General features: G+C 36.8%; 1 protein-coding gene and 1 pseudogene across 3 annotated transcripts; one reads left to right on the forward strand and one right to left on the reverse strand.

The window, feature by feature from the left end:
• Positions 1-9,922: 9,922 nt before the first annotated feature.
• LOC147393094 (uncharacterized) lies at positions 9,923-39,923 on the forward strand (annotated as a pseudogene). Its single transcript, XR_015182373.1, has 15 exons — positions 9,923-10,160; positions 10,793-10,920; positions 12,722-12,793; positions 12,865-12,978; positions 17,588-17,656; positions 17,827-17,883; positions 25,057-25,109; positions 25,182-25,244; positions 25,329-25,391; positions 25,548-25,712; positions 25,793-25,948; positions 26,559-26,639; positions 26,852-26,913; positions 27,099-27,229; positions 39,282-39,923. The product of XR_015182373.1 is annotated as an uncharacterized LOC147393094 (transcript).
• A 25,890-nt stretch (positions 39,924-65,813) lies between these two features.
• Positions 65,814-69,860, reverse strand: NAC038 (NAC domain containing protein 38). Of its 2 annotated transcripts, XM_086456274.1 has the most exons (4): positions 69,771-69,860; positions 69,137-69,392; positions 67,927-68,198; positions 65,815-66,500 (listed from the first exon to the last, which is right to left on the reverse strand). In XM_086456274.1, exons 2-4 carry the CDS (start codon positions 69,303-69,305, stop codon positions 66,003-66,005), a joined length of 939 nt encoding a protein of 312 aa, XP_086312400.1. In that variant the 5' UTR covers positions 69,306-69,392; positions 69,771-69,860; the 3' UTR covers positions 65,815-66,002. The 2 variants fall into 2 exon arrangements, with proteins under 2 accessions (XP_086312401.1, XP_086312400.1); XM_086456275.1 differs by lacking the exon at positions 69,771-69,860 and having other exon boundaries at positions 65,814-66,500.
• Between the last annotated feature and the right edge of the window lie 2,229 nt (positions 69,861-72,089).

Here is a 72,089-nt window from a genome sequence, read left to right on the forward strand (position 1 = left end):
AGTATCCGAAACAGTTTTCGAAACAGAACCGAACGTGTTTTACTTGAAACAGAAGCCAAACGAACAAAAAAAAAATTGAAAAAAATTTCATTACAATCCTCAAGATATCAGAAACCATTTCCAATTTGAAAAATCGATTTTCATCAAAATTTTACCGCGCCGCGGTTGCCCCTAGGTGCTCCGCGGTGACGTGGCAATATTTTCTGCTGATTTTTGTTGAACAAATTTCTGACATCATGGAAATTGTAATGGACATACTAGTTTTTTCTATAGCATTCTGATTTGAATAATTTTTGTTATTTTCAGGTGACGGAGTCGACGAAAGTTAACGGAAGGCAACACGTGGAATTTTTATCCACTAAATTGATTCTATCACCAAGAAAATCAGCAAATTCAATTTTTCTCTGCATTTTTATTTTTATTATTATTTTTTTTATTTTCTTAGAAAACAACTTGTATTAGGAACTTGAACTTGTATTAAATTTTAATAGTATCCGAGAGGGCTCGGATTGTAATAGAATTAGGGACGGACGATAGTGGGACGAAACTATCTCAGCCCCTCGGGTTCGTACACCAAGTTTGGTGTTGGTGGCCCGAGTCAACTCAACTCGATCATCCCCCGTCTAGAACGGGAGGTAAATTTCGAAACACTCACGCATCACTCGCTAGTGAGTTTCTGTATTACTTTTGAGTGACTAATTTGTACACATTGGATTGCACATAGTAATAAGGGCACCCTTACGAGGATGGCACCATAAGATAAGAATCGGAGTTCATTACCGATATCTTACCCTTCTAGGAAAATCAAATTCACAGCAAATTAATTAATTAAAATTTGATTAGACTGGACTCTAGGTTCCATCGAGCTCACTAAGCAAAGCTAATCAAAAGTTACACCAATTGCACTTCTTGATCGTGAACAGTGCCTAAGTGCAATCTTGCCCTGTAGTTCTACGTGAATTTAGGGGATAGACACACGTCTATTCAAGACGAGAGGTGATCTAAGAGTGCCCTTGCTCAGCATTGTGCGCCACCTCTCCTCTGGAGATTAAACTGGCTGTTCCGATTTCAGAGATTTGGGTTGGAGGCTTTGATTAATCCTTTGAACCAGTTAGGAACTGTCTAGTAATAGGCACCCAGTTTTCACGTGTGAATTTCTCCCTCTTATTGTGTGCAATTTGATAGTGTATGTTAGGTAGGAGATCGCAGAAAAATCCAATTATTTTTTATCCGGAGATCACAAGGTCTCACCCTCTACCTAAGGTTAGACGAGAAAGTGACACCGTTCTTACTCCACCAGTCCTAGAAATGGACCACATCCACTTCCACCTCATCACATCCATGAGGATCAACGAACGCTCAATGAGTTGTTCGCACCTATTACTGCCAACCCTCCATCATGTATAGTTTTACCTGCCGCTAACGTGGCACAATTTGAAATTCGGGCAGCTACCATCAATATGCTGCCCAAATTCCACGGTTTCGAAAGCGAACAACCATATAATCACCTCAATAAATTCTTGACCTTATGCCAAACATTCAAAAATGGTCACCTCGACGATGAGAATGTCAAGCTTAGGTTATTTCCTCTTTCCCTCGAAGACCATGCTGCGGCTTGGTTAAATTCCTTGTCCTCCAACTCTATCACTACATGGGATGAGTTGTCGAGAAAATTCATGGCTAAATTCTTCCCTATGGCGAAAACAAAACAATTCAAAAATACCATTCGGAACTTCAAGGGAAGACCGGATGAAGAATTCTCCCAGACTTGGGAAAGGTTCAATGACCTTCTTGTCAAGTGTCCACATCATGGGATAGACAAAGCCCAATTAGTTAATTTCTTTCAACAGTCCAACGTATTCTTCTCGAGTCTATGCATCAGGGTAAATTCATGAATCAAACTCCTAATCAAGCTTATGAATTCTTAGTCGAATTGGCTGAGAATGCTCGAAATTGGAGCACAAACATAGGGGATTTCAATAAAGGAGATTTAGGAGTCAAGAAGCGGGGCATATATGAGGTTAAGTCTGATTCTGAACTTAAGAATGTCATGAATAGCCTTGTGAGTAGCTTACAAAGTCTCAACAAAAAGTTTGACGCTTTCAGTGTCAAAACCAACTTTCAAAAAGCCACTCCAATTCTACAAGTAGCCACATAGACATTTTCATCATGTCAGCTGTGTGAGAATTTCAATCATTCTACGGAGAATTGTCCCACCTTGACTCTCTCGCAGTCAGAGCAAGCCAATGCTGGTGGAAATTACAGCACATATAGGAAACCCACTCCTAACTCCTATAGTCAGACGTACCATCCCGATAATAGGTTTCACCCCAATTTCTCCTATCGACAAAGTGAACCTATCCAATCAGGAGGTCCTCTAGGGTTTCAGAAAAATTTCAATCGTCAAACTCATGCCAGTGCGAACCTATCTTTGGTTTCGCAACCATCATATTCTTCACCTCAAAATTCTGATCAACGGGCGATCGTTGTCGACCCTATAACCAATTACTCTCCTCCGGTTGCTCAACCAAACTCAGCATTAGAATCAATGATGGCTGAGATATTAAAGCAACAACAACAACAACTTATACATCAACAAATCCAAACTACCCAGAACCAGTCTCAGACCAACCAGGTCACTGCGCAAGCAATCAAAAATTTAGAGGTTCAGATGGGTCAATTAGCTTCATCCATAGGAGAGAAAAACAAAGGCCAGTTTCCCAGTCAAACTGTGCCTAATCCAGCAGGAACTGTTCCAAGAGGACAGTATGAAATCAATAGTCAGGCAGGTCCCTCTAATTCTGTCCAAGCCGTCCACACCTTACGATCTGGCAAATTGGTGGACAATAAAATTGAAATGCCTGAGGAGGTTCTATCCAAAGAAACAACCTCTAGTGCACCTTCCACAGAAAAAGAAGACCAGTCTAAGGAAACACCTCCTCCTCTCGAGAGTCAAGTGATCATTCCCAAAGCCCCGTTCCCTCATACACTTCTAGACAACAAAAAGGGAAATAATTGGAAGGAATCTTAGAAGTGTTCAAGAATGTTCAAATAAATATTCCCTTCCTTGACGCAATTCGTCAAATTCCCTCATATGCCAAGTTTCTCAAAGATCTCACCACAGTGAAGTGAAAAACTCCTGTGCCAAGAGAGGCTGTGATGACAGCCCAGTCTTCCTATCTGATTCAACATATAATTATTCCTAAATTCAAGGACCCAGGCTGTCCTACAATTTCTGTGCACATTGGAGAAACGATGATTGAGAAATGTCTATTAAATCTTGGGGCTAGTGTGAATCTTCTTCCTTTCTCAGTCTACCAGCAATTAGGTTTAGGTGAACTTAAACCTACGGATATCACTCTAAGTCTAGCAGATAGATCGATGAAGATTCCCAAGGGAATAGTAGAGGATGTAATTATCAAAGTGAAGGATTTCTATTTTTATGCCGACTTCGTAGTGCTTGACACTGAACCTGTCATTAACCCAAATTCTCATAATCCAGTCATCTTAGGAAGATCCTTCTTAGCCACTTCCGATGCAGTCATCAAGTGTCGCAATGGTATCATGACCCTATCATTTGGAGACATGAAGGTCAAAATGAATGTCTTCCAAAATAAGTTTCAATCTACTGACATGGATGATTTGGAAGAAGTCAACATGATCGACACCCTGGTCAATAGCACTTTTGAGGAAGCGGAGAACAAGGATCCGCTAGAAGAGTATTTTTGCCAATTCGACCTTGAGTTCGATACTGAGAAATCCATCAAGGAGGTGAACTCTCTTCTTGAATCCGTCCCTATGATGGATTGGCAGCCAAAAATTCAGAGTCTGTCCTCTCTCTCGACATCCCCAATAGTGGAAGAAATTCCAAAGCTTGAGTTAAAGTAATTGCCTGATACGCTGAAATACGCATTTTTTGGTAATGCTGAAACCTTCCCTATCATCATCTCCCCTACTTTAGAAAAATCACAAGAAAATCAATTACTTGACGTTCTACGTGAAAATCGAGAAACTATTGGGTGGACCATAGCTCATATCAAAGGCATCAGTCCTTCTGTGGTCATACATCAAATTCATCTTGAGGAAAATTTCAAACCATCGAGAGAACCACAGAGGCGACTCAATCCGGTGTTACAAGAGGTCGTCTGAAACGAAGTCATCAAACTTTTAGATGCGGGTATTATATACCCCATCTCGGATAGTAAATGGGTTAGTCCAGTTCAGGTTGTCCCTAAAAAGTTAAGTGTCACAGTTGTGACCAATCAGGATAATGAACTCATACCTACTCGAGTCCAAATCGAATGGCGAGTTTGTATAGACTACCGAAAACTGAATACGATGACACGTAAGGATCACTTCCCTCTTCCATTCATCGATCAGATGCTTGAACGTTTAGCCGGTCATGCCTATTATTGTTTTCTTGATAGATATTCGGGATACAACCAAATCCCAATAGCCCCAGAAAACCAAGAAAAGACAACGTTTACCTGTCCATTTGGGACCTTCGCCTATCGACGTATGCCCTTTGGGCTATGTAATGCTCCTGCCACCTTTCAAAGGTGCATGTTGAGTATATTTTCTGATATGGTCGAAGACTTTCTTGAAGTCTTCATGGACTATTTTTCTGTATTTGGGTCGAGTTTTGACAACTGCTTGGAACATTTGAAGTTAGTATTGAAGAGATGTCGAGAGAAGCACCTCGTGCTAAATTGGGAGAAATGTCACTTCATGGTTACCTCTGGGATAGTTCTAGGGCATATTATTTCCCATAAAGGAATTGAGGTAGATAAAGCCAAGGTCGATCTTATAGCAAATTTGCCTCCACCTAGAACTGTGAAAGAAATCCGTTCATTCCTAGGGCATGCAGGGTTTTACAGAAAGTTCATCAAAGACTTTTGAAAAATTTCAAAACCCATGTGTGATCTGTTAGCCAAAGACATTTCTTTTGAGTTTTCTACCGCTTGCTTATCAGCCTTTAAGAAGCTAAAAACTAAGTTGACCTCAGCACCTATTATCCAACCACCCAATTGGGATCTCCCATTTGAGGTGATGTGTGATACATCCGATTACGCTATAGGTGCTGTATTGGGGCAGCGAGTTGAAAAACTCCCCCATGTCATTCAGTATGCCAGCAAGACTCTAAATGATGCCCAGCTCAATTATTCCACCACCAAGAAGGAACTACTAGCAATAGTTTTTGCCTTAGATAAATTTCGTTCCTATCTTATAGGGTCCAAAGTAGTCATTTTTACTGACCACGCAGCGCTGAAATACCTTCTTGCCAAGAAGGATGCGAAGACGAGGTTGATACGATGGATCTTTCTTCTTCAAGAGTTTGATCTCGAAATTCGAGACAAAAAGGGATGCGAGAATGTGGTTGCAGACCACCTATATAGGCTAGTAGTTGAAACTCTTTCTGACTCTCTCCCAATTTCTGAAAATTTTCCTGACGAGCAAATCATGGCAGTTTCTATTTCTGACACACCTTGGTATGCTGACATTGTCAACTACCTGGTGACAGGTCAAACTCCCACCTCTTGGAGTAAACAAAATCGCCTGCACTTCCTCGCCCAAGCCAAATGATTCTTCTGGGATGATCTGTATTTATTTAAATATTTTCCAGACCAGATAATTCGTCAGTGTGTTGCTGAGAGAGAATATAGTGGGATTCTCGAGTTCTACCACAATCATGCTTGTAATGGGCATTTTGGAGGAAAGAAAACGGCAGCTAAAATCTTACAGTGTAATTTTTATTGGCCCACAATCTTTTGTGACGCTCATCTCTTTGCTAAATCTTGTGATAGATGTCAACGTCTAGGAAAAATTAGTCGAAGAAATGAAATGCCCCAACAACCAATTTTGATCATCGAAATCTTCGATGTTTGGGGTATTGATTTCATGGGTCCTTTCCCCATTTTACACGGATTCCAATACATTTTAGTTGCAGTCGACTACGTGTCAAAATGGGTTGAAGCCACAGTTTGTCGAACGAATGATCATAAGGTTGTTGTTCAATTTCTCAAAAATACTGTGTTTGCCCGATTCGGTACCTCTCGTGCTATCATTAGTGATGGAGGGAAACATTTCTGTAACCGAATTTTTGAAAGTTTGATGCGCAAATATTCAATTACTCATAAGGTAGCTACTCCGTATCACCCACAAACCAGTGGGCAGGTCGAAATTTCTAATCGTAAGATTAAAACCATTCTTGAAAAAACCGTCAATCGAACTCGTAAAAATTGGTCCTTACGATTATCTAATGCCTTGTGGGCCTACAGAACAGCGTTCAAAACTCCAATAGGAATGTCCCCTTATCGTTTAATCTTTGGTAGAGCTTGTCATTTGCCAGTCGAACTCGAGCATCGAGCTTATTGGGCGATAAAACATTTGAATTTTGATCTAGTGAAGGCCGGCGAGCTTAGAAAACTCCAACTCACTGAGTTGGAAGAACTAAGGAATGATGCATACGATAGCGCAAAGCTATACAAAGATAGAACGAAAGTTTGGCATGATAGGCACATCCAGAGAAAATCTTTTCACGTAGGCCAGAGAGTGCTCCTGTATAACTCTCGTCTTCATTTATTTCCAGGGAAATTAAAGTCCCGTTGGACTAGACCATTTTTGATTCACAATATTCACCCTTATGGAAACATCGAGGTACTCAATCCAGCCAATGGAAATATTTTCCAAGTCAATGGCCAACGGCGGAAGCCATTTCAGACTCTCCCTCATTCATCAGAAAAAGATTCATTTTTGAGTAATCCTGTGTACCAGGATTAGCTCCAGTTCCATGTCTGGCTGAAGACATTAAACTTAGCGCTATTTCGAGAGGCAACCCTTGATTTTTGTGCATATTCTGTCAATTTTTTCCACATTCACTCACCTTCTCAAAAAGTTTAAATCTTCTAAAAAAAAATAATAATAAATAAATAAATAAAATAAAATTCGGACCACTTATTTTGGCATACTTTCTATTGCTTAAACTCTATGTGACGTGCTTCTTAGCTTCTATATCCTGTACGGAATACTACTGTTGGTTGTACCACAACTTTTGCGACTTAATAGATTCCGTTTTCAGGTATATTCTAAACCCATACTCTTTGATCATTGAAGACAATGCTAAATTTAGGTTTGGGGGTGTGGGATAGCACATTTCAATTTTTCAATTTTTGTACATTGTTTTCGGTACATTTTCAAATATACCTTCATCAAAATGTTTATATGTACTGTCATCATACGAATTTTTAAACCAGGCTCATGTCCAATTTGTTTATAAATTCTTATTCCTCAAAAATAAGATATTTTGAAAAATAAAATTCACGTCACTTCTGATTGTAGTGAAAAAGTTATTTTGGATTAAGAGTTGTCTTCTTCGCTGTCTAGAATGAGAGGGAAAGCTTGAAAAATACTAAACTTTGACCTCCTTGTCCTTTGGTTGGCTGAATAGAAGAAAAACAGAACTGTAGTTGATATTTTTGAGACAGCAACCATAGGATTAGACTGGGTACCTTGAAAAGGGCTACCTGCTTTTTGAAAAAAGAATATCGAATAAAAATGATAAAGCATGAAAAACGTTGAAAAGAAAAGCAGAAAGATGTGAAGGTTAGAACTGAAAAAGTGCAAATTGTGAAAAGAGTCCAATGAGACCAAAATAGTTCAGTAGGGTGAAAGCCGTCAATGATAAAAACGTGAGTACACTGGAATATCACAGATAAAGTCCCTTAGAGGTATTAAAGTGAACATCCATACTTCTCACAATCCTAGACAAGAGGCTCAGTTTCGAGTTAGAAGTTAGGCAGACCCAACCATCTTAGCAGTTAAGAAGGGAAACCTTGTTCCGAAAAATCTATGTTACAATCAGAAAAATTTGTGTACACACTCAAGATATTTCTGAAAATGAGGAATAAAAAGAATTTCTACTCAAATAGACCTTTGACTTGATTTTTGAAAATTGGTGTGATGGCATTATATACAATAATTTTGAAGTTATTATCTTTTAAAATGTTAGAATTTTGTGGGTATATTCACTACAAACCCTCACGAGTCAAACTCGTCCACTAGGGGTAACCTAGGGGTTTAAGGGCTTACTGCATAAGCTAAATGCAGTCGGGAACCTCACGAAAGAGGAGTTGTTTACATTTAAGTTTTGCTCGGGACTAGCAAAATTGAGGTTTGGGGGTGTGATAAAGTCCCAATAATCTTACTTTGGAACCGTAATTTCACTGAGATTACCATCGTATAAATACTAGTTCCCTTAAAATAATAATAAATTTTATTAAATCCCAAATTAATGTGGCTAACAATAGTTTGTTACTAATTTCAGGTAAAAAGGGCACATTCGGAAACCAACAAACGGTGTAACAATTACTGTTACAACATGCGAGCAAAAAGGAAGCATCCGACAAAATCTCAAGGATTTTGGGCGCCATGTCACCGCGCCACGGCTAGCCAAGACCGCGCCACGGTCATTTCTAGGAATTTGTCGTCGAGATTTTTACAGAAGCTTCTAGAAGCTTCGGTGGTTGTAACTGATTGGGTCATTTGAGTCGAATTATCCGCCAAACCACCCCGATTACCCGAATACGAACATTATAAATTGGGAGGTTGATTTTAGAGAAAGGGGCTCTTCTCCTCTTCTCTTCTTCCATAATTTTTTATTTTTCTCTGTAATCTCCTTGTGAGAAAGCTCTTGAGTGTAGTGAGAACATTAAGAGTGGGATTTCATTGTTTTTGTAATTCTTTGGAAAGATATACAAGAAGAATTTCAGATCGATCATCATCTTCTTCACCCATGTTCTTTGCTCTTTTATTAATTTATGCAATTTTAATTCTTGAGATGATTGGCTAAATCCTCATTAGAGAAGTTAAAAAAGCCATAGCAAATTCATCCCTCTAATATAGTTTTAGATTCTTACTTTGTTTACATGTTTATTATTCTGAAAGTTCTCTTATGATTAAGATAATTTAGCTTATAGTCTGATCCAACTTAGATAGCCATTACTTAAATAAGCTCAAGATTGGTTATGCTCTGTGAAAAATCAGAAGATAAGTTAGGAAATCTAAATCATATTAGTATTTTCATGGATAGCTTTTGATTACTTTTAATGGTTCAATTGTTTCACCTTCTGATCCATGAGCAATGACTTGCTCTATGGATTGAGTTATCTCTTAGAACTAATCTATATTATGGATGATTTGCAAAGGTTTGATTGACTTCTCTAAGCTCTCTCTTAGATTTTCAATCTTTCTTTTCAGTTTTAATTTCACTTACAAATTAGTTGCTACTCTCATCTCTGTTTTTAAATAAATCAATTTTGTTTTTAAGAAAAATCTGTTGTTAATTCTGTTTTGGCCTTTTTATCCGAAAGAGATTTTGAATCCAAACTGTCCCTGTAGAACGAATTCGACTTGCCCAAAGTCTTAGTTCAAATCTCTATCTCTGCATCTCTATAACAAGCTTTACAATTGAAAAAAATGTGGCGCCGCTGCCGGGGAAAAAAAATTGTGTATCCCAAGGAAAAGAATCTATGGCTCTATGTCCATGTCACGTCAGTCGAGTGAAAACTTTCTAGTTAGAAAATCATAACTTTTTTTTTCTTCTAAAATAATCATTTTCTAACTAGAAGGTCTTCACTCGATCAATAGTGAAGTATTACGGATACAAAATCATATATTTGTTTTCTTGGGATATATAAATGCAAATCTCCATAAATGATTGTATTTGTGTATCTTGAGGAAATATATGTAGGTTTTCGTGTCCATGACAATTCAACCAGTATTCCTCAAGTGAAGACTTTTAAGTTAGAATATCAACCCTTCTAATTAATGATGATGTGACTGCTGATTCATTAAGTGGGTGACGTGGATAGCTGAGCGACATCAGAATTGTGAGAATCATAGTGAAACCCAATGTCACCCTAGCATTACTCTATTATAGTTCTTTCTCCGCTACGTTGAAGAGAACTGAAAGTCTGCAACAAACAATCAAAGTTCTCTCATGGCGACTGCGAAACTCTTGATCTTATCGATCTTATTATCCCTAATTTGTACGGAAATTAGGGCAGATTCAAGGATTGAAGATGAAATTATTGCATCAGAGGTCTCTGATTCGTCGATGAAGATGGAATTGGAGCAGTTCAAGTTGAAGATCTCTGCTTTAGGTTAGTTTCAAATCCCGATTTCTCTTCTATATTTTTAAGATATAAGTGATTAAGAATTATTATTATTATTTTTGAGAGATCTGCGTCGTTTGGTTTTGATATCTGCGATTAAGATATTGCTGAAATTGGAATTTCGATAATGAAGTTATTTTGGAGGGAAATTTCAGTAAAATTTTTCTTTTTTCTTCGGTGAGTAGCATTTCGAGTTTGGTATCTGAGGGTTGATTCGAATGACCTCTTGAATGGCTAAAACCAGGGTTTGTTTGGATCACAATGTTTTGTGTTAAAAGCCGGTACTTATTGAGTGCAACAATGGCAATCCAAAACTTATCAAAAAAATAAAATAAAATACAATGTTTGTTCAAATAGACCCTATTGATGCTGGTAGTTATGGTTTCTTGAGAGTTCATGATTGTTTCAGTAGAAATTAGGTTAGTTACTTTCAACAATTTTTTAGTAATTTGTTAATGCGGATTGGTATTCCAAAAAAATCCTTTTGATTTCAATCTAATGGGGTGCCTGAACTCATGATTCTTGTGGATTATATAGTGCAGACCTTTTAGTTTATTAAATGACCATTTTCTATCTTTTTTTGAATGATGGGTATCTAAATTTCCAATTCTCTGTTGAAGAATTAAGCATCAAGAATAAAATCCGAGACTTGAAGTCCAAGGATGAGAGCATTGAACGAATGGAAAAGGTCATCCAATTGAAGTCTGATAGCATGGCATCGTTAAAGAGTGTGATAGAATCACTCCAGGTAAGATTTATAATTGAGTGGAGGAATGATTCATTTATTCCTTGTAACTTAACCAAAGATTTTTATTGAGGGAGGGGCAATATTCTTCTAAGATTTGGCTTGAAGTTGGGGTTTAATGTGGTGTTGTAGTTGTGAGCTTTTTTGTTTGTTTGTCTTCTCTTAATTTCTTTCCATTGATAGGTTTTCTCAACCTCTGAGGTGTCTTGTACTCGTCTTTTGGTTTTCATACACCCACACCCACACCCACACCCACACACACAGATATAAAATTGCATTTATTGATAAAATAACCTTAAACCAAGTTGTTAAATTGCACTTCCCTTTGTTTCTTTGCCACATTTTATTATATATTTATTTTTTAGTATGTATGAATGAATCATTAATGCATCCAACTAATTAGAAAATAATGATTATATTTTTTTGATGGGTAAAGATAATTTATTAATAAATAATGGGGGTCCAGGTGACCGCCTGAAAGGTTACTAGGATTATATACGTATGCTACTATGCTTGTAATGCATTGAAAAAAGATTACATTTTTTTTTTTTTTGATAAAGGTATATTTTTTAAATTGAAAATAAGATTACATAGATATCTACGTAATGATAATTCTATTCTACTAATAAATGAAACCTTTTTTACTAGCAAATGTTATTATGCGTAATTTACGAATCTTTTGTACAATAAATTTTAGTTTTTGTTATTTTTTATAAATTCTGAGTATATTCTTAGAAATTATTTTTCAATAAAAATGTTCCAATCAAATTTTACTATTATCAAAATATTCCTATTTCCACTGGAATCTTGCAGTTTTTATAACTAAAATTTTCATCGTTTCCATTGAAATTCCCTGTTCAGCACAATATTTTGTGAAATGGATAGTCATTTTCAGCGAAATATATCCACAAAGAAATTACCAGTTAAATTTCGTGTCGACCGTCGTGGAAATGAACAATTTTTAGCATATTTCATGAAAATATGTCAAAATTTATTACTATGACTCAAATACTGTGTAAGAATCTCTGTTTGGAGAGCAATTTCAAAATGTCACCCTAGAACTATCTGTTCATGCCTACAGATAAAAGGAAAGAGGAAACCTTCAACACGGGTCACACATACATGTTCTGTTTGTTGGTCATGCTATGTATTGCGATTTGGTTCACTCATTGGGCATACTAACTCCATCCCTTTTTTACCCACCTCGTTGTTAACCTACAACAACAACCAAAAAAATATATATATATATCTATCTTCATGGGTGATTAGTAGTAGTTGGATTTGAGCATTTTTTTCATCGTCATAATGGTCGGTCCATGGCTACAAAAATTGGGTTCTAATCCCATGATTAAAGAAATGCTTAAATCTAAAAGTGAGGAATCACCTACTAGGCTGGATGAACATGAGATAAGAGTCACTGAATACTGTTGAATGATTTTTTAGGGCATTCTAGGTTGGATGAACATGCAATAGTTCATTTTTGTAATGTAGATCAGGTTCCACTGTTAGTTTGGTAATACATTTCTCCAATTTCATTTGCTTAGCTGTCATAAACACTAGTTATCAATCTACTGTATTATTCATTTGGTGACTGCTTGGTTAGTTGGTAAAGTATGTGAGTAGGTATTACCACAGACCTGGGTTCAATACCCTTCTTTGTCGCTTGCCTATAAAAAAAAAGTAGTAAAAAATGTAAATCTGGTAACAAAATTTGTTTCACTGCTGTTTAACGTATACTTGCTTGACTAGCTTTTGAATAAGCATTAAATTTTCTGCTAAAAACATTGGTTGCCTCATTTTTTAGAGGAAAGGGATGGTAGGTGCTAAGGAGCAGCTGGGGAAGGCACATGCAAGAGCAGATGAGCTTGAGAAGCAGGTTAGTTGTGGAGGGAAAACACTTTATACTTTCAGAAAACTGTGCATTCTTTTGATGTTATCTTTTGATAGGTTGAGAAACTAAGAAAAGAGAGAGAAACACAACACATGAAAAAGGACGCCTTGGAATCCCGTGCTAGTGAAGCTGAGAAGAAAATAGTGGAGTTCAATTTGAAGCTACAAAACGTAAGTAATCCCAATCTTTTGATTGCGAATTTAATGGAATACTTTCAAGGCCCTATTTCTAAAATCTATTTTCATTTTGATGCTCGAGCATTGTTGTCACAGAGAATACTCTATTTATTTTAGGCTTAACTTTGCTGTTGTCATCTTCATTGAAGCTGTTAGCTTCTTATATGCCTGCTTTAAGGAGCGTTGCACTATCAAGTTATTCATACTAATCTTTACCTACTGCTAAAATAGTTATTCTCTTTGGAATGTATCTGTAGTATATTTTTCTTGCATGTGCATATAAAGTTTATACTTAAATAAATATTATGGAGAAACTGTTTTTCTTTTTGAGAAATACATGTATCCTTTTAGACTGTTTAAAGTATGACCATCGTGGCAAAATCCGGGGGTGGAATCCCAATATATAGAAATTAACATCCAATACCTTCCTAAGCCTACTAATTGGTTAAATCATTCACACCTCTAGATACACTGTTGAATGTAGTTCTTAAATCATCAATTACTTGGTAATATGCTCCAGAATGTTAGCTGTCAAGGACCTTGCAATTTCTTGAACCGATTAAAGACATGAATAAATGGCTTCCAAATTCAGAGGATCCATGATGAGAGTCTTTGATCCTTCTTGCAGATTTTCATCTCTACTTCATTGGTCTAAAAAATTGAGCATATTGTGTAAACGTTATCATGATAGTTTCGTGATGGATTCCCCCATAGTAATTGTTTCCGTAGCTCCACTTTGTTTTCCTTTCTCTGAAAAAGGTTTGAAAAACAGAAGAGAATGATGAGGGTCTGCCTTCAAGAATTATTTTGACCTGTAATTTGTAGCTTCTTATACTGGTCAACACTTGGTCGGTCAGACTCACAGCCATATGAGCCCCTTGTTTCCTCCCCTTCCTTTTGGTAGTCCGGGGAGGCGGGGCTCTATGGCCGTGAGCAGACCTACGCATTATGATGTTGCCGCATATGCTTCTAATATATTTTAATATTTTGATAGCAGGGGTTGTACGTTCTAATGTATGAAAAGAAATACAAAAGCTTGGAAAATCCCCAAAATATAAGGATAATAATATATAAAAAGTTAGGTGGTGTTTGTTACCGCTTCAAAACGCGGCTTTGACTGCGTTTGCGGTGAAAAGCTGCGGTTCCATCTCTAATTATCGTTTGGTAAAAACAGCGTCAAAAATTTACGGTTCATAATTGCGTTTGGAAACGCAAATTTGAGAAGCTCTTGCAACCCACTTTTTTGTGTTTGCGGGAGAAGCAAATACTGAAAAAACGGTTCAAGCAAAAAGACGTTAATAGCCCCCGATCTTCTCTTATTCTCTTCTCTGTCGACGGCTCTCGCACAGCTGTCTTTCACGCAGCTATCTCTCTCTCACAACTCTCTCTCCCACAGCAGTCTCTGCCTCTCTCGCACGGCTCTCTCTCTCTCTCTTCTCTCTCTTCTTCTTCTCTTCGCTATCAATAGAAGCTCGAACACGCACGCACAGCTCTCTTATGCTCGAACTCACAGAGATGGAGGGAGGAGAAAAGGTATGAAATGTTAATTAAGTCAAAGTTGCAGCCAACCAATATGCACCACAGATTCAAAGTTGGAAAACAAGTTTTGATGTGTTCTTTTTCTATAAGAAAAGCTACAAAATGTGTTTAGATCTTGACACATCATATCTAAAAGCAAAAGTATATTATTTCTATAAAAAAGTAATAATCTTTTGATACTCTCTTTCTAAGAATGTCTGCCATATATTTAATTAGTTCATTAGCCTCATGATATTTGAAATATCTCTAACAAGTGATTAAATTTACAATTAAAAATTATTAAATCTATCAAGTAAAAGTCATTAATCGAACTATAGATTAGAAGTGTCAATAGATCAATTTTGTTGATTTGATTTGGTTTCACACATGCCTAGAATTGAAACTTAAATAAAATCTTGATTTTCGTTTGGTTAATGAGAACCTTGGAATCATACCCAGCCCAAAGTTACAAGTACTTTATATACAATAGACAATTATTAAGATGGGCATATTTTTTTAATTAAGAAAAAAAGACGAGTATATGATAAGATAAATAAACATTTTTGGATGAAAAAATCCAACTTGAAGTATGTCGAATGAGAATTGATACCAACAATGACTTTTTTAATTAAATCAAATGTCTTCTAAAATATCTTAGAAAATTATAGTATGGTGTAAAAAATAAGAAAGTTAAAAATAAAAAAATAAAAAATTCATATATATATATATATATATATATATATATATAGTTTTATATTTTAATTAAAATATGTTTATTTTAAAATATTTCTTAGGTTTTTGTTTTCTGAACGATAAACCTATTTTTAATGAAATTGGTTACTTTGTACTGATTCGATTGTACCAAATATATCGTATCATCAACCAAAGATTTTACTCACTAAGCTAACTAGCAGTGGAATTGTTGGTAAGTGGGAGGAGGGCAACACGAGGAGATGCTGCCGAAATTTCTATAGAATTATAAAGTTTTTATAATTTTTGAAAGAATTATAAATTTTTTAAAATTAAAATAATTATTTTTATAAATTTTTAATATAAATTATTATATTTACATATATTTAATGTAATTATATATTTATAAGGGTATTATGGTAATTTTTGATGTATTCTGGGTGCACTATCAACCTTAAGGGTATTCTGGTAATTTTACTTTAATACAGCAGATTCTAGAAGCTGTATCAAACAATAATTACCAGATTCTAGTCAACAGCACAACACTTTTACAAAGCTCTATCAAACAAGCTTGTCAGTGTTTCAGTTTCTGACAGCAGATTATGACAACAGAAGCTGACAGCAGATTCAGGTAGCTAAATCAAACGGGGCCTTAGCCATTGGCACAATTTTACGTATTGCTACTAGGAAAGATGATATTGTTGTTTACCTGCATGATGTGCATGAATGTTGTGCCCAAGGTGAGAACGGATGGTGAGGAGACAAATGACTTCTCAATTCCAATTGATTTGCATCAGTGGTTGATTATTCGGATTTGACTTTGCATCTTTTTTTCTTCTCTACATATAGATGATTTAATTGGTCAAATTCAAAACTAAGTCCCTTGTTGTAAGTTACAATCATGTGCACATCTTTTGTTGTAGTTTGGAAGAGATGATTTGTATAGGTTCATTGTTAATAATCAGTGATATTTGCAAATGGTGTAGTTTGAGTTGATTAGACTTGAGAGGGAGTCAACACAAAACTAGAACTCTAGAGAGTTGGTTCAAAGTCTAGGGGCTTTATAATAGTAGAACCATGCTAGAGTATGTGGTGTGCAACTTTAGTAATGATCCCCATATAGAGGAAGGTCCAAGAAAAATTGATGGCAATGAAGTCACCATTTTCGTCTGCTTGATTTTATTATCTCTAAGGACAGGAATGTTGAGGAGGATGTTGTCCATATAACTACATCGGAATGGTTAAAGTTGAGGGGTGATTTTGGAGTGCAATCTGACCAACGGATTCAAATCAAATTAAATGAAAAATTTATATTACAACTGTAGGACTGATCATCTTTTGTGGAGTGAATACTATAAAATCCGGAAATATGTTCATAGATTGAGTGTAACAAAGATGGGGATGCTAAGACGGATGAATGGAAAGAATAAGAAAGATAAATTAGTAATATCATGTTCATAAACATCTGGATTAGTCCCACCAGATGATAAAGTAAGGGAAAATTGATTGAGATGGTTTGATCATTTGCAATGATGGCTGATTATAGCCCCAATCACTAAGAATGTAGAAGTTGAATGTTAATAAGCATGTGGATTACTCCCAACAGATGATAAACTAAGGGAAGTCGATTGGGATGGTTTGGTCATGTGCAATGAAGGCTGATTATAGCCCTAGTTGGTAAGAATGTAGAAGTTGAACATTAATAAGAGTGAGAGGAAGGCCAAAAAGAATGTGGATTGAGGCAGTGAGAGTGATATCAAGATACTTAAATTAGGAAAATACTGCTTTTGATAGAATTGAATGGAGGAGCAATCTTTTTTAGGGATGAGTCTCTGGTGATGACAATTATGCATTTATGAAAACATGGCATTGGACAGAGATGAATGGAGGAGCATAATTTGTTCAATCGACCCCAAATTTTTTGGATAATGTTAATTTACTTGTATCAAAAGTGAAATAGATGATAATTTGTAAAATTAACCTATTGGACAGTTGGTATATGTATTGATAACCATGTCATACTTGTCAGACAAATGGGAAAATATTTATTTCTATCTAGTTTTATTTATTAAAAAGTATTTTGAAAAGGAAAATATTTCTCAATGTATATATATTAAACTCTATGGACCTGTGATGCTAGTGTCTGACACTAACAGTACCGTCCCTATGTTCTGTGTTAAAATAGTCCAAGATATGTTTGATATGAATGGAATGTAACATCATACAACGGGTACTCTCACTTCTCTGTCCAGGTACACAATGGTTTCATGTATTTTTGTGCATAGAGAACTTGACTTAACACTTAGTTGAATGATGCTATCTTGGGGATATGTTTGAATGTTGTTAGAGAGGTGTTACTCGGATTTCTGTTTATCTCTTTTGGTTCCTTTTACAGCTCCAAAAGATCAATGATGAACAGAAAAGCAGAATTCTGAAAACAGATCGTGCTCTTCAAGTGGCAGAGGTGTGTTTGTCACTTAGTGTCTATTAAAGCTTATATATTGCGATATGTTAAATGATGGTCCTGTGTTAAACTATCTCTCTCTCTCTCTCTCTCTCTCTCTCTCTCTATATATATATATATATATATATATATATATATTATTTATTTATTTTTTTCATTTTGTTTTTTAGGAAGAGACAATGAAGGCAAAGCTAGAAGCCACTTCAAAGACTAAGGAGTTGATAGAGGTAATAAGTACATGAGATGCCACCACTTAGTTTGTTAATGCTATTATTGCTTATTAGTTAGGTATATTACCTCTCGTTTTTACAAAGATGGCTGTCATTTGACTTTAAATACCGCACTGTGGGCCATTTTGATAGCTTATAGGAACTGTTATCTATTATGCCAGTAAAAAAGTAGAAGTCACATGATTGGATAGATTCTATGGGAAGCGTTCATTAAAAACAAAACTAATGATTATGTCACTTTTTTTCTTTCTTTTTGAAGCCTGGTGACACTTTATATGTGAGAAATATTTGACAGTAACATGGAGCAGAAATGCGGTGCAGTACTGGAAATTTCCTGTAAAGCCTAGATCAAGCTGTGATTAGAGAAGATGTGTAGTACACCGGCCACGTGCATGGAATGTTTAGTTTTCCATTCCCATATTTTCTTCTAGGTCTGGACCTAAATTTGAAAACTTCTGAAAGACTACCTATTGTTTGAAAAAAATTTCAGAAGAAAAAAGATAATTATATTAAGGAGAATTGGTTGTTGAGGATACCTTCTTTGAAAACAACAGCTAACGAAATAGGAAACAAACTAAAAGAGCAAAATACAAGGCCTGCCTATCACAACTATGAACTCTCTCAACAAATATGACTCCCATAGAACAAAAGTCCTCGAATTAAAAGCCTTTGAAGTAGTCAATCGGTTTCCCCATCCATATTTGACGATCTTTAGACAATAAAGATACTGGGCAATACTGGGCAATCCGATCAATAAAGCTAGAGATAGATTCAAGTTCCCAATCATTGAAGTTCTTCCTAATTCCCAAATCCCGAGAACAATTATCTCTGAAAGAATCATGCGTTTGTGAATTGGGCATAACTTTTTCTATGAAATGGCATATTAATTTGAGAACTGATTTTTTTAAGGGAGACATACCAGACCATCAGTCCTCTCAAAAGAGTATAATGTCCCCTATCCAACTTTGAAGACGACACTATTTCGAAGTTTAGGAAGAAACTTGAGAATCCCTTCCCACTCACCACACCCATAAGATAGCCTAGACACCTTACTCTTCTAGCACATGAAATCTGAACCATATTAAACTTGAATGACCTTAACTCTTTTCCCAGAAGAATGTAGTTCATCACCGAAATCCTCCTGAAACTTAGCCCACCAACTTTCTTAGGAGAACAACCATTTTTCATTTTACGAGGTGGAACTTTCTCATTGTCATTACTCAAGAATTCTTGGAACATCTTTTCTAAATGGATTTCAGCAATCCTAGGAATTGTGAAAAGAGAGAGAAAGTAGATGAAGATCTTAGCAAGGGAATTCTTGATGAGAGTTAACTTACAAAGTTCGGACAAATACCTAGACTTCCATGATTGCAATATCCTTACACTCTTAATGATTTAATCCCAATTTTTGTTTTCTATAACCCATGCCAAGGGGAAATCCAAGATATGAGGCAGGAAAAGATCCTACTTCAAAACCTAAAAGTTCCACCAATGAGTAAGTCGGGCATCCGGTCCACACCAAACATTTATTCTTTGCTAAATTAATTGTCAAACAGGGAAACCACTTCAAAGAACAAAGAAGAGCTTGAAGGAACCTAAATTAATTGCGGGAAGCATCCAAAAAGAAAAAAAAAGGTTATCATCCGAAATTGGTGATAACAAACCACCAGACCCCTTTGAGGACACATTAACATGACAAATTTCCATTAGTAATGGCTCTCAACATGAGATTGCCCATGAACTCAAACCACAATATTGCAAAGAAAGGGAGATAAAGGGTTACGCCGTCTTAACCCTCTTGAACTCCTAAAAATCCTTTGTCTGATACCTGTTCATCAAAATTGAGAAGGATGAAATTGAGGCACATTTTGTGGTTCAACTTCTCCCAAAACCCATGATCCGTAAAGTACCTTAAAAGTTCCAATTAACATGATCTTAGGCATTTTTTAGGTCAATTTTGTGAACACCCGATGTTCTAGAGCTAATCCTTGAATCAATGCACTCATTTGAAGTAGGCCCATTGTAAAATCCAACTAAAATAAGAAAATTAAAACTCCCCCCCTCCCCCCCCTCCCCCCCACCACTCACTTAAATCTGTGGGTCATCTAGTAAGGGGCTAAAAAAACTAAAGTTAAGAGACACTTTTCACTTAAACAGGGTCCACTTCTTCTAACTAAATAAAAAACAAAACTAAATATCTTAAAACAGGCTCATGAGCCCGAAGTGCCCATCATCAACTTCTTCCTCTAGAATATTCCTTCATTAGGGCTGCTTCTGCTATTCCACTTTCAGATTCATCCTCTTAGTTATTTATTCCAAAGATAAATCCACTCATTCCTTTTTAAGATCTATGAAGGCAATTTCATTTAATGAGTCCACACGGCCAAAAAACTATTTGTTTTGTTTATTCTTTTTTCCTTAAACGCTTTGAGTTGCACCTAAACTGATATGCAGGCCTATCAGACAAGGGGAAGGAAAACCAACCCTGCCTCCTCGAGCTGCAAAGTGTGGGTGAAAAAGCCATGTATTTTCAAATTCAAATGGGATTGGCCGACTCCCCCTCTTCCCTACTTCAAGAAACTGTGGTTGTGATCCAATATTGGTTTTGGGATAAACATCCACTTAAAATACTTCTCAGAGCTAGACACCAAAAATCAACTCAATCTAGCTAGATTTGGGTTTTCTTGATTATTAAACTATGAGAAAGTAAAGCTCCCAAATGGGATATCCACCAAACAGTGGTATTTCACAAGCTTTCCAAATTCCTCATACTAATGGACACCCATGCGCCCATTTTTTTATATGAGAAATGGATCACATTGAAATCACCCCTTAAATACCATGGTAGATCCCACTGACCTGCCACATCATTAAATTCTTGCCAAATTGAGCTCTTTCATCCCTAATTAAAGGATCATACACTCAATATCCTCCCCTACACTAATATTTCTGGGTGCTGAAAATGCTCAAATTAGAGAATAAAAAAGATCCAAGACTTTTGTCTGATGTCACAACCACCCCTTTGTTGAGACATAGTTGAAGGGGCAAGCCGACCTCTATCAACACCACCCCAAATCATTGCTTATTCGAAAGCATGTCCAACTTACTTGGGGGTGATGTATTTGGCATTGACTAACTCATCCTTGCTTGTTAAGTCGCTGACTTGGGTTTTTTTCCTTTTCCTTTTTGAAGCTGAGAAGTTGGGGAATCTTCGTGAGAGAGTTCGTAATCTTCTCTTCTTTATTGGTCTTTTACTTAGTACTTATTGTACAAAGACTGTGAATGTCTTAGAAAGAAATCTAGTCTTTGAAGGAAGGTGATTAACGCCAAATATGGGGAAAAACTATTTGGTTGGGAGAGTAAGGAGGTGAAGATTTCTGACAGTTGTAGTCTGTGGAGAGGAATCATGAATGTGGGTCATGATTTTAGGAAATTGATTGCCTTTAAGCTCGGGGTTGGAAATGGCAATTCATCTCTTGCTCTTCAATTCCCAGGTCTCTTTGCTATCTTGAGGAAGAATCAATCTATTGTTGCTTTCTTAAACCACTTTGGTAGTCAACTTTAGTGGGATCTAGCCTTCATAAGGGATTTTAATGATTGGGAGTTCCAGGAGCTGGCTGATTTGACTCACAAACTTGATCAGGTTCCCTTGGAGCCCTCATGAGATGATAAGAGGGAGTGGTTCTGTAATAAAGACAAACTTTTTCTTTAGCTCTTTCCGATTAGCTTTGGAACCTCATGGTTTGTTTCCTTTCTTGGTGGCCCCAATTCAGGGCAAAAAAAATGTCTTTTAAAGTGGCTTTCTTTGTTTGGCTGGCTGCCTCTGGGAAAATCCTAACTCTTGATAATCTAATTACAAGAGGTTTTGTGTCGCCAAACATTTGTTTCCTCTGTAGGCCATGTGGTGAATCATTTGATCATCTACTCTTGCATTGAAAATTTGGAGCAAGTTGTGGGCCCACTTGTTGGGTTTGTTCCAATTGTCTTGGGTGCTTCCAATGCTACCCCTATTCCTTTGTGGTGCCATAATGTGTTCTCATGTAGAAAAAGGACTCTCTGGTCTCTTATTCTGTTTGCCACATGCTGGGCTATATGGCTTGAGATAAACATGAGGGCTTTTCAAGGGGTGGAAAGCTCTTTTCATGTTATGATTGTGGAAATCTTAGGGTTGCTTTTCTATTGGAGTAAACTAGATGAGGATTTCAAAGGGTATTTTTTGAGGAGTTTGTATTTAAATGAGTGGCTCTTTGCGTAGTGTAATGTTGTTTATTCTGATTATCTGTACCTTGGTTGGTTAACTCAATTGCCGTTTTATTTTGTTTCAACAAAATTTTTGTACTTATAAAAAAAAGTTGGCTCTACTCTAGTGAATGGTTGTTCCTCATAAATGACTTGCTTCTGCATATGGTCATGATAATATTTGAAAACCCAAGTGCCATGTGAATGGTACGATTCCTGTCTCATGGAGCCATGGGCGACCTGGAAGCATTGATATGAACTCTTGCAATTAATCACATGGAAAAATGTTGTAGTTGACTCCAAGTCTCCTATGTTAAGCATTAGTCAAATCATACCATGGAGCCTTTGACCCCCTTGGTTGAAGCCTTGGATTATTGACTTACTTCAAGTGAGTTCATCTACTAAATGCTGATTTGCTTTATGGTGCGGATTGGCATAATAATAATTATCTAATGCAACTGCGTATGCATTTATGCAATCACATATGCTATTTTAGGGTATAAAATCACATTTGCAATCATGGCATATATGATTTTATGAGTGCTGGTCACCATGCCATTGTATATTGAAACTTGGGATTGCATATACTCCAATGGTCAAATTATTAATATTTGAAGCAAAGGGTTATTTTTTTTTAAAACCTTCTACAAATACCTCATCCCCATCCATCCCATTCTACGCAATTTTGCTATTCTTCTACTCTCATTTAAGTATTTGCACACTCTAAGCTACATTCGCTATTTTTATTTTCTTAGATGATTCATTGTATATTGTATAAATTATTTTCATAAATCATAGTTAAATTAATAAAAATTCCAACTTTTGACTTTATGCATTCTTTAGCACTTGTTTAACATGAAAAATATTATAAATTATAACGAAATTGATAGTAAAAGATTGCAATTTTTTTTTCTAGAGTTATAGTAATAATTACAAAATTTCAATTTTTTTACCTAATTTTTTATGACTTCTATTAAAAATAAAATAAAAAAGTCTGTGGTATGTGACTGCATGTGTTATGTGCTATTGCGTATGTTGATCGCATCATCATATAGCATATTCTATTTGACAATAGTACACTAGGCATGATCTGATTGGATTAATACCCGTACAGTGCTGGTCCCGTAAGACCAACTCCAACGCAATACCCATCCCTCCTCCTAACCGTTGTTTTGGGTAGTGAAGTAAAAAATAGTGTCTCCAACCCAAGACCCATCCCTTACCATTTTTTGGTTCTTGACATTTTCAATACCGAGAAAGGGTACCCCCACTTGATTACCCATCCTTTTTGGAGGGAAAAAATTCAAGCAGTTATGTTGAAATTAAGGGGTAGCAATTATGGGTAGCCATAATTGCAACTCGCTATACCCTAAAAGCTCATTTATGGGTTAGGGTAGAGGGTGTTGCGTTGGAGATGCTCTGAAGGAATGAGCTGCCCACTGGCTTAGTTAGTAAAGTCTTTGGGTGATGAGATCATTGACTTGGATTCAAAACCCACCAGCACTGAGTTCTGATTTCATTAAATATAGGCTTACCTGGTGGCACTAATCATAAAAATAAGGGCATGATGTTTATCACAGATCCACATTTGAGGATCTAGATCTTATGTTCCCTCACGTACCTTGTGACGTAAAAAAGTCTATATGGTATGGCAATTTTACCCCGTCCTTATAGGGTTGGGTTTTCACAATTTTAATGGTTTCAGGGTGGTTTGAGTATTGAAAATGAAAAGCTGATTCGGTTTTGGAGCAGGGATGGTTTTGATATGCCCCACCCCCGATTATATATATTAGAGCTACCATCATGAAGTGCCATTTAGTTAAGTGGTAAGATCTGTGGAAAGTTATTCCCACATCCTAGGTACCTCCACCATACTTCTTTTACTTATTAAAGGGGCGGCGAGGGTGGTGGGGACGGGGCTTAGAAAAACTATAAATGGCGGGGATGGGTCAAAAAAATCAGACCCGAGTCGGGGTAAATAATTATAATCGGGTACAGGTTTAGCTAAACCCGGCTTGCGCCCACCCCTTTGCCATCCCTAGTTGGAGGTCCTTAACAGTAAAGATAATTGTGGCCTTATGTAGAGTGTATCACTCTTGCTTTTCATCAACTTGGACTATTCCTTTACATTTGTTTGGATCAGTTAGGACACGTGCCGTAGCCAGGTGGGCTTCTCATTTAGTTTGATTACATTAGAGAGACTCGAGCATGTGACCATGACTGGAAGCATAGGGTTGTCCTGAAACTCATAATCAATTTTCTCTTTTCTTTTGAAAAGTTCTAGTCAACTTGATGGCTTGTGACCATGCAGATTTCTGCGCACTGTTTTTGGATTAACTGCCTCGATATGAACTCCAAAAGGGTGACCAGCCTGTGAGGAGGTTATTGACATTTGACAGATCACTTCAGGGTTTGTTGCCTTACAGGGTTTGTTGCCTTTTTGGACCTTGAGCTCAGTTGGGTGTTTCTTCTATCCTTCCATTCTTCCTTGGCTTCATAGTAGGAGGGATGTCATCTTTGATGAGTAACAGCCATACGTCCTTCATCATCGATGTGTGCCAGCTATAGGACCTTTGAATGTGTGGTTGGGGATAAAGGGGGCTGTTAAAGTTATTGATCTGGCCTGATTTGCCTTTGGCTTATGATGTCCCAGATGTGAGGTGATCATTATTGAGTTGGAGACTGGTGGTTTGTTGCCTACAGACGTCCACAGGCTTTGGCTGATAATTTCTGTTTTCAACAGCTTACATGTTTAGACTCTTGTTTATATTTTCAGATAATGAATACATCTGCTCATGTAGCTGCAATATATATATATATATATTTCTTCTTTGGATTCACTGTCATTCATACATGAATGATAGTTTGCATGTTTATATGATCAGTATAAATTGCAGTACTGATAATTTGGGTTTTGTTACCCCTGATCAGGTCCATGGAGCATGGTTCCACCTTGGTTTGCAGTACAGTTAGTTCATTTTCAGGTAAATTTATGCAGTAGATGGTATATGTGACAAGACCTCTTCTTGTAACTGTTCTTTATTTTCAACATGCAGTCCTTCATTGCAGCGCACTGGAATGAGCGTGGCAAACCTGCATTGGATGTTACAATTCAAAAGGTCCTATTCTTTGGTTATAACTAGAGTTAGCAATTCTTGTTTCCTACCAATGGCATTTTAAATTTGCCATCAAATTTGTTTCAGGCCTTGGAGACTAAAGCCCAAGCTCAGAAGTGGGCTGAACCCCGCATGGAAACAGTTAAATCTGTAAGTTTCCCAAATTCTGCAATTCTTTGTTCAATTGCCTTTTGGCGTACCATTTCATTTAATCATTTTGTATAACCTCACCTATTCTGTTCTTGATTCCTGTTTGAATTGAATTGGAGTATTTATTCCTCTGATGTTTTGTTCTTCTGTGTGAAGCAATGGATCCCGGCAATACAAAAACAATGGTTGTCATTTACAAGCTATGTTGAACCACACGTGCAACTGCTAACTACTAAAACTGTTGAGGTTTATGAGTCATCCAAGAGTACAATAACACCACTCGTAGTTAAACTACAAGAATTGTCAGCTCCATACTTTCAGGTATTTTATTGTGCTTAACCTTAATTTATTTGCTGTGCTTCACTTAATACCTCCAATGTGGACTGTTTCATGCCGGACAGGAAGCCAAGAAGTTCACCAAGCCATACATTGATCAAGTTGCAACTGTGTCGAAACCTCATGTTGATAAAGCACGAGTTGCATTGAAGCCTTATACAAAAAAAGTAATTAATGCTTATACAGAGTTCCTTAAATCGGCAACACAATATCATCATCAGGTATAACTTGTTTTTCTTGTCTATTAGCTACAGTATTCTCTATATTTTCTCTCCCTGACTTTTCTGAAGACAAATAAGCAAAAGTAAACAGAAGCCAATGTCCTCTTCCACCTCTGTATACTTCTATAAATATTTGGGTACACCAATCTTGTAATCATGAAAGAAACTGTGATTTGCTCAAGTATTGTAGTCCTAAGTGTCTGACAGAGAGCTTCACTACAGAAGGGTTGTCATTATGAATTAAGATTTTTCATCTTCCATGATAGTAATCTTAGTAGGAATAATACTTGGTAAGTGACCGAAAGTACCACTCAGAGAACTTCATAGGGACACTAGGAATGGTCCCATGGCTGAGATTAGGAGAGGACTAGAGCTGTTTAAAAGGGTGAGCTGTAGGGTCTGTGAACACTTTTGAACTGTTATCATTACTGGATTTTTTACGAGTTCTTTTCATATTGAGAGCTTTTTATCCACTTTATTTTTGGATCTTTCAATTTTCTACTTCCTGGTTCCTGTTTGTTTTCCCTTTTTTCCTTCCTCAATTGCTTTAGTATGTAGCTGGAACCAGTTGTTATCATATTATGTTATCTATTTCTTTTATTTTGTTAAGGTCCAATCCACAGTCCAGGAAACTCTGAAGAAGCATGAGTTAACAAGATCGCTAGCAACTACAGAGCTGGCATGGTTTGCGGTATGTATTTACCATATGCATTCCATTCATTTCTCATCTTTTAATCCATCCATTTTGCATTTTAGTTTGACATTGTTGAGTTTAGTCCCACATTGGACACTCTTATAAGTTCCTGGGCCTCTCCACTCCTTGCCTATTGGTTTTGAGTTGGACCCCCAAATTTATCAGACATCAATATCTGTCTAACTATATCTTCAATTCAATTGTTGTAGGCATCTGCTTTATTGGCTCTACCCATACTCTTTCTGCCTAGATTGTGTTCAGCCATTTTCTGGTTAGTTTTTTCCTATAAGATTTCATTTTTTAGCTCACGACAATATTTCATTTTTCTTTGGAATTTCCAATTATGCACTACGATTCCATGCCTTTCCTTTTTTATTTTAATTGTTCCCCTCTGAATTATATGATTATTTGACCTCTTTAAAAGCGTCATATTTTCCTTTTATGTAACCTTGGCAGTAAAAAGGCAAAGAAACCCACTCAGAATGCCCATACAAATCCCACACGTCGTAGAGCAAAGCGGGGGCATCCCAACAAATAGAGTGCTATGAGGTATTTGGATTAGCTGTTTTGGTGTATTTATATTCCAGGTATGCTCCATGCTTGTTCAAGGTATTCTTCACGCTCTTCTTAATTTGAAGTATCTCCGGTGTCTTAGTTTCTCAAATTTCTTTTCCTGTTTTCTTTTTCATTAAGGATGCTTTAATCTTGCCGGAAAATGTTATGATAGTTTCCAAAAGTCTTGTTTTGTGAGTAGCTTTCTAATGTAAGAATGCATTATCTGTTTGTGTCACTGTCCCTGGAAACAGGAAAGATGATTATTCCTATGCCTAGGTAGACTCCTGGAGGAGATTAGTATAGACCTAGGGATTGACCTAGGTGATTTGGTTTTTGGTTAGAGGAGGTAGTCGCCTAGGTGAAGCTTTAACCTCTCTCTCTCTCTCTCACACACACACACACACACACACACATTGGTAAGCTGGGGTGTAAGGGACCCCACCCTTTATCTCTTTCCATGTTATGCACGATTTTGGAGAACTAAAAAGGTTTCACATTTGAGAAGGCTTCTTTTGAAGGACATTACCATCTTGACCTTGGTGCTTAATATTCCAACTCCGACAAGGATAAAAATTCAGTTGCTAATTTATTGGTGCTTAGTATTTTTTATCTGTAAAACTTAAAACTCTTACATTTAGAATGCTTTAACAATTACTATTTTCCAATTTTATTCATCTATATTTAGTATATGAGAACATAATTTAATAGCTATGCTGGCCCAAGGGTACTAAATCATAATGTTCTACTTAAGTTTTGAAAATTATTTACTCCTATGATATCTTTTTTTTCTTAAATGAACCAGTGATAGACTTGATAAAAAAAAAGGGTTAAGAGAGCAATTCATTGTTATCTATCTTCCTTTTTTGCTAGGCATCTTCCTCTTTATTTCCTTTTTCCTTTCACTATTTTCTCTTTTCTGACACTTCTTACATGGTATCAGAACATTATAAATTTCTACACAACGGAAGAGAGCTCCTGCCCTTGTTCAAGTTATAGCATGTGGCTTTTGCAACCTCTTCAATAGCAATTATAGCATGTGTAACGGGTTGGAAGAAAAGGCGTGGCCAGCATTCTGACTTCAATGCTAGCCTAGACTTCTCCCGATATTATTTCTAAAAAAAAAGGAAGGAAAAATATAAATATCTATATATCAGTCAAACACCTCTACCATGCCAAGGTCAGAGACAGTTCTATAAACATTACAGGAGGATTAATGTTAAAAAAACATTTGAGAGAGGAAAGGTTGGGAGATGTTTTTCTTGGACAGATAGCACAGCATATGTTTCTAGATAAGAAACATGTGCAGAGAATGGAGTTCCCAATTGATATAAATGTATTATGATGAGTGCGGCCCAGTCTTGGAGAGCTTATTTTCACCTTAACATTTACAGTAAAGACTAGGAAATTTTTTGCTTTACACAGTGCGCTTTAGTTCTAGTTTGACTAATATTCGTTTATTTCTATTCTTTCTCTGTAAGGGCATATATGTACATTCACTTATTATTGGTTATAAATATACGCCAAGCTCTCATTATGAGACTGACTTTTCTCTTCTGAAATCCTTCTTGGTATCAGAGCCTAAGAAAAACCGAACTCCCTTTTTTGGCCCTCCCTTTTCGTTTCTTCTCCTTCTCTCTTATTTCTTATCTCATTAATCCTACTACACTTTAAACCTAATCACCTAGCAGCAGCCTCATTCAGAGTTTCTCCCCTTTAGGGGGCCCTTTTTCTTTTTTGATTCATATTCTCTTAATCGCATGTTGCGATAGAGATTTCATTTGTTTTTCACATGCTACAATAGAGATTTGCATTGTGTTTACTATCTTACGATTGGGTTTCTGCCTTTCATAGGTAGTTTTGTTCAATTTTTCTGCCTTTAATAGGGTTCCTACCCTTGTTGCTGCCATACGAGAGTATCTCTGGGTTGTACGATACTTGCAACAGACTTGTTGTGTTGTGTGAAGACCTAAGACAGTAGTAGAGTTTGATTGGGTGACCTACGACAGGCTTGTAAGGTTGTGCGAAGGCCTGCGACAGTAGCAAAGGGCTGCCCTGTGACCTACGCCACCTCGTCTGCGGTTGGTTTAACCCTACGATAATAGCAAAGTGCTGCCCTATGATTTGCGACTCCTCTAAGGTTGTGCGAAAACCTGCGACAACAGCAAAGAGGTGGTTTTAACCCTGCGACAACAACTAGGTAGAATCCCTGTGATCTTCGACACCTATTCTAGGTTTGGTTTAACCCTGCGACAGTAGCAGAGTCCAACTCTAAGACCTACGACAGCAGCAAAGTCCAAATCTGTGGCCTACGACACCTATTTTGGGTTTAGTTTAACCCTGTGACAACAGTAGAGTCCAAGTCTATGACCTGCAACTTGATTTGTTACCTCCATCAACAACAAGTGCTGTGTGGAATCTTTCGATAATAAGGTGCAGTTTTTCAGATTTTTTGGGTTTTGCCGACAACAATCAGTGGTATTTTTTTTTTCTCTGGCCTTCAACAGTACTACTATGGAGATCTCCCTTTAATTCAAAGTTTCTTTTTGTTCATAATGTGCAATGATGATGACTCGTGAGACTAAGGACTCTACCACAACTCTTGGGATTAATTTCTCAGTCCAACGTATAACCAATGCCTCAGTAGATGGTCGTAACTTTTAGTCTTGGTCCTAGTCTATGAGACTTTATTTGGGTAGTAGAGGAAAATCTAATTGGTTGTCAGGCGTTATTCTTAAGCCACCCTTCAGTGATATCAAATTTGAACAATGAGAAACCGATAATTGCACCATTCTTAGATGGTTATTTGATTTCATGGAACAATGCATTTATACTATGTTTATGTATCATGAGACTGTCTCTTCTTTGTGGTTAACTTTCACTCAGACATATGCATATGCTCGAAATGGCTCAAGGATATAAGAGCTTTACAGGGATATTGCTTAGGCTACCCAAGGAAATCAGAGTGTTGCAGATTACTTAAGATTCTTCCAGTCTCGTTGGTAGGAGGTCTTGCACTATGAGTCTATGGCAGAGTTGTTTGTCGAGGTAGTCGGGTATGTGGTCAAGAGGATTGCTCGACATTAGAGTTCGAAATTGAGAGAAGAGAATAATACTTGATTATTATTAATTTAGCCCTAATTAAGCTTTAAAGCTATTACATAATCTAAGTAGGTAAAAAGACTAAAAATGACATTTAGACTTATTTTAACACTCTCCTCAAGTTGGTGCGTGGATATTAATAACGCCCAACTTAGACAGGACGCCTTCAAAGTGGTTTTGCTAACACCTTTGCTAAGAACATCAGCGAGTTGTTGAGATGTAGGAACAAAAGGAGTACAAATTTGTCTCGAAACAAATTTTTCTCGAATGAAATGACGATCAACTTCGATATGCTTCGTTCTGTCATGCTGAACCGGATTTGCTGCTATGTTAATAGCTGATTTATTATCGCAATATAATAAGAATGGGATTGGCACAGGAAGACATAAGTCAGCTAGTAAGATCTTTAGCACAACAACTCATACACTCCAAGTGCCATAGCTCTATATTTTGACTCAACACTCGACCGAGAAACCACATCTTGCTTCTTACTACGCCACGTTACCAAGTTGCCACCAACTTTAGTACAATACCCAGAAGTAGATCGTTTATCAGTCACTGAACCAGCATAATCTGCATTTGTCCATGCCTCAACACGAAGATGACCATGATTACTGAATAAAATACCTCGACCAGGACATCCCTTAAGATATCTAAGAATATGATAAACTATAGTAAGATGAGATGTTCGAGGCGAGTGCATAAACTGACTTATAACACTAACAGCATAGGCAATGTCAGGACGAGTCATAAATAAATAGATCAATTTTCCCACAAGACGCTGATACTGACCAATATTAGACACACACTCCTCCTCAGAATCAGCTAACCTATGATTTTGCTCAATAGGAGTATTAGCGGGACGAGAACCAAGCTGACCGGAGTCACTTAGTAAATCCAAGACATACTTTCGTTGAGAAATAAATATACCAGACCAGGACCGCGCAACCTCAATACCCAGAAAATAATGAAGATTTCCAAGGTCCTTAATCTCAAATTGATGGCCTAAGTAAGTTTTTACCTCGGTAATGCCATCATCATCATAGCCAGTAAGAACAATATCATTCACAAACAATCAGAGCAACAGTTTTACCCTGGGAGTGACGCAGAAACAAAGTGTGATCAGCACAACTCTGATGGAATCCAAACTGATGCATGACCATGGTAAAGCGCTGAGACCATGCGTGAGATAAAGCGAACGACGAAGACGACAAACATGGGTAGGAGAAGTAGATGAAAGAAACCCAGGAGGTTGGACCATATATACTTCTTCCTGAAGATCACCATTGAGAAATGCATTCTTAACATCTAACTATAGAGAGGCTAATCCTTAATAGTGGCAACTTAAAGGAGAACACGAATGGTGGTCATCTTGGCAACCGGAGTAAATGTCTCCTGATAATCAATCCCATAAGTCTGAACATAACCCTTGGCCACCAGACAGGCTTTATAACGAGCAATAGAACCATCCGGATTATGCTTAAGGGTGAAAACCCAGCGACATCCTACAGTTTTCCTTCCAGGTGGAAGAGGAACAATTTTCCAAGTTTGAGTCTTTTCAAGAGTAGTCAACTCATCAATCATAATTGCTCGCCACTCAGGATGGGTAATAGCATTTGCAATAGTAGTAGGAAGAGAAATAACGGAAACAGAAGCAAGAAAACTCTGATAGGAGGGTGAGAGTGTAGAATCAGATACATAATTAGAAATGGGATAAGTGCAAGTGCGCTTACCCTTACGAGTGGCATAGGACGATCATCACATGGAATAGAAGGAGGCGGAGCTGGAGGCGAGCTGGTCTAGCATAGGAGTAATGGTAGTATCACGTGGACGCCGCGAGTAAACCTGCAGGGGAAGAGGTGACAAACTGACAGGAGGTGGAGAGGGAGGAACAGGTAAGGGAAGAGGAAAGGGGACAGGTAGGGGATCATCAGGAGAGTCCAGGGGAAACCACTCAGATTGAATTCCAACGGACCCATTGTAGTAGGGGATATGCTCAAAAACTGAAACATCTCGAGAAATGAAACGCCGTCGAGAAGGAGGATGATAACAACGATAACCTTTTGGGTAGAGGATAACCCAAAAAAATACATTTTACGGCCTTAGGGTCAAGTTTAGTACGAGTTTGGTCAAGAATTTAAACAAAATAGACACATCCAAACACACGCGGAGACAGGGGAAACACAGGAGAGAGGCGTAGCAAACTGAATAACCCGAGAGGGGGTTCGATTAATAAGGTATACAACAGTAAGAACTGCATCGGCCCAATAGGATTGTGGCACATTCATACCAATAGAGATGGCATGGGCTAACTCGAGAATATGACGATTTTTTCTTTCTGAACGACCATTCTGCTGAGGGGTTTTAACATTAGACATTTGATGCTCAATACCAAACTCTAAACAAAGTTTTAAGACCTCACTATAGGTGTATTTAGTTCTATGATCAGAACGGAAGGTCTTGACTGTACGACCAAACTGGGTATTGACCGTAGTAAGAAATTGCTTGAAGATCCCACAAACTTCACTCTTGTGTTTCATAAGATAGACCCAAGTAGTGCGACTGTGGTCATCGATGAATAAGACAAAATAGCGAAAACCAATAATGGATGTAACAGGGGAAGGACCCCACACATCTGAATGAATTAGGTCAAACAAAGCAGGTGCAGTAGTATTCATACTAATAGGATAAGAATAACGCACATGTTTAGCTAATTGGCAAGTTTCACAAGAAAAATCAAACAACTTGTTATTATTAAATAAAGCAGGAAACATGTGTTGCAAATAACCAAAGGAAATATGGCCTAAGCGTAAGTGCCAACGCATTACAAGAGCCTTATTAGACTGACTATTACTACTACTAGTACTACTACTACTAAGTTGAAAAATAGAATGGGTGCTAGATGAACCGGGTACGTCCAAGAGATACAATTCATTCACTTCACGTCCAGTTTCAATCATTCTCTTCGACCCTAGATCCTGAAAGACACAATAAGAGGGATAAAATGTTACACTGCAGTTCAAATTTTTGGTAAGACTACTAACAGATATAAGGTTAGTAGTAAGTTGAGGAACATGTAGTGTGTTATTTAGGGATAACGAAGATGTAACAAGAAAATGACCTTGACCAGTTATAGAAGACAGAGAGCCATCGGCCAGGCGAACCTTGCGATGACCAGAACAAACACTATAGGTTTTAAAAAAGGAAGACATACCGGTCATGTTATCTGAGGCACCAGAATCAATGATCCATGGTAAGGAAGTGGTGGAAACACTGTGTGCAGATGCAAAGGTACCTGAGTGAGCAAAGGTAGAAACCGACTGAGATGAGGTCTCCATCTAATTGAAGAATTTTCAAACTTGTCAAGCTCCGCTTGGGATAGAGATACCGAATCCGAGGAGGAAGTAGTAGCTGAAGGATGTGTTAAATTAGTTGTCTGTTGAGAGACTACATGAGCTGAAGATCGTTGAGATTGTTGAAGGTTCTGATTAGGACGACCATGAAGTGCATAACAACACATGACCCAACTTTCCACAATGATCACTCTTATGTCGTTGACGGGTAGGCAGAGATCCACTAGGAGGCTGTGGAGAAGGTAGGCTAGCAAGCATAGCGGAGTGATCTCCTGAAGAAAGAGGTAGGACAGCTGCGCGACGACTCTCATCAGTCAAGACATAAGAATATGCAGTCTGTAAGGACAGAAATGGATCCATACCCAATAAATGAACTCTCGCATACTCAAACTCATCCCGGAGACCCGTTAGAAATTGAAAAACTCCGATTCTTATCCAAAATTGACGTATACAATGTCTCATCAAGAGGGTCCTTCCAGGCGTAGTACGAGGAATAAAATGTTAACTCTTCCCACTGAGTACATAGTTGTGATATATAGGTAGTAACAGAAGAGTCACCCTACGAGAGACGAGAAATCTCACGCTCTAGATTAAAAACCCGGACATTGTTTTGACGTTGCGAGTAAATGCTCTTTGCGGAATCCCATATCTGTTTTACTGTCGAGGAGAACATAAAACCGGCTGCAATGTGTGGTTGCATAGATGTAACCAGCCAAGAACGGACCATAAAATTATTAGCAAACCAATGTGAGTAAGAACTGTCAGTCTGTGCAGGTTGTTTATCCGCCCCTATGAGGTAACCGATCTTCCCTTTTCCACCAATGAACATTTCAACCGATCGTGCCCAAAGGAGATAGTTAGGACCATCTAATTTCACGGTAGTGATTTGAATGCCTGGAAAGTCGGTTGAATGAGAAGGAAGATCACTTGATCCATTACTAATACCAATGACCGAGGAAGAAGATGACTCAGAGGCCATCAAATAATCTGAGTACTTTGGTTTGAAGAGAGTTCAAGAATATGAGAGTACGACTCCCTAGGATAAAGTGATCGCAGCACCCTAAAGGTGACAATGCACGATCAAAGAAGTTGTAAAGGTTGATCAAATACTGTTGTGGGTGACCCAAGTGATTATTACTGCAAGTATAGAGAATCAATGAGCAAGATAAACGTGAGAACAACTTCAAATAACACCCTGCTGTGATCGAAAAATTTCGTAGGTGTTCAAAAACACTGCCGACACCCTTATATAACCACTACAGGAATCGAAAAAATAAGACACAGCCACCAACTGGTGTCGTCTGCTCAAAACCAATTAAAACCAGCCACCTACAGCGACCTACTGTGTCAAACAGGGCAGATCAGCCACCTATTGGTGTCACTTGCTCAAGATTCAACTACCTGTTGTGGTTGTAGGGCTTAGATAGCCACCAGCTGTGTCGCACGAAGCAGAATAGCCACCTGCTGTGTTGAAAAAGCTTAAAAAATCCACCTGCTGTGATCGCAGATGTCCAGGCTGCTACCTTTGGTGTCGCAGGACTTCACTACAGTCACCTTGGGTGTCGCAAGGCTGAGATGCAGCCACCTTGAGTGTCGCAGGCCCTAAATAGCATCGTTGCTGTGAGTACAGCCTGATCGCAGGCTTTGAACCTTGTTTAACTTCCTATCGCATGATGCGATTAGAGTTTGCAGCAACAGAGAACCGCCGTAGGGGTGATATAGGTTGAAGACGAGTGGTGTAGAGGTTTGTTTTAGGACGAATGGGTCGATTGAGTTTGTAACAAATGAAGAAGGAGGAGTTCGATAGAGATACAGAGAGCAAGCTCTGATACCAAGTTCGAAATTGAGAGAAGAGAATAATACTTGATTATTATTAATTTATCCCTAATTAAGCTTTAAAGCTATTACATAATCTAAGTAGGTAAAAAGACTAAAAAGACATTTAGATTTATTTTAACAATTAGACATGTTAGTTCCTTATGAGTCTATGACTTGAGTTTGAGGCACTACTGACTCAAATCCTTAATACCACTCCTCTACCTTCCTTATTTGAGACATTTGCGATTATTGATAGCGATGAGCGTCATCGTCGTGTAGTTCCCTCTTAGACTCCGTCCCTCGTCATTATCTCTGTTCTAGACACAGATTAGATGGCTCTTGTTGCCAATTTGAGTTTCTCTAACTCCCGTACTCAAGGGTTCGGGAATCGAGTCGTGGAGGTCGTAGACGTGGTAAAGGAAGTGGTCTTACATGTAGCTCTTATATTCCTCGCATGCATAGATTTAATGCTATTTTTTATTTAGTTCATTTTGATGTGTAGGACCCTTCCCCTATTATTACTTTTAATGGTCATAGATATTATGTCACCTTTATTGATGATTATTCTCGTTGTACTTGGATTTATTTAATGCGTTCTCGCTCTGAGGTGCTCCCTATTTTTGTTAATTTCCTTAAAATGATTTAAACCCAGTACAACATTACTGTTAAATATCTTAAAATAGATAATGGAGGGGAATATATTTCTAATGGGGATTCAGTCCCATCTCTATAAGTGGTATGGTTCATCAGTTAACTTGCCCATACACTTATGAGCAAAACGGGGTGGTAGAACGCAAGAATCGCCACCTCATGAACATCGTCCATTGCCTTCTGCGAGGGATGCATGTTCCCAAGTCATATTGGAATATGGTAATTCTTACTACTACTTTCCTCCTGAATCGTGTTCCAAGTCGCACCTTAGGGGGATAGGTGCCTCTTCATGTTCTTCAACTTGATAACATTCTCTTTCCCATTACACCGAGAGTTCTTGTGTATACCTGCTTTGTTCAGGATAGAACTCTCCATCGCACAAAATTAAATGACAAAGCTATTCGTTGTGTTTTCTTGGGTTACTCATCTATGTCAAAGTGGTATTGGTATTATGATTCCCTCTCTCATCGTATTATTCATTCCCTGGATGGCACATTCTTTGAAAATGTTCCATATTTTCATGCTTCATCTCCATCTTTGCCACCGCTGCTGGTTTACTCTCGTTGCCCTCTCCCTTCTCTAACCTTGCCAACCTCCTCTTTGGACTCAGGTATACTTTCTTCTACATTTACTTTTGTTCTTTCTATTTTTTATTCTAACTTACCTATTGCACTTCGCAAAGGTAAGTGAGGGTGTGTTACTGATCACCTTATTGCCTAGTTTATATCATATCAGGGTCTCTTTCCTTTCTATCGAGCCTATCTTGCCACCACATACTTTATTCGGGTTCCTTGGTTTGTATCTGAGGCTTTACGTGATCTTAAGTGGACTAGAGCCATAACTACTGAGATGGATACATTGCAAAATAATCACACCTGGACAATTGTTACCCTTCCATCTGGGGAGCAGATCGTTGGTTGTAAATGGGTCTTTACTGTGAAATGCCTTGCGGATGGCACTGTTGATCGGTATAAGGCATAACTAGTTGCTAAGGGATTTACGTAGACTCCAGGGAAAGATTTCGGTGCCACCTTTGCTCCTGTCGCCAAACTTTTCACTGCTCGTCTTCTTATCTCTTTAGCTATTTGTCATTCATGGCCCCTTCATCAACTTGATGTGAAGAACGCTTTTCTAAAAGGTGATTTGGCTGAGGTTATATATATGGATCACCCTCCTAGGTTTCATCTTCAGGGGGAGTATTGTGAGAAGGTATGTCACATTCTCAAATCTCTATATGGTCTGAAACAGTCTTCGTGAGCTTGGTTTCAACATTTTTTAGAAGTTATTTTGTCTATGGATTCACTAGATGCCACTCAGATCATACTTACTTTGTTCATCGATGATTGGATGGTCGTTGTGCTATTGTTTTAGTGTATGTAGATGATATTATCTTGACAGGAGATAATGCACAATGGATTGACAAGGTAAAGACGGTATTGGGTCATACCTTTGAGGTTAAGGACTTAAGTCCTGTCAAGTACTTTTTGGGGATAGAGGTAGTTCGTTCATGTCGTGGTATTTCGTTATCTCAACGCAAATACACATTGGATTTTTTTTTAGGATGCTGGTATGCTTGGTTGTCGTCCTACCTTTTCCCCAATGAATCAAAATCATCGTTTTCATGCTGAATTTAGGGAATTTTTATCTAATCCTTCATCTTACCATAGACTTATAGGTCGTTTGATTTATCTGACAAACATTAGACCGGATTTGACCTTCATGGTTAGTGTAGTCAGTCAGTTTACGCATGCTCTGCATACCTCTCATTTTGATGCCGTGTATCGTATCTTTAGCTACTTGAAGTCTCGTCTTGATTTAGGCCTATTCTATTCGTCTATTGCTCAGCCACATTTGTCTTGTTTCACTGATGCTGATTATGCGGGTTCTCTTACAGATAGGAGATCTACCTCTAGTTTTTGTATTTTCTATGGTGGTAACCTTATCTCGTGGAAAAGTAAAAAAACAAAGTGGTTTCTCGTTTTTCTACTAAAGCTGAGTATTGTGCTATGGCTCTTGGCACATGTGAGTTTCTTTGGCTTAGATCTTTGCTGACAGAGTTGGGATTTCCTACTGTTGGTTCCTTCTTGTTGTTCTGTGTCAAATCTGTTATCATGCTTACATTTTACTCAGTCCTTCATGAAAGTACTAAGCATATTGAGGTTGATATTCACTTTCTCAGAGAGAAAGTTCGATCTGGTGCACTTGAGACAGTTTTTGTTTCTTCTTCAGATCAACTGGTCAATATGTTTACGAAGTCTGTTGGACCTTCTGTCACTACTCTCATCTTGCCAAGCTAGGCTTAGTTGATATATTTTCCTCAGTTTGAGGGGGAGTATTGGAAATATTAGAATAGTTAGTTCTAGTTTGACTAGTATTAGTTTATTTCTATTATTTCTCTGTAAGGGCATATATGTCAATTCACTTATTAATTGGTTATAAGTATATGCCAAGCTCACATTATGACACTTGACTTTTCTCGTCTGAAATTCTTCTCGCTTATTGCATGTGGAATTAGGTACACAATTCGTATTACGAATAAAAATCTGGGGAAATGTTTTTGAAGTAGCCATCCCGCTTCAAAATTTCGGTAGAACCTTCTCCTTTGGATTACAATGGAGTCTCCAAAGAGGTATCCCAAACATTAGTTAAAAAATTGGGGCGTGAAATTAATACAAAAATCCACATGTTATGTTACGAGGAGGGTTCCTCCAAAATTTTGATGCGGCCTGGCCGCTTCAAAGTCGGACTCAAAATCTGGTTGTTTGCACTTTCAACTTAATGTTTTATACATCTGGAGTAGTTGCAGAAGGATCTGTAACGGCACCATTGTTGGATCCCAAATTAGCAGACTTTTGCAACCAAAACCCAATTTCCTAACCATCTTTTGTTTGGATTGTAAAAATGAAATTGAAAACACACCCCAAAAAATAGCCTCAGGTTTGGTTAGTTTCAGGTCTAGGCAATCATCTTGGCTTGATTAAATTATGATCATACCTGTTTCATGTACACCTCATATATTCAAAGCTACTGGCCCAAATATACGTTTTGTTCTCAGTGATGTGTTATTCAATTTTTTCTCTCTTAGATCTTATTTTGACTACTGCTTTCTGATTGTCAAATGCTTAACTTACGTACTAAAGACCAGTTAATCTATTTTGTGCAGAGGAGATTGTGGGCATTTACATCAATTGCTTAGTATGCTATGGAGCCACAACATCTGGTCTTGCTCAACAGAGTCATATCTTTGGTTTGAAATCAAATCCACCTTTTGTGAAGATGTTTTGAAACTCTCATAGAAAAAGTAAAAAAAACTATACCCCAGAAATTTCAGGTGTTAATGGGCAGGGGCTTTTGAGTTTGTATTTGTTTTCCCTCGCTTCCCTTATCTCGGTTTAGAGGACACAGAGCTTCTCTTTGTTTACTAGAATTTAGAATTTAGTAGTGTCTATGCTTGAAATCTAGTCTACTCCAAGATTTCTTTCCCAATATTTATTCTTCATAGTGTTGCCCATTGAAATTCTCTTGGTTATATTCTATCATTTCAAATCCATGTAGTTCATCCTTGTCAATCATCAATGTCTTATCCCAGATATTCAGGATTGAACAAATTTTGTTTTCCATTCATTTCTGTGTAACGTCTTCTGTTAAGTCATGTATCTTGTCCGTTCTCTCTATCTCTATCTACAATATTTTTTATGTCTTATTTCATATATGTTCAATTTGATATTGTTTGGCTGCATCCAAATTTTGTTGCTTAGTAGACATATTGACATTGCATTAATAATAGATGTGGAATTTTTCTTCATAGTGAGCAGGGCATATGATGTCTATCCATAAACAAAATACTGTTGTGATGCACACCGAATCATCTGATTCATGAAACATTCAGCCCTATCTCTTGGTTGATCTATACAATAAAAATATCCTGATTGGTGATTTCTAGCCCTTGGATTGAAGCATTTTTAATGAGTGTTTTCTAAGCTTCAAAATTGAGGAAATTATTATTATTATTTTGGAAAGTGAATGGAGGAATAATTTTTTTTTAGCTTACTTGAATCCGATGAACGTAGAAAGCCACTTTAGAAGGAAAATGGACCAAAGAAGGTTTACTGGCAAAACAGAGTCAAGCATGGAGAGGTAGATAATGTCAGTCTGCCAATAATTGTATGGAAAATGGTCGTGGGAAAATTAATTCCACAGTTTTATTGCACATAGGAAAATATCAAAAAGGGTTTTGTTTTTAGCATGATTTTAGAACTTGTAAGTTGAGTTGATTTGGTTATAACTAAACCATTTTCCTAGGAGGTTGGACGAGAATATTTTCCCTGGAAAATGTGGGTTTTTGACATTCCATTTCAGGGATTTTTTTTGTTTTTTTTCTTCAAATCTTGAGTGAAAGTATATACGACTCTCAATCCAATCCTAAGAACGACAAGATTAGATCCAACCCTCTCGACGAACATTTTAGGCACCCCTGGTTGGGTTTGTGGCTCCAATGGCACCACAGTTGAAATGGTGCAATGCGGGCTGGAATCTGATTTTTGACTTACTGCCTCTTGGTAATAGCAAAGCCTTACTCCAAAATTTGTGGTTAGTTAAACATTTAATTCTCTCCAAAGCCAATTCAACTTACTAATAAAAAAAATATTTTGTAAATTTTTATATATAATACAGTAATTGGTGATTAGACGTCTCAAAATGAGGTCTTTGTGGGTATTGTTCATCAGGAGCAATTCCACAGCTCATCTAAACTCAAAATCTATGAGGGAGATTTTCAGTTTTATGAGAAAAATGTGAGATGGTAAATTTGTAACCTTATTTTTCTTGGAAATAGTAGAAGGATCTCATCATCTCTGTATGTTTCTTTATTTGTTTTCTTGCTTATTTTATCGTATACATGCTAGATCTGGGGATTTCTGTGTAAATAATACATATATTCATTTTTAAACGAATGTTTAGAAGACTTAAAATAATACATATAGCTAATGTCAACAGACCTAATATTTATCAGTCTATAAGATATTCAATTTTTGTCCTTTCCAAATTGTTCCATGTGGAAGAAGAAGAAAGAAGACAAATGTTTTGAACGAGTCATAGTTGAATTGTTATTATTATTATTTTTTTGATGTTTCATCTTGAAGTTATTTGTGACTGTTTCGAGAGTTTATGAAGATTCTGACCATTATTTACATCTTATATTCTACAAAATGTATTTAACTATCTTTATTTTAAATTTGATACTAATTATATTACTTCAAATTTAGTATCAATTTTGAATTTTAAGAGCTTAGTCCTTATGAACTGTTTTAAACAGCGTTATAGTATTTTTAATATTGTACGGCAGGCGTGAAGGTTTTGTTTTCTTCCGGGTTCTTTGAGATACCCCCTCTAACAACAACAAAAATAAATAAATAAAAACCATGTGTTTTCAATGTTTAGGTCTTTGCTTCCAATGCCAAATCGTGATTCACCTTTACTTATTCATTACCATCATCATTGAAACTTTATCAAATTTTATAATTTTTTGGGCTAGATAAATCATGCCACTCCTTTTAATTATATCGAAAATTATGTCTTTCGTTAATTTAGAAGTATTTGTGTTCCCTCACTATCTTAACGCACACCTTTATTTTTGGTTTTCGTCACTTTTTAAGAACTTTCAACCTCCATGTTTCTTTTAAGGAAAACATTGGAAATTTTAGGTGAAGTATTAAATAGTCAGATGAGATGGGATGATACGTATGAATTCCCTTGACTGTGACGATCACACCAATGTGCATACCCAGGCCAAGGAAAGGGTTGCTGTGACCGAGGGGTTGAAATGGATCCATTCTATGTGTTGGATGATATGAAAGACGAATTGTTGATTTAGTACAACATCGACTGGGTAAACGTTCAAAGCCTGGATTATAACGGTAAGCATGACCTTACCATCTAATATGACACATTTTAAAGTCATGTGGGGTAAAGCCCTAAGTGGACAACGTTGTATTGGTGTGGGTGAGGGCTACAAGTGGTATCAGAGATGAGGATAGCTCATTCAACTGGGTAAGAGAATGTCGTGATCTTGTCAGTGCACCTACCCAAATCAGGGAAAAGATTATTGAGATCGAGGGGTCAAGGAGGAGGAATCATGTGTATTGCATAGAATGAAAATGGGAGTTTTGAGTTTAGTGCCATGTTGACCCTATCTGGTATTATGCGTTTTAAAGTCAGTCGGGGTAAAATCCAAAGCGGACAATATCATAGTGGTGTGCACTAGGGATACTATAGAAAATGAATCTCTATGAAATTTGTATTTATTTCTAAGAGATGTATGTTTAATTTTGTTTTTCCTTCCATCATAGTGGTATATTTGATGTTCTACCTTAATAGTTCTTCGAGGCTAGAAAAATCCTTTTAATGAAGCTTGTTCTGGATCGTCATTGCGCAAGGCCTGATCCATCTCAATTAACTTTCCCATAGTTTACTCCTGTTGAATTTACTCCTATACTTTTAGGAATCTTCTCATTTATATGTATATCTTTATTAATAGTTTCATTCATCCGTCTAAACATCTCCATCTTTTTCAGTGTAATCGATGGACTTGCTGCTTCTTTTTTCAAGAAGAAAGTAGGTTCGTGCTTAGCAAGTAGTCGGTGAAAGTAGAGACTTTAAAAACTTTGCAAGTTGGCCTCCTCTACTCTAATCCATGGACATATCCTTTTCAATTTAGAGTAGAAGGGGCCAGCTTGCAAAGTCGTTATATCTATATATATACACTACAAAAGTACACTTTCACTTTAACCATCCATCACTAATTATATGGATCACATCTTTTTTAATCTCTCAATTTTTATGAATAATAGTCATATTATCAGTGTAGATACGTGGACTTCGAAACCATTAAAGGTTTGAGATCATCTACTTGGATTTTGGAGTCGTCACTATTCAATTAAGATGTGAATGGGTATCATAAAATTGTTTTGAAATTTATTTTCCTTGACTTATAGTGACTCTTATATCCAAAAGGATAGAGGTAAAGTTTACCTAGAGATTTTAAGTAAGGGAGTTTGATTGGTGGACAAATAAGGTGTTAGGCACCTTATCTCTCCCATCTAAAGATGGTTATCAATATTATCTCGAATGAAGCATTTAAAACCTTTTTTTATTTTTTATTTTTTATTTTTTTTATTTTGAAGATAGAAGGAGTTATAAAGAGAATTAGGAAAAATAGGTTATTGTCTAATTCTAGAAAATAAATAAATTAAGACGATGAGTAAGCCATGCATCAAAGTGTATATTTGCAGAATTTTTTTGTGAACTTAGAATTTTGATGAAAAGTCACTAGGATTTTATCATTTGGGGTCTCAAAGCTTCAAAACTAATTTATGTGCTCCCTTAGGAGGTTTTGTTTATTAGTTTGATCCTTGGGCGAGATTCATAACTTAAACTACACCATGTAAGGAATCAATACTACATGTATGAGATATAAACCTATAATGACCTACACCCTTGTTTGTAACCATTTTTAAAGTGGGTGTGTGCAAAACGTATGCATGGGATAAACTTAACAAGAGAATATTATCTCCATTGCCATTAAAAGAAAGTAAATAAAAGACAATTATTCTAAGAATTTTAAAATGCAAAGAAAGTAAATGAAATTAAACAACTAATTTAGGAATTTAAATTGTATAAAATAAATAAAAGTAAAGACAACTTATTCTAATACTCTCAAGGAGCTTATTGAAGACTTAATAAGGAAGATTACCTCAAAAATGGATTACTCTCTACCTTGAAGCCTCTTACTAGGAAATTAAAGGAAACTACATTATTAGATTAGAAAGCTTATAAATAAAGAAAAGTGTATGAAAAATAAAGAAAAGAGTAATAATAATGGAAAGATTAGAGGGGAAAATGGAGGGTTCAACTTTACATTGATCTTTTTCTTCCTCTTTCTTTTTCTTTTCTATGAATTTTTAGAGAGGTTTGAAAGAATGGGAGGCTAAAGAGATTAATAAGAGATTTGGGTAGAATTTTGGATCACCAAGATGAGTTCCTATTTATAAAATTTTAGGAGACCCCTGGGGATAAATTGGTCCTAAATTTTTAAATTCCCAATAACTTTACTAAAACTTCTATGAAAGATCCAAATTACTTCTTTTCTCCTTGGCCTTGATGAGTTTTTACTCATTTACGGGTCTCATCAATCAAGATGATCAAGGGATAGATTAGTAAAAGCTCAATGGTTTCAAGTAAATTCTTGAAGAGGGATAAAAATGTCTTAGTCAAATCCTAGAGACCTAGACTAAATGACATGTAAATATTTGATAGGTTTTTTGCCTATTTAGTCATTTCCCTTAAGAAAGTCTCTAACAAACTAGGGATAAGTTAGGTCATTAAGCACAAGTTCTAGAGGATTCTCTAAGGTGGATAAAATGGTTACAGTCTATGGAAGATGGTCAATTTACATAGAATGCCATGAAACCTTTTTGAATTTTGAAGAAGATTGAAAGGGTAGAATAGTGAAGCATCTCTAATGAGTCTTAACAAACTAAAGTTAAAGAGAGGGGGGGGGGGGGGTTGGGATTCACCTTAAGTGAAGACGAAGAAGGGTTTTGGGTCAAGATTAAGAGAATGAGTAGTTTACCAAAAGGCCTACGTGAAAGAGAATTATTAAGTTTAAGGTATGGGTAATGAGGTAGTTAAGAAGTGATTAAGAGAGGGAAAATCTTATTTAGAGGGGTTGATGAGGTCATTTTTCTATTAAGAATCTCGTTCACACATGAGCTCTCCAATTGTCTAACTGAATTGGATGTAAGTTGGATGTATGCTAGGTATGACCACTGCAATTTTAAACATGTGCCTCACAAAGCAAAAGCCAACATAAGAAATAGCTTGGTCATCCCACACAACAAAGCAAAGCTATGCTTAGCCATTTGGTCCATATGCCCAAGCAAAAAATAGATTTTTTATGATCTATGTAGACACCCCAATTTGAACGGGCCCTTACTCGAAAGGGCCCAAAGATATCAATTTTCTTAATAACTTGTCACTAGGCCTAAAAAGTCCAATTCATCCAAATGCGACATTTCGATCGAATCGAAGGTCCTTAAAACCTCCTAGGGGTCTAATGAACCTACTAAAAAGACTTGGCATACCCCCATCTCCCCCACTTTTCACCGCTTTACCCTCCTAGTCATAAATGCCTCAAACCCGCTCAAAGCTCACAAACCCTCAACTCACAAAAATGCATTTCTCAACCTATCCAACCTAACCTAAACTCAATCCCACGTCACCTAAACCCTAAAACATACCCACCTTCAAAAACTCATTCCAAAATAATCCTAACCAATTCCAAATAACCTAAAACATTTTCTAAAACCTAAGTCCAATACATCAAAGCCCAAATCAATTCAAATTATATCCATAATTCATAATCCTAACCCGTAAACCACTATCCACATCAATCAACCACCCTTGATCATCAAAGGGGACACATGTCATTATCTCAACTTACCTCTCTCATCCAACTACCTACACCCATCATCTTTCCCTAAAAATCATCTCAACCCATACCTTTCCCTAACCTACCCACATTACTTCTCTCTAAAAATCATTTCAACCCATACCTTTCCCTAACCTACCCACATTATCATCTCTAAAAAATCATTTACCCCCATCTCAACCCATACCCTTCTCTAACCTATCCTCATCATTACTTACAAATTCATCTCCACAAACTAAACCCACACCCCTCTTCTCCAATCAAACACTCATTCTTTCCAATCAACTCATCTAATCACCTCACCTCCCCATCCATTTTTGACACAAGTCACCACCTTCTTCACTCTCCTAAAATTCAATCAACTAACCCCCTTACACAACCCATTCTCCTAATCTAAACACCACTCTCCTTTAACAAACCACTCTCTTACACTCCCATTCTCTTAAACTAAATACCCATCATCTCAGCTCACCAAACACTCCACCCAAATGGATAGGTTAGGATCTAAACCATTTGGATAAAAAATTATCTATTTATCCTTATTATACACCTACCCCTTATTCCAACTCTAAATTTCATACCCTCTCCACCTTCAAAATACATATCATTCCCTACTCTTTCATTATTACACCCCATTATATCCCTAAAGTAACCTCCAAACACCTATAAATACCCTTTCTCCTTTCAAAATGGGTAACAAAGTCTTACAAAAAAAATCTACACTTAACTCAACTCTCTCCTCATTTTCCTCTACTCCTTCATTTTATTTACTTTAAAGAATTATATTATCATAACTCAATAAGGACTAGAAAAGGAAGAAGAAGAAGGAAGGAAGGAAAAGGAGATCAAGTTAAGGTCTCAAGGTGGGTTAAAGGAAGCATTGTACCCCTATCTCTCTCTCTCTCTATCCTCTTCATATCCCTCTTCTACTACCCCCTCATCTCTTTATTTTTTCTTTTTGGAAATCTCTAAGGTGTGATGTTCCCCCTCTCCTATCTCCGTTAGATCGAACTTCGGTTCGGTTGAAAGTATAGGGATTGTAACCACCTTCAAAATAAAATCGATTTAATCGTTCAAATCATTTTGAAGCAATTAGCATTCGGGTTCTTCTCGACTCATGAGAATGGATCTGTAACCAAAACCAATACTTTTCAAATATGTGTTATTTCCAAGGCTAATGCTCATTAGGATCATCTCCTTTAATGAAATGATCCTTATAAGCTAAAGCCGATAGTAAATCCTTATTTAGGGTACAAGTTATTGACATGTGACACTTTATTTTATTTTACATTTTTAATCAAAATGACCGAGTTCTTTGAGGTTACCACTATTTGGTAGGGAGAAAAGAGTGCCTAATACCTTCCCTTTTTTCCAATCGAGCTGCTTACCCTGATCTCAAGTTGATTGGTATCTTATCCATCGAGAGTTATTAAACGCCAAAAATAACACTTTTTCTGAAATGCACATCGGGTGACTATTCACACCCTTTTACACATATGAATGGTGGCGGCTCTAAACCTTTGTAGAAGTAGTATTCATATCCAAAAATCACGCATCTACAATTGACTCCACTGGGGAGCATGTGGTCAACCCTTGTGTCAACTTGATCATTGTTGAAAAAAAAATTTATTTGGTTTCCTAACAATGTTTGTGTTTGTTGTTTATGTTCTTTTTTATGTTTACGCATGACATGTTGTAATATTTACTTTCTTTTGCTTTCATTACATATTTGTAAGGGGGTCGATTGAAATAAAAAATGAATGAAAATACACAAGCACTTGCGAGTATAGCCCATTGCACAAGCCACCCCATTCTTAATATATCTAGCCCCGATGCCTAGTAGTTTTATAGTTTGAGATCGTTATTTCAAGTATCGGGGATGAACACATCAAACTCAATCACCAACCAACGGCGTGTGTACTCTGGTATGCATCGAGGTTTGAAGATCGGGTAACCATAAACCCACCTATTAGCCCATGCATGTGCCCGATTAGAAAAATCTAGGATATGAGTTTCCAAAAATGTATCGACCACCGAACAAAGTTGTATTTGTTTAAGTTACTATCGGGCCTCAAAGTCCAAGTTGTAAGCCCACGAAGGCAACCTTGTATAGATTAGGATGGGATTTCCTTTCATTGCTTCGCTTTCTCCGTTAAGTAAAAGGGAAGGGAGGTGTTTGCTGCATTACATTAAAAAAAATAGTCAGGGACATTCAAAATAAGGGCAAAGAAATCAGTTTATGTGAATTGCAAAAATTGGAGTTCTTTCTAGTCCGTGTTCATAACACGAATAGACAAAAATGTGTCTCATCCATGTTTTAAACATGGATACAACAAGGAATGCCTCATCTGTGCTCATAACACGAATAGGCAAAAATGTTTTTCATCCGTGTTTGAAGCACGGATAGAATAGTGAATGTATCATCTGTGCTTAAAACATGGATAAGACAATGATAGTTCTATTCGTGCTCTAAACATAGACAAGTATGAATCCTGAATGCACATACCAGATTCATAGGAACTCTCACTTACTGTTTAAACATCAATACCATATTAAAAAAAAAATATCCCAAATTTTGGAAAACTTAGCAAAGTGGGTTTTCTTCAATGAGCTTAATCAAAACAAATTTAAGACCTTGGGCCTCAAGCGGGCCCATGACATGTCGTGCTACCATGAGGGGTTATTCGATCAATCAAATTGGCCCCGAGATCTGAGGACAAGTAGGATCTAATACCTTCAAGACTCCCGTCAACTATTTTCAAAAATAAAAAACAAAAAAATGTGTGGGTTCACCCAAATTCATTTCAATTTGGGTCTACGACCCATATTCATCCCAAATGGTTTATAACTTATATCCATCCAAACAGGGTCCACGACTCGTATCCACTCGAATTGGGTCCACGACCCGTATCCACTCGAACCAGGTCCATGACCTGTATCCATATAAATTAGGTCCACGACTCGTATCCACTCGAATTGAGTCAACGACCATCTAAATCGGATCCACAACCCGTATCCACTCGAACCAGATCCATGACCCGTATCCATCTAAATAGGGTCCACAACCCATATCCATCCAAACCAGGTCCACGACTCGTATCCATCCGAACCGGGTCCACAACTCGTATCCATTTTGAACCAGGTCCACAATCTAATTTCAACTCGAACCGAGTCCGTGATCCATATGTGACCCAACAAGGTCAACAAACCAAGTAAACTTAGTTATTTTCTAATAAAATGTATTACAAAAATAAATAAATAAATAAAACAAAAAAAAAATTTTCAAAAGCGCCAATTGCGATTCTTGATCAAAGTCGATGCTTAAGAACAATTTTACCCTGTTGATACGAGGGAAATAGACTACGTCTATTCAAGGAAATGAGATGATTTAAGAGTGCCCTTACGAAAATATCGTATGCCACTTCTTCCCTAGGGATCTGACTGGCCGACCTTGATTTCAAAGAAGGAGGTTAACAAAAAACATGTGCTCTTCCAACTCGATTTCGTAAGAATATGATTTTACAAAATATCTTCCAACTCCGTGTTGATGCTAGCTATGGGTTGATGTAACCCCTTATTTTCAAAATTATTCCAACTCTGTGTTAATGCCAGTTTCATGCTAATGTAATTATTTTTAAAAATATGCAACTCAGTTTCGTGCTGATGCCAACTCCGTGTTGATGCTAGCTTCGTGTTAATACAATTATTTTCAAAAGTACACAACCCAGTTCCGTGCTGATGCCAACTCTGTGTTAATGCCAGCTCTGTGCTGATGTAATTATTTTCAAAAGTATACAACCCAACTCCTTGTTGATGCCGACTCCGTGTTGATGCCAGCTTCGTGCTGATGAAATTATTTTCAAAAATACATGATCCAACTCATGCTGATGCAATTATTTTCAAAAGTACACAATCCAACTCAGTGCCGATGCCAACTCCGTGTTGATGCTAGCTCTGTGCTGATGTAATTATTTTCAAAGTACACAACCTAGCTCTGTGCTGATGTCGACTCCATGCTAATGAAATTATTTTTGAAAATACATGATCCAACTCTGTGCTAATGCCAATTATGTGTTGATGCCAGCTCCATGCTGATGTAATTATTTTCAAAAGTATACAACCCAACTTCGTGCTGATGCCGACTCCGTGTTGATGATAGATCCGTGCTGATGCCACTCCATGTTGATGCCAGCTTCGTGCTGATGTAATTATTTTCAAAAATACACAATCCAGCTCCGTGCTGATGCCAACTCCGTGTTGATGTCGGCTTTGTACCGAAAAAACCCTTTTTTTTTCTTTAAGACTCATTTACTTTATAATAAATAACTTGACCCGACCTAATAAAACATCATGCATTTTCCTTTTTTTGTAAATAAGAATATAACACTTGGTCTTCTGTACCCACAGATGGCCAAACGAAAGAAATATAAACAACTAGATGAACCTCTGTATTTCCTCATATCCTTAACCACCACCATGAGTACCTTCGAAGTACTGCAGCCCGTAGCAATTTCAAAATATCAGATAGTGATGCAAGGATTGCAGCATTATTGAAAACTACTGAGCGATAGGAAAAGATGTTGAGCGCCGTGTTAGCTAATGCCAGCTTCATACAGGCCTTGACAGTACAATACCATGTATCAGGATCAAACCAAGTCTCCTCGAACAACTTCTACAAAGGCCACAAACCACCCATGGTTCCAGGATACCAAGGGCCACCACTCTACATTCCACAGAATCGACCATTTCTTGTGGTTATTCCTAATGACGAATGTGAGTATAGGGCCACAGAGGTCAAGAACATGATAGGCGAAAAGATGGCCCAATAAATTGAGTCTCTTTTGAAGGAAATGAGGATAATCAAAAGCTTCAACACCATGAGTGGAACTCGATTTAAGGACCTCTACTTTTATCCCAACGCACAGTTGCCGACCAAATTCAAGTGTTTGAAATTCAAGAACTACAATAGGGTAAGGTGTCCTCTATTTCATCTGAAACTATACTATGGATCAATATGCCAATACAAGAAAGATGATAGGATACTGGTACAGTTTTTCCAAAGAAGTCTAACGGGGCCAGCCCTCAAATGGTTATCTGGACTATACACTTATCAAGAATTGGTAGGACTTGGCTAAAATGTTCTGGCATAATTATCGAGTCAATACAAATGTGGGTTTGGATCGGAATGACATGGCTAAGATGACACGAAAATAAAGGGAGACGATGAAAGAATACGCCCAGAAGTGGCGAAAGTTTACTTCACAAGTGAAGTCTGCGATGATTGAACAAGAGATGAACACCACGTTTATTTCAACACTAGGACACACTTTTTATACTCATCTGGTGGGACATACTAGAGGTAAGGGTTGAAGGTTAAGGTTTGCAGGGTAAGGAAATTGTTAAAGGTTAACTTTTATAGGGTAAGGATTAAAGTTTGAGGAAATATGAAAAGGATATAGTGTTGAAGTTTGTAGATTTCAAGAATCAAGTATCAAGATTTTTTGAAAAATAAAAAAAACGTAGTTTATAGATTGGTTTCTTGAAAGGATTAAAGGTTTATTGATGGATTCTTGATTTCTTATGAATAAACAAAAAAAAAAATGTTGAAACGATGGATTGAAGAAAAAGATAAAAGATAAAGAAAAAAAAGGATAAATTTACCTTGGAATCATCTCCAATGTTTTCCATAGCATCAACCACATTGAATACACCAACATCCAAACGATACAAAACAAAAACTTCTTTTATTCCATTCATCAACTCCGTAATCAAACCCTAATACAATTTAAAAATAAAGAAAATTAACCAAGAGTCTTAATAAAATTAAAATACCAAATAGATAACCTAATTTTCATAACTTCCTTTCTCCTAAATTTTCAATCCTTCTAAACTTAAATAAAAGACACTAAATTTACCAAACTACCCCTAAACATTATACTAAGACCATGGGCCAATTAAATATTAAAATAAGCCCAAAAAACATAAAAATAATGATCTAAAATAGAAAACTAAATAAAAAATAATCATTAAGCTTTGATGTCCCCACCAATTGATAGTTTCTCTATGGAATTTTTAAGGCATGTTCGGAACAATCAAAGATGACCTCACCTTATGAAGTGATAATTGACTTTTATGATGAGATTTCTAAGATTTCGGGTCAAACTACACATTGATTGCTTTGATTCCTAAGAAATTGGGGCCATAAGATATCTCTGACTTGAGGCCAATCTGTTTCATTTAAACCACTTATAAGACCATCTTGAAGATGCTAGCATCCGAACTCAAAAGATGTTATGCAAGGAATCATTGGGCCAACTCAAGGAGCTATTGTTAAAGGTAGACAAATTTTATATAGGGTTATGATTGCAAATGAACACATTGATTATAGAAGGTCAAGAGAGTTGGCTATGGTTTGCAAGATAGATTTGGATATGGTATTCGATAATGTTGTGGGAATTTTCCAAGGTATATGTTGGGGCTTATGAGATTTTAGTTAAAAATGGATTTGTTGGATGTTGATGTGTGTCACATCTTCATATTTTTTTGATTTGTTAATTGATCTCTCATAGTTTTTTTTTAGGAGTTCAAGGGGTTTGTGACAAGGGGATCCTCTGTCCCCTTTTCTTTTCAACATTGTAGTAAAGGCTCTTAGTAGGATGTCAGCAAGGGCGATAGCTATCAAGCAGATTTCAGGCTGTTAGGTTGCTAGTAGGTGTCCAATTGTTTCGCATATTCAATTTGCGGATGACACTTTTGTTTCTATATGCTTCAAAGGATCGGGTAAGGTTCCTTAGTAGAGTTCTATGTTACTTTGAAGTAGTTTTTAGAATTCCTGTGAATCTTAATAGAAATAAGGTTTGCAGTCGAGAATGTTCAATGTATCGTGGATCTCGTTACGTCTTTGAGGTGTGAAGTTGGTTTTCTTCTGATTTGAGACGAGAGGGATGTAAAATACGGGGTAGGAAATCTGGTTTGGGTTTGGGTTAAGGATTTGGCTACAATAGGTTTACCCATATAGGTTTAGGGTAAACCCAAAAGGGCTTGTGTTGTGGGGTTTAATTACAATGTTTTTCAACTAGATTTTGGGGAAGGTTTAAAATACTTGGTTGGGGTTAAGGCTGATTTAGAACAGAGAAAATGGAGAAGATGAAAATGGAGATAAAGGAAGACATAATAAAGTTATCAAAGAACCCCACAACATCTATACTAAGACCATATACTAATAAAACATAACCATAAGCCCAAATACTAAGCCTAATCACTAAAATAAACCATCCTAAACACTAAAATAAAATAAAACACTAAACCTATACTATATGATAGGCCCATGATCTCTGATTTTTCCATCATCTTCATTTTTATTACCAGAGTTTATTGTTGGGTGCTCTTACAATAGAAGGATATTTGGGATATGGTGATCAAGAAGGTGTGCATAACATTCAGTTCTTGTAAGTGAAGATATTTATCGAAAGGAGGTAAAATGATTCATTAAAAACATTTTGGAAAGTATTCCTATTCACTTTCTATCCCATTTCTCAATTCCAATTTGTGTTGAGAAGAAAATAGATACAACTTTCATAGACTTTCTTTGGCACGAAAAGGTAGGTAAGATGGAGTACCACATAGTAAAAGTAGAGTTAGATCTATCAACCCAAGAAATATGGGTGGTTAGGAATCCAAAACCTAACAATGAGAATTTTGTGATCTTAAGCAAGTGGTTATGTAATTTTGGGATGCAAGAAAATAGTTTGTGGAAGGGGGTCATAATTACTTTGGGAGAGTGGAGAGGTATGCACTTCCTATGGTTGTAGAGTGTGGGAAGGAGTAGTCAAGATTCTACCATCTTTTAGAAGAAGAGATGTTTTAAGGTAGGAAGGGGAATTGAGTTTTACTTTTAGGATGACATCTGAGTCGAGGACGGGATCCAAACTGGTATGATATTTGATTTGACAAGCCTAGGGGCAGTAGTAGGGATACTTCCACAAAGAAAACAGGTACCTGTAGGAAAGAAGAGAGAAGCAACACAAATTAACAATATACAGCTGGACTGACCCCTCTTTATTCCTGTACCAACACCGAGACCACAAGCTCTACCAACTTCATGGGCTCCGATGCCTCCACCAACCTGGACCCCCGCACCTTAGAACCCATTTCGAATAAACCCTCTACCAGTTGCACTATAGGTACCACAGTACGGGTAGAATCTTAACAGGGTATTCACCAGGTTGCTAATGACACTATTAAAACTACTTATAATCTTGCTTAGAGGAGAATATCTTGTGAAAAGACTACCAAAATCAGAAGTTGTAAAGGGGCCAGGGTACAATTCCAGCTTGTTTTGTGAATTTCATATGGGTGCACTAGGGTACTCTACAGATCAATGTTGGCAAGTCAAATACCAGGTATAAAATTTGATAGATAAGAAAGCACTCATACTAGATGGACCAATAAACCCCACTCAACAGTAAAACATTAACCAAAATCCCCTGCCTACCCACAATGGAGGGGGAAACGAGTATGCAGTAGATGTCATTATCGGAGAACTGGACTTTAATCCATCAGTTTTGATAGCTCATGTCGGGACGAAGATCAGAATCTACCTAACAAAATAACTAGAGACATCAACAGTTAACGCCACTACCCAATACATGACAAACCCCCCTCGAAACTCGCAATTGCCACTTAAAATGGTTGACCTCACCATTTATCCCACTAATCAAATTTCCAATACTACTACCTAATCGCCTTTCATTATACCCAATATATCGTCACATCCTTATAATACGACTCGACCCACCTTTCACATACCCTACACTTTTTTACACTTTATCAACCCTTCAAGTAGCTCCTCCCATCACCATAACAATCAAAATACAACCACCACCCCTTATCCTCAACGTAAAACCTGATCCACTTCCCATGACCATACGCTTACCTAAACTATTCTCGTATAACTCTAACCAAACAGTCCCATAGAGGTACGAAATAACCATCATCACATCGGTAGGGGTCAATATAATGAAAAAGTCAATGGTGGTTGATATTGGTCACATCACAAAAGCAGGGAGGTGCCAAAATGTGCTAGTGAAAGGGATAAGGATCGAAGATAAAGAAATAACAAAGGGGACAGTAGACGAGGAAAATAGGAAAGTAAAAGAGAAAGACAAGGTGGATGAAAAAGATAATAAGAAGGAGGAAAAGGTGAAAGTATCGGATAAAGAGGCGACAAACTTCATTAAGCTTATTTGCAAGAGTGAGCATAATATCGTGGACCAACTGAATAAACAGTCGGCTCAGATCATTATTTTGGGCCTCCTACAAAAGTCAAAGTAACACCAAGAAGTACTATTGAGAATTCTGAGAAAATCACATATACTTACAACCACTTCGCCCACACAATTAGAACAAACGGTTGGTCAGATCATGGCTCTCAATCCCATTATCTTCACAGAGAGCGAATTCATGCCAGAGGGACGGGGGCACATCGAACCATTAAATATCATGGTCATGTGCAAGAGCATGATGGTTGCCAATGTATTAATCAGTAATGGCTCAGCCTTCAACGTCTGTCATCTCGAAAACTTTTGAAAACTCAACGCTGATTGGTCGCATGGCAAAGCCAATAACAAAGTTGTCAGAAGTTTTGATAGTTTAAGAAGGGACTCCTTGGGAGAGGTGGATTTACCGATCACTATAGGCCCTTGTACATTTGAGATAACATTCGAGGTCTTGGAAATATCGTCGACATTCAACTTGTTGCTGGACAAGCCATGGATCCATATTGATGGGGCAGTACCTTCCTTTTTGCACCAAAGAGTCAAGTTTATCATGGGGTAGATGATGATATCTGTCTTAACAAAAAATCTCATTTTGGTTGGGAGAGCTCCGGACGTTCCTTTTATTAACATAGAGTTGATAAGGACAAAGTATTGTATAACTCCTATCAATTTATTGCCGTAAATCACGTCGAGAAAGGGAAAGAGAAGGTAAAGGCAAAATTATCAAGGACAAATTTGATGATTGGACGGATTTTGAAAAAAATTGATTACCAACCTAACCAAGGGCTAAGGCCGGGAGGAAAAAGGAAATCCACCCCGGTTGAAACAAATAAATGCACCCCTTATTTTGGTTTGGGGTTCATGCTCACAAAAAAAAAATCAGATATGAATGACAAGAAGAGGGAACTCCGATTAGCTAGAAAACAAAACCGTGAAGCAAATGTTTGGAATCTGGGTAGAGTTCATCACATTAGTGTAAATTTTTAGAAATCTCAAGCCAGACTCGACAGCTTATCAGAGCAACTACCAACAAAAGCAACTAAAAAGTCAAGAACAATAAATTTCAAACCCAAGCACATTCAAGAAAACTCAGTTGTTGAGTTTCTACCCTCGTGGAAGGCATTGACCTTTTATTCAATGAGGATTCCAACAAAATTTTACACGAGGCAACAAAAGTACCTACAAAAATGGAAATCACTGCAAACAAAGAAAATGAATCACCCTTCCTCATCAGCATCGACTAGGCATCAGTCATCATCCCACCAAGCTTGGAAGGGACCGTACCCCATCTTGATCCTAATCAATGGGAGATAATGGTTATCTCTGAACTATCAAAGAAACCACTTTCCAACCTCATTTTCCCCATTAAAGAAGGGGAGGTCCTGAACAACTAGGAATAATTCCCTTTAACTCTTGAGGCTGTCGAGGCCTAAAAAAAAAAAGGCCCCTAGACAAATCTAATTTTTCATAAGACCATAACGAGCCCTCGTGCTCGGGGAAATATTGTTTTGAAGGTTTCTTATCCTTACAAATGAATTTGCATGATTTTTCTTCTTATTTTAGATAACTAAAATGCAACAAAAAACAAATATTCCTCAAAAATCGAAAAAATAAAAAAATTATCTCAAAAGACAAAAAAATCAAAAGCTTTTCAAAATCACAAAAAGATAGATATTTTTCAAAAACTAAAAAAGGAATTTTCAAGGGATTTGTCTCAATCAAATGAGTACTTAAATAAAGAAAATTTTAAAAGTGACAAGTATGATTTTGATCTCGAATTAGACTTTGACCTCATGGGGATCGAAGAAGAGTCTGAGGAAAAAATGGAATACCCACTTAAAGAAATTAAAGACTTGGTAGAACGTCACGAGAAAGGTGTTCAGTCAAACATTGAGGATACAGATTCAATCAATCTTGGTACCGAAGATGACCCATGAATCGTCAAGATCGGAGTCTTATTAACGTCGTAGTAGAAAGAAGAAATTATCGAACTTTTATAGAATTATCAAGACATCTTCGCATGATCATACAGAGACATGTCTGGGTTAGATATTGACCTTGTTGTCCACAAATTACTAATCTCTCCCAGAAATAAGTCGATCAAGCAAAAGTTGAGAAGACAAAAGCCAGAATGGACCCTCAAAGTCAAGGATGAAGTCATGAAACAATTCCAAGTCGGATTTTTTGTGATTTCTACATACCCCGAGTGGTTAGCTAATGTTGTCCTAGTACCTAAGAAAGACTTAAAGGTACGCATGTGTGTAGACTATTGGGACCTGAACAAAGTTAGTCCTAAGGATGATTTTCTACTATCACACATAGACACTTTAGTCGATAGTACAACAATGCATGGCATGTTTTTGGTTATGGATGGTTTCTCAGGAGAAGACCATGAAAAGATCGCATTCATTACGTCATGGGGCACTTTCCACTACAAAGTCATGCCATTCGGGTTAAAGAACGTAAGGGCAACTTATCAATGTGCGATAACCGCGTTATTCCACGACATAATCTATAAGGAAATGGAGGTTTACGTAAATGACATGATTACTAAGTTCGGTATAGAAGAAGACCATATGGTAAATTTGAAGAAGTTGTTCGACCGACTAAGGAAGTACAGTTTAAGGCTTATCCTGACAAAATATGTATTTGGGGAAACATCGGGTAAACTACTGGGGTTCATAGTTAGAAGAAGATGCATCAAGATGGATCCGACAAAAATCAAATATATCCTAGAAATGAAGGCATCTATTTTGGGGAGAGATGTTCGGGCATTTTTGGGGAGAATACAGTACATCAACCAGTTCATTGCTCAACTCACACCTATCTGTGAGCTAGTTTTCAAACTACTCAGAAAGGATATGCCAAAGAAGTGAAACAAGGATTGTTAGAAAACTTTTGACAAGATCAAGCAATATATGCTCAATCTACCAGCCTTGGTCCCTCCTATTCCAGGGCATCCTCTGCTGATGTATATCTCAATACAAGAAACGTCAATAAGATGTGTACTAAGGCAACACGATGAATCAGGACGAAAAGAACAAGTCATCTATTATCTCAACAAGAAATTTATCGAATATGAAGTAAAATATTCAACGCTTGAGAATCCTTACTGTGCATTAGTCTGGACATCTCAACGACTACGTCACTATTTTCTTAGTTACTCGATTATGCTTATCGTCAGAATAAACCCTCTGAAGTACATTTTCGAGAAACCAGTGCTTACAGGTTGCACTGCAAAATGACAGCTATTGTTATTTGAGTTTGACATTACTTATGTCACTCAAAAATCTATCAAGGGACAAGCCATCATCGACCACCTAGTCGAGAACCCATTGTCTGGTTATGAGCCATTGAAGACGTATTTTTCCAATGAAGCCATATTACTCATTGAGATTGAGGACGATGATGAAAAACCAGACTGGAAAATGTATTTTGGTGGAGCAGCTAACCAGAAAAAGAACAAAATAAGGGCAGTCCTAATCAAGCCAGACGGGTCCCATATACCAATCGTTATCACACTAAAGTTCCAATATTCCAACAATGAGGCTGAATATAAAGCATGCATTGTAGGGTTGAAAGCAGTATTAGATCTCGAGGTACATGAAATTGTCGTATTCAGAGATTCAAGCCTAGTAATCTATCAGACGACTAGAAAATAAAAGACCCGAGAATAGAGATTGATCCCTTATCATGAGTATCTCGAAGAATTAAGCTCAAGCTTTAATAGGATTTCATTTACAGACATGCCAAGAATTAAAAATCAATTCGCAGATGCACTAGTTACACTTGCTTCTATGATCAGTATCTCAGAAGAATTAGTCATCGACCTTATTGAGATCGAGATTCAAGATGAGTCGACCTAATGTTTACCTGTCGAAGTAGAAAAGTCAGAAGAAACCATGGTACTCGGACATCAAAGCATACCTCGAAAATCAAACCCTCCCATCAAATGCAACGTCAAACGATCAAATGACCATTCAAAAATTGACAGGCCAATTCTTCTTAAGCAAATAAATTCTTTACAAGAAATTGCACCACAAGGTCTTACTTTGATGCGTAACAGAAGCAGAAGTGAAACGATTGATCGAGACTGTGCATGGTTGAGTCTACGGACCCCACATGAATGGTTACATGCTAGCCAAGAAGATCATGATGATGGGATAGTGCTGGACGACAATGGAGAGTGACTACTATGAATATGTTCGCAAATGCCATCTATACCAGATTTATGCCAACAAAATCAATATTCCACCTTCAGAATTACATAATATAACTACCCCTTGGCCCTTCCGCTTTGGGGTATGGACATCATTGGACAGATCTCATTGAAAGCTGTAAACGGGAACTACTTCATCTTAGTTGCTATCGATTACTTTACTAAGTGGGTAGAAGGGCATCCTATGTCAATGTCACGAAAAGCAATCTCTTGAAGTTTGTCAAGAACAACATCATCTGTTGGTATGGGTTTCCCAACGGATTAGTAACTGACAATGCAAAAAACTTCAAGAACAAGGATATGATCAAGATGTGCAAAGACTTCCAAATCACTCTTTACAACTCAGTACCCTATAGACCCAAGATGAACAGAGTCGTCAAGGCAGCTAATAAGAACATTAAGAGAATTATCGAGAAGATGGATGTTACATATAAAGATTGGCACGACATGTTGCCTTTTACGCTTCACACCTATCGAATCTTGTTTAGGACTCGACTGAGGCAACTCTTTACTCACTAGCATACATAATGGAAGCAATTTTTCTTATAGAAGTCGAGATCACATCCCTCCACATCTTGAAAGAAGTAGAGTTGGATGAAGTTGAATGGGTTCAAGCTCGATTCGACCAGTTAAATCTAATTGAAGAAAATGACCTTGCAGCCATTTGCTACGACTAGATCTATCAACAACGAATAGCTCGCACCTACAAAAAAAATGTCAAACCTAGAGATCTCTTGCCAGGAGAACTTGTATTGAAAAAGATTTTGCCAATCCAAGAAGACACCCGAGGAAAGTTTATACTAAACTATGAGGAATCATTCATTGTGCAGAGATAATGACAGAAGGAGCTCTGATTCTTATAGAAATTGACAGACAAGTCTTCCCTCAATCGATCAATGTTGACATTATCAAGAAATACTATGCCTGAGATCTGATCCTGAGATGACGAAAGGTCATCTTTGCTACCTTGAAAATAACTATCTAACCCTAGTCAACCCTTTTGAGCCATCATGTTCATTTCTTAACCTAAGTTTGGGGCAAGTCAATAATACAAAATGAAACAAAAAAAGAAAATAAAAAAAATATATAAAAAATAAAAAAATAAAATAGAGAAAAATAAAAAAGTCAAAGCATCAACATACTCCTAGCCAATATGAGGATAAATTGTGAACAATAAAAAATACAAAAAAATAAAAAAAGTAAAAAAACTCGGACATTTGATCTTGAGTTTGACCCAAATCTCTAGCCTAAAAAAGTTCAAGACACGCTGGGAAGAGACATAGATCACCTTTTCGAAATAAAATAGACAAACCCCATGTCTAACCCATTCTAGACAAATCTGGATTTTAACTTTTTTGTATCCTTTCACTACCATTAACCTAAGCCAATGTTTTGTCCCACCAAAAGTCCTTTTTGATCAGGGAATGTTCTAAGATAACACAATGACGATGGCAACACTAATAATCTAGTGACTTGATCCGTACCTCAAATCTTAGTAGTCATTGAAAAACTCGAGAGGGGAATCTAGATTGGATATTCGAAAAAAAAAGTGTCTTGAAGCGTAGAGTGGCTAATCTCGCAGCTGAACTTGAGTTACCGAGCAACGAGAAGTCGTCGAAAAACTCGATAGAAGAATCTAGATCGATTACTCAAGAAAAAATGCCACTACAATAGTAGAGTCGTTGATCTCGCAGCTCAACTTGAGTCACCAAGCCACAAAGACAAAGAGACTTTGAGCTAGAATTATAATGTAAAAATCTAAAAAATACAAGCATAGTCTGAAAGGGAATAATGAAAATTCTAAAAGACATTGTGAGTAAAAGAATCAGACAGTGGCAAGATCAAAACCACTGGCACGATGAAAACCCCAAAAAAGGGATCGATAAGCAAAAATGTGAAAATCGAGTCTGGTGAAAATCATAACTAATGCTAAGGGAAATAAGAAAAAAAAAACACAAAAAAAGAACTCTTAGCCCACAAGAGTATAAACTGTGAATGGCAAAATCTTTCCCAAAATCGTAAGGCCCGAGCAGATTTACCAGGGCACTAGGAAAACTCTAAAGGGATCAAAAGAATAATTGACACTTGTATCCCTTGTGATTGGCAAAATGTCAAAACCGCTACTATCAAAGATTTTACAAACTCTGAATTTATGGTACTCATTTGATAAAGACATTTCATAAAAATTCAAAATAACAACTATTTTGGCCAATGACGACTAATCTAGGACTTATTCAATAAAACTTCATATTTTCAAGAACAATAGATATAACTGAAGCTAAGTAAATATAAAACCTATTTTCTCTACATTAAATTATTCAATGTTTTGCATACTTTCAAATAATGACAAAAAAAGTGGGAATACAACACGCAACCTGTCAAATGTCATGGTAAGAAATGAAAAAAGAGTCAAGGCGTTCCTCCAAAGCACGAATCCAGACAACTTGGCTAGTCATCACTCTTTCAACATCTAAAGCGTCACGACTCACCAAATATGCTACAAAATCGTCAAAATGAGGACTCTAGGCAAGCTTATCCCTCAAATCAGCAACTTCGGCTTGAAGCCTAGCCACTTCACCACTATTACTAAACCCTGACCGTGTAAGTTCAGACATCAGCTGAGCAATCTCTTTCCGCATTGTCTTATTGAATTTGAGCCAACTAGTTTGAATTCAACAATGATTGGTTTGGGACTCTTTCACTCGATCTCAATAATCAAAGAATGATGAAGTACTAGGACATAATCGGGGCACTATCGACATCGATTGCCTCTCAAAGATGAGTTTTCGAATCCAATGCAAATATGAAGGGAATAGGTGTGCTGCAAAGACAAGTCAACTCATAACCTCAACTCGGCTCTATTCTTTTACGAGTCAACTCAGAAGTACGGTTGATAAATGACCAACCAACTTGCTAAAATTCTCAGGGATGAACACACCCTGATCGTAGTCAAATTGTCAAAGAACCCGAAGTGGTACATAGTGAGTTGTCCTATAGAGACCAATCAAGATAAGAAAACGGACCTCGTCAAATGTGATCACGGGAAACCTCCTAGGTTGGAATGCACCAATCCATCTCACATCCTTATCATCAAGGTTGCAAACAAAGGCAAACCATTCCTCTTTACCACTCGAGACCAAGGGAACGACTTGTCTTGACATCATAAGCACAAGATCCGCATTAACGCAAAATGAACAGTTAATGTCATCGGTCGAGGCCACGTGATCCATAAACCAAAGTTACAAAAAGAGAAGCCTTCTAAACTCTTGAAAACTAGTAAATTTGAATTAAAAATTTGTGCTAAGTTTGGAATTTACTTGCAGGAGTGGAACACATCCGTGAAAAATTCGATAATGACCAGACGAACAAGCCGTGAGAGATTGGAACATCTCACTCAAAAGTATAGGGGCCAATCGACGTCCCTCTAGGACTTGTTAAATCACATGAATGAAGGAAAGGTCCATGATATCTCTGCCATCCAGAAACAAGAGTTGACTCACTTCCATCAAAATAAGGGCCTTAAAGTGAACCAACGACTTTGAGGGATCAATAAGGTGCTCGATCAAGAAGGATTTAGATATTGTCTTCAAAATCAAGCAATCGTCCGGAATTATCAAAAACTTACGATTTATCCTCAAGAAGTCAATAGTCTTGCCTCGATAACCTTCACGCAAAGGCGGAACAACCACTGTACACAACATTTCGAGACCCAAAAGTACTTCAAACACCTTAATGGTGGGAATTATCTTGTGTTCCCCAAAATGAAAAAGATTAAGTTTGAGAACCCAACACCCTAACATAGCCTCAATCAAACTCCATTGCACCGAGACCTTAGGCAAGGAAAGTGTGAACCCTAGCCTGTTCAAACCCTATTAAATCTTGTCACCAAAAAATAAAAAATAAAAATCAAAAAAATCAAACAAATCAAAAGAATTTCAAAAAATCCTTTCAAAATGCCTTAAACTCCGATTTGTTAAAACACGACAAAAAATATCCGAATTTCAAAACTCATCAAATCTGAGATCTCAAATGAGCTTCGTGTCATTGAGATCAAAGAATGAATAAGGAAAAACTCTGTGAGACTCCGTGCTTGAGTAGCCATTTTCCTCAAAAATCATCAATTCAATTACTAATTCGAAGTCGTGTTTTTGCAAAAATTTTCTAGTCCGTACAAATAGGGGTTTAATATATTCTTTGCACGTAATTCCTGCAAATAATGACAGCTATAGACACCCCAATTTGAACGGACCCCCACTCGAAAGGGCCCAAAGATATCAATTTTTTTAATAGCTTACTAACAGGTCTAAAAAGCTCAATTCATCCAAATACGACATTTCGATCAAATCGAAGGTCCCTAAGACCCCCTAAGGGTCTAATGGACCCACTCAAAAGACTTTGCATACCCCCATCTCCCCCACTTTTCACCGTTCCACTCTCGTGGTCATACATACCCTAAGCCCGTTCAAAACCCACGAACTCTCAACTCAGAAAAATGCATCTCTCACACTATCCAACCTAACCTAGATTCAATCCCACATCACCTAAACCTTAAAACATACCCACCCTAAAAAACTTCTTCCAAAATAATCCTAACCAATTCCAAATAATCTAAAACCTTTCCTAAAATCCAAGTCCAATACACCAAAGCCCAAACCAATTCAAACATTATCCATAATCCATAATCTTAACCCACAAACCACTATCCACATCAACTAATCACCCTTTGATCATCAAAGAGAACACATGTCATCACCCAATTCACCTCCCTCATCCAATTACTTACTCCTATCACCTTTCTCTAACAAACCACTATCCACATCACCTCTCTTTAAAAATTATTTCGACCCATACCATTCCCTAACCTACCCACATCATCATTTCTAAAAAAATCATCTACCCCCCATCTCAATCCATACCCTTCTCTAACCTACCCTCATCATTACTTACAAATCCATCTTCATAAATCAAACCCACATCCCTCTTCTCTAATCAAACACTCATTCTCTCCAATCAATTTATCTAATCATCTCATTTTTCCATCTCTTTTTAACACATGTCACCACCTCCTTCACCCTCCCAAACTCCAATCAAGTAACCCCTTACAACTTATTCTCCTAATCTAAACATCACCCCCTTTCAACCTACCTAACACTTAATTAACAAACCACTCCCTTACGCCCCCATTCTCTTAAATCAAACACCCATCATCTCACCTCATCAAACACTCCACCCAAATGGATTAGGTAGGATCCAAATCATTTAGATAAAAAGTTATCAATTTACCCTCATTCCAACTCTAAATTTCATACTCTCCTATCTTCAAAACCCATGCCATTCCCTACTTTTCCATTACTTAACATCATTATATCCTTAAAGTAACCTCCAAACACCTATAAATACCCTCCACCCCTTCTAAAATGGGTAACCAAGTCTTACAAAAAAAAATCTACACTTAACTCAACTCTCTACCCATCTTTTCTCTACTCCCTCACTTTATTTACCCTAAAGAATTACATTAACATAACTCAATAAGGAGTAAAAGAAGAAGAAGAAAAAAGAATGAAGGAAATGAAGATCAAGTTAAGGTGTTAAGGTGGGTTAAAGGAAGCATTGTACCCCTCTTTCTTTCTATCCTCTCCATATCCCTATTCTACTACCCCCTCATCTCTTTCTTTTTTCTTTTAGAAAGTCTCTAAGGTGTGATGTTTCCCCTCCCCTATCTTCGGTAGACCAGACTTTGGTTCGGTTGAAAGTATAGGGGTTATAACCACCTTTAAAATCAAATTGATTTAATCCTTCAAATCGTTTTGAGGCAATCAACATTCGGATTCTTCTCAACTCATGAGAATAAACTCGTAACCAAAGCCAACACTTTTCAAATATGTGTTATTTCCAAGGCTAATGCCCATTAAGATCATCTCCTTAAATGAAATGATCCTTATAAGCTAAAGTCGATAACGAATCCCTACTTAGGATACAAGTTATCGACACGTGACACTTTATTTTACATTTTTAATCAAAATGACCGAATTCTTTGAGGTTACCACCAATTGTTAGGGAGAAAAGGGTGCCTAACACATTTCCTTTTCTCCAATCGAGCTGCTTACCCCGATCTCAAATTGATTGGTATCTTATCCATTGAGAGTCACTAAATGAAAAAAATGTCATTTTTTCTAAAATGCACATTGGGTGACCATTCACACCTTTTTACACATAAATGGTGACAACTCAAAACCTTCGTAGAAGTGGTATTAGTATCCAAAAATCACGCATCTACAATCGAGATTGATCATTCTTGATTGGTTAAAGTGGGTCCCATTGATTGATCGAAATTCTCTTGATACTGGATTCGAATGATCTCTTGGGCTTGTTCAATCAAATTGGGGTGTCTACAATCACAATTCAAAGAGAGTCATGATAATCTGACTACCTCATGTGGCACACTCAATCAACTCTCTTGATATGACAAGTTCGGGAATCATAGATCTATAAGCCTCGGCATACACGATTCCTTCAGGATACACATTTTTATGGGGAAGTGCAATATTGCATCCCAATGCATACATATCTATGGTTCCCGAACTTGTCACGTCAGGAGTGTCGATTGAGTGTGCCACGTGCGGTAGTCAAATTATCACGATTCAAAGAGTTTTCTTCACTTAAATTTGATCATTACAAGAGATATAGTTTATTTTTGATATTTTCGCAACCAAATCAAAATGGCATGTAGAGATAGATAGCTAACAATTAAATAAGTATGCATGTAATTAAGAAATAAGCAAGAAAACTACATTTACCATTCAATTACTACATTCGAAGGAAACTAACTATATGGCTGCACCAAACTATATTATCTGAACAAAGAAACCTAGCTCATTTCCTAATAAAGGCCTCTCATGCTTAGTAAGAAGGCCAATAGCTCTCAAGGTCCACACATGGGTCCATTTGTTGGTATCTGTTGTTCCCATTAACATTCATGTCTACATTACAGCCAATGTCCGTAGCAAGAACCTGATTGTTCAACATGGATGAAGATGCATCCGTCGCTAACATGTGTTGGTTCAGCGTAGTCGGAGGCATTCCCCGAAAAACTGGCTGCGGCGAGGCCCCAAGGTTTAAATTTAAACCTGAAATTGTGAAGCACCCTGGGTAGTTCAACTGGGGCTGCATTGGTAGGTTTCCATTTGGTGGAGCTCTAATGACCCTTGAAAGCTCAGCCATTTCAGCATTGCTGATATAATTCCTTCCAATGGGGAAGTGGCAATTGTCGGCCTGCATTACAGGTTGCATGTTGGTTGGACCGATTTCGAGGTGGTATGGATTAGCTCTGGATTGATTGGATGGGTACTTCTTCCCTCCTGCACTTTTTTGGAAGACGCGGCAAACCACCCATTCATCCTGTAAATGGCAACATTGGACCCTTCAGGTAAAAAATATATCCAAAAATAGAGTTTATTTATGGGCCTTCAAGCCTAGCATTGGATGTACGTAACCTTCAAAGTTATATATTATAAATACCCTTTAAAAAGCAATTATATTATCTCTTCTAATGATAAAAAGTAAATGTTTTAATATTATTTTTAAAATTTTATTATATTTAAAAAATACCATTAAGAAATGACAATAAAAACCATGTTTTTGCCCACTAAAAGATAAAATGAGATTACTTTCCAAAAAATTTTAGTCTTAGACCTACTTTGCTTTATAGATGAACACTAAATCCCTCTCTCTCTAGTTTTGAGTTTGAAGAAAAAGACATTGGATAGATGGTGAAAAAAAGAATGCACTACATGAAAACTGAAAAATTCTACAGAAAAAATTGACTGGCTAAGGTTCACGAATTTTAGAAATTGAATTTTGATGGTCTAGGACCGTCGAAATTCTTGTTGTTCCCAGATTTGGCAGCTTAGAGCTGTCGAATTTCTCTCAGTCTTCATTAATTTCACAGTTTCGGCTCATCGAAAATAAAAATAAAAATTTTGACAATGAAAAATTCGACACCAATTCGACCTCTTGGTCCGTCAAATTTGGGTTTTTTTCACATTGTGATGGTTACCCTCATCTCCTAGCTAGACATCTATGTAATTAATTATAATTATACGAGAGGTGTGTTATATGGAAAAATTAGTCTGGCAATAGAAGTTGTCTACTTCTTAAGGGAAGTTTTGGGAAAACCAAAATTTTGGAGGTTGCTTAAGCTTGGCTTAACACATTCCTTCATTTATAGACATAAAATATCTTAATACAGAAATGTTTTATTATGTTTGTAGAAATTTCATGTATAGAATGGACATAAAAATAATATAGTGGATGATGCTATACTACATATGTGGCCACCAATCGATCCATCTACATAGCTTGATGGTGTTATATATATATAACACCATCAGACTTAAACTCTCATGTTCATGCATCGTCATAGAGACACATATTATGTTTGAAATTTTGGATTCTGATCTATGTATAAATAGTGGCTTTGGTGGTCATACTTCATACAACGAAGGTTGGAGATCAACTAGACCAGAAAATGAAGCTGATCCAGCAATTAAAATCAAATTTCTACAGACCTTTTTGTTTTGCCTAATAAAAGAATTTGATAGATCATAAGGTTAATTAAGAAACATCCTAGGTGCAACTCATTGGATGACATGCAGCTTATAGACTGTATTTACAATCTTAAAAGTCTAGACTGCAAATTTGTAAACCATTTACACTACGTGGAAAAGGGGGTAAATTCGAGGCAAAGGTCCGTCAATTTACCCCTTTTTCACTTAGTGTTACGATGAATAATTTAAATACCATGATGAACTCGTGAGTATTTTACCTTAGTGGTTCTGAAGGTGGTTTTTGAATGAAGTCGATATTCATGCATGACCCAATTGGTTTTCTCTCCTCTTGGAGCTCTCCCTCTATAGAAAACCAATGTCTTCTTCATCCCAACTAACTCCGATGTAACACTGTTGAATATCTCCTTGTCTTTCCCCGTTGTCTTCCAGTAACCAGCATTTGTTGCACGGTTGGTTCGTACACCCGTCGGGTATTTTCGATCTCGAAGGCTGAAGAAGTACCACTCTTTTTCTCCCATTTTTGCCTTCCCTATATGAGAAAATGATTATTATATTGAAGGTTAAATTGGATAGAAGATAGACTTAATTGAGAGTAGTACTAGTGGTTATGAACATTTCATATAAAATGACTTTATGAACCACTACTGTTTGAATTCAATGATTGGATCAGAGTCTCCGAAGATGGATCGATGTTTGCTATGTTGATTTGAACTGAAATTTGGAATAGGCTGGTTGCACTTGAACATACCATCTAGAAACAAAGAAAGGGGCTCATATTTCTTTATACTTGTATTCAATGAGAATACAAAGTTATTATTCACCAAACTTGGGAAAAATGAGAGAAACACAAGAAACCTTCTATTAGAAACCTAGTTAGGTTGGATAATGTAAATGTTTCTTGCCAATTTTGAAGAAATTAAGAACTTCTGATTATCTACTTTATTTAACTTGATACCTTGGGAACTTACAAAAGTCTTTTTTTATCTTTACCTAAGCTAGGGTTAAGCATTAGATGTCACCCGTAAGAGCACAATATTCTGATAATCTTATCTGATCATAGAGGATAACTGGCACCCACATATTGTGCTCCATCACGTTGCGACGGAAGTCATAAGATCTCCTTTGCTAATATATAAATATTAATCATTTTCATCCATTTAATTCTATCTAAAACCATGAGATCTCCTTTGCTAATATATAAATATTAATCATTTTCATCCATTTAATTCTATCTAAAACCATGAGATCTCTTACGCTAATACATATTAATCCAACAAAACATGAATGGAGTTATGGAGGTAGAGTGTGGTTTCTATACTCCATAAATAGGGTTGAGGATGATAAAATATTAGGTAGGATGAAATCTAGTCTTATCGGAATCAATCGTAATCATTGTGAAAATATGATTCGATGTATCATATATTGTATACCTTATTAGAATTTATCTGATCTAATATTGTATACTACCTGGGAGATCCCATGGTTCACATTTGTTGAGATCAACATCACCGATTGCTCTTCCCGTGAAACTGGCATCGGAAATCTTTTGGATCAGATAATATGTGATGAGCTCTTCATCAGTAGGATGAAACCTAAACCCTGGAGGCAATGTCTCTTCCTTAGCCACTCCTTCCATCTCTCCTTTTTTTATCCTTCTGTTTATGAATCTTTCAGTCTTCAAGATTCCCAAACTTGGAACTTCTACTGGGTTTATACGGTTTATCTGTTACAATAAAAACACAACAAATAATCACAAATTTAATAATCATTAAGATCATAGATAGAAATGATTCACTCCAGTAATTAACTATAAGATCATCAAATTCTATAGAAAATCCTTCAATGACTTTTTTTCTTTATTATTGTAGCCTTTCACCTCTTGGGAATGAGAAAATCCTTGTATACAAACACAAGTTTATAGAGAGAGAGAGAGAGAGAGAGTGATGATCATCAAATTCTAGAGTAAACCCTTCAAAAATTACTTTTATGTTTATTATTGTAGCTTTCTCCTCTTCGGAATGAGAAAATCCTTGTTATCCAAAACAAGGTTACTATGAGAGAGAGAAAGAGAGAGAGAGAGAGAGAGAAGGAAAAAACTAACATGAATTATTCCTCAAATCATCTCAGAATCTCAACTTCCTAAACATCATCTGGGGGTAGAAATTGAAGTTGTTGAAATAATATTTTGATTAGGCTTTCTTCTTTACTTGGGCAAAGAAGTTTGATATATAAGGCTTTTGTGTAGAGAGTGTGTTCTTGAAGTTTTTACCACTAAGGGTCGTCTCCTACAAGGTCCTTTACTACGACTACTAATTAATAGGAAGTTTCTACGGTGCAACAACGTTGGACACCGAACGTCCAACGATAATTGATTGAAATTTCCTACGGATTAATATTTTCTTAGAATACCTAGATATACTTGTCATCTCAGCCGTTTGTTGGACACAGGTGTCAGACAAGGATGGACTCTAGAATTTTGCAGGCTGCCGAAGAACTCGTATATATGGTTTAGATTAACAAACGAGTCGTGCTGAGGTGACCTCAAGATTGTATCTCATATCTCACTTTCGTGACGTTAAAGTTTGTAGGAGCCATAAAAGCTTTTCATCGAGATTGGATGGAAAGCATCTATGGTTCGTACAAATTTGAATGACAGGACAATGAGATCTGAAGTCACTTCAGCATTATTTTCTAACAATATTGCCCTATTCATCTTTACACAGATATGTGATTTAATACGAGCGAAATGACATTAGTGTCCCCCTTAACAGTTATCACTTATAGACTTTTTTTTATTTTTTATTTTTTAGGAAAAATGATTATTAAAATCAAATTTTGGTAAACACAGACCAATAAGTTTTTAGTGTTGAAATATGTACCATTTAAAGGCCAAATTTTATAAACGTTAACCTTTGGAGGATTTTTTATAACTTTTGTCTAATTTTTGTTAATAAAGTACCCAAAATATCTTCTTTTAATTAAAACACCTAAATTAAAATTAAAAAGTCTAAAACACCTAAATGAATCCCTAAATGTCTTCTCTAATATTCATTGATCCCCAAACTGCAAAATCATGAACTCCATTAATGTTGCTGGTTACATATCAAAATCCAAATAGTATGGATTATTCCATTTTTTAATTAATTGTTCATTTTTTTTATTTTATATAAAAACCCAATAACATATGCTATCTTTATCTCAAACATTATGGCACCTTATACACGTTAAATGGAAATTTCTCTCTATCCAGTGGTTCTAAACATAGACACAAACAAGGTTTCAAATCTCTGAATTTGACATTTTCATGGAGAAGACTGAGTTATCTCGAATGAGTTATCTCACATTGGATTTAAGATAAACCATTTGACTCATTTTACAATTATTTATTAGAATTTATTTACATACCAATAATTGTAATTTTTTTATAAAAATAAAATAGATTATAAGATCATTAGTTACATATTATTTTTTATTTAAACTATAAAATAATTAAATAGTTATTTTAATTAAAAAAATCTAAAATCCCAATTGAATGAACTGAATTTTACTACTCTATCTTCTTAATTGACTCTCTGGTTCAATGGGCTTTGAAAAAGTCATGTTGTTTATTTATTTAAAGACTATGTGCCATCATTTTTTTCTCCCCTTTTAATTAAAAAGCTCATTTTTTACGAGGAAAAAAAAGTACAAAGGAATGCAAAATAAACATCCAATTCCTCAATTTTTATTGTACAAGTCTAAACAATAGATCTTACTTTACCATAAAATTCTCTCACATGACACATCATGTGTCCTAGTAGATTGAATTAAATTTTGCTGGAGATCATTAGCCTGATTTTTTAAGAAGCAGTTATTACTTTAGGATGGTTAAACAAATAGGTTGTGAATATGCAACTAGCACCAATACGTATTTTATATCAATTGAATTCCATATTTTTTTTGGATGGTATTTGAATTCCATTTTGGATGCCCAAAATGTGAGAAAATTAAAGAATGAAAATCGTCGTGAATGTGATAGTGACTATTGAATCAGAGATTTGAGTGAAGATGAGAAAATTGAACTAAATAGGTCGCAATATTGGGTGATAATATGTGTTTTGCCACCGAACCTATTCATCACTCAGTGTTTTTATCCATCATAAAAACTTATTTATTTTTGTTTCTCCCAATACTAATCTTTCCTTTGAGATACACACCAGGTTGTTTTTGGTAGGTATGTAGGATCTTCATAGCAAGCATGAATAAATTATATTGTTCAATCTTCTTCATTTAGAGTGATAATTTGTTGACATGTCCTTGTACATTTATTTTCTCTGACAAAGGAGATTTAAAATCCATTTTTCTTAAACATCTAATAGTTTAGATCCTACTGAATCTGCATGTTTGTTTCATTTTTTTAGAAGGTTATCACAAGAATTAT

The sequence above is a fragment of the Akebia trifoliata genome, chromosome 10 (assembly GCF_017979445.1).
Source record: "Akebia trifoliata isolate Shusen 1 chromosome 10, ASM1797944v1, whole genome shotgun sequence".
NCBI classification, from domain to species: domain Eukaryota; kingdom Viridiplantae; phylum Streptophyta; class Magnoliopsida; order Ranunculales; family Lardizabalaceae; genus Akebia; species Akebia trifoliata.

Coding starts and splice junctions, on each gene's coding strand:
- NAC038 (XM_086456275.1), bottom strand. CDS start 69,305: ATGGAAGGAGTGGCTAAGGAAGAGACATTGCCTCCAGGGTTTAGGTTT. Junction 68,199..69,136: donor TGAACCATGGGATCTCCCAG/GTAGTATACAAT, acceptor TTTCTCATATAG/GGAAGGCAAAAATGGGAGAA. Junction 66,501..67,926: donor CCACCTTCAGAACCACTAAG/GTAAAATACTCA, acceptor TGCCATTTACAG/GATGAATGGGTGGTTTGCCG.